Genomic DNA, 59,236 nt, shown 5'->3' on the forward strand with positions numbered 1-59,236 from the left:
TCATAATCATATATGTGAAATTCTACTAAAACAACACAAAATAAAAAGAATAGATTGGTCCATAGTATCTAAAATAAATGGCTATAGGTGCATAAGATCATTCAACTCAATTATGATTTTTAAGATTCTATATCTTTGCATATAAAATATTTGAATAGATTAATAGAAACAAAAAAAAAAATATGCTCATTAATTTAGAAAAAAAAAATAACAGCAAAATTTAAACAATTTAATTTTATGGAAAGCTAACAAAAGCAAAATTCAATTTTGATTCTAATTGAATTTTTTCTAACATTGTTTAAATATTATATATATATATATAGTGTTACCAAGTAATGGACAGTACAAAGTCATGATATATTTAAAAGACAAAATCAAATTTACCCAAACTTTGAGAGGGTAAATTACAATTTAGTGTCCATTTGGCAAAGATTAATTTGGTCAACTTATTTACTATTCAGCTTATTTTAGCTACTATTCATAAGCTAAAAAGTTTTCAATTTTAATAAAATAAGCAGATCTCAAATGGATTCTTAGTCTAGTATTAATATACTTTCTCTTATATACTCTACGGGACAAAACCAAACATGGGCTTGGGGCCATGGTCCACACTCCCCCACAAAATTTGACACCAAAATTAAGAGTTAGGTCTCCCAAAAAGTAAGAAATCCACCCTCCTCAAAGGAAGGAATTAACTAGCTAGCTCAGTAGTCTCTAAAAACTAATTTCCTAAATGGCCTCTTAGAAAAGTTTAATAAAACAATTATCCATGTACTTTCATTTTAGCTTTTTCCTAGCATTTTCATTGGTGGTAGTAACAATTTAGCTTTCAATAAACTAAAAATTTATTTTATCTGTTTTAACACCTCACTAAAGTTCAACTAATTTTTACCACTTTATTTAAATATTCTTTTTTTGTTATTTATTCTCTCTCTCTCTCTCTCTCTCTCTCTCTCTCTCTCTCTCTCTCTCAGGCAGCCATTGTCACCATCGCCCACAATAAATATATATATATATATACACATATATATATTTTGTTAAGATTTTCATCTGTTAATCAATAACATTTTTTTCACTTAAATCCTTTTAATTAAATGCCCGCGTAACAAAGCCCAAATTAGATCCAGTAACATCAATTGTTAATTAACAACTTAAATAATTAAAATCTATTTCAAATTTCATCAAATTAAAACTCGCTTGGTATGGATATTTCATATTAAAGTTGATGTTTTTAACATATCAAATAACTAATAATATCTATCTATACGTACGTAACCAAATGTTTCAATTGAGGTAAAAAAAAAAATCAAAATAATCAGCTAAAACGGATTATTATTATTATTATTTTTAAATCTGATTTAATCATGTTTTAAGATTTATTCAACTTGAAAAGGATAAACCAGACACTCCCCTGGGCTGGGCCTACAATAATATAAATTTTAAGTATTCAAACACAGTCGACATCCATTAAGTTTAATCCGAAAATATTATTACACATAAGTTAATCCATACAATTTTATACACTCGTCCCAAAATAATAGAGTGATTTGAAGTCACAATTTCAAGTCATGAGTTCTGCTTTGTGCATTAGTGTGTAATAAACATTACTAAAGATGGGCGGAAAAGATCTACTTAAACACATTTATATTCAACCAAACCAACAACGCAAAATCCCAAATTGAAGTTGGTGCCAACATGGGCAAGAAAAGCTGCGACTTCCTTGGTTCCGAAGAACTTCCGGTTCATGTAGGTAGTACCAAAGCCATAAGGCTGGTAGAGAGCGGAGGCAGTGATAAAAGATTGGTAGTCCCAAAAGCCCTTTGCATGGGCCTCAAGGGAGTTACGTTTTGAGAATATGTTCTCAAACTGGTCGGTCTTGAAATAGTCAGGAACGGCCCCGTGACAGCATTTTCCGCCTCCTCCTATTCCTATTACTACAGCTTTTGGCGGCGGGGAAAAAACCGAGCCAAATAGTGAAATTTATCGTTTATGTCTATATTTATATATAATATTTAAAAATTGAACCTGACATTTATTGTTTCTACTTTCTTGTTAAGTCACATAAATGATCATGCCATCATTCTTGTTTTTCTACTTTTGATTTCGAAGAATAGTTGACTCTTAACTTGAAAAGTATTAAAGCTTAGTTTGTCTCATTTTTGTTGAAAAGGAAGTAACCTAAATACTGCATTCTAAACTTTAATTACGTTTTGAACAGTATATATCTTCCTCCACTTGTGCTATCTTCCACGCAAGTTCCTTCCCTCTCATGCGTTTGTCTTCTTCTATACTTTTGTATTATTTGTTTTGGTTAGAACTTAGAAATATTTAGGCCCTGTTTGGTACATGATTTTAAACACATGTTTTCAGTTTTTAAACAAGATTATATATATATATATATTTACACACTTTTTTACCCACACGTATTTTAAAAAACTGAAAACTATTGTTTAAACATACGTTATCAAACAAACCCCTAAGTTCTAGGGGTGTCTTCTTCTGCTATACTTCTTTGCGTAAATGTCTAGTCTTTGCTAAAAGTCTTGCTATTACTTTTCCTCTATTATTATTCGTCCTATATAGAGATATATAGGTATAGCCAGTTTGCTCGTCTGTCAATTTTTATTTCGAATCTATTTTTGCCTAATCTTCTCGTGTATTGTTTTTTTCCGCGTAGTCTCTGTCGACTGTCTTGTTATTACTTTTGTAATATTCTTCCTTCTCTAGTGAAGTTTGTTTGTCTATTAATTTTCTATTTTGAATATGGTTTTTCTCTATTCTTCACGTGTATTATTAATTTTAATAAATTTAATCATATTCATATACAGATAAAGGGATAAGATATTTTTCCCCAAAGGGCATCCAACGTTCCTGTCCCTCTCGTCTCTCTCAACTCAAACCCTCCCCTTTGAGTTCTCACTCACTGTGTCTTCTTTCTCCTCTCCACCCCTCACAACCACAAACTGCATTTCCCAAGAGTATTGAAAGTTCAATATGGGTACGAAACACCCTTGAACGTTTAGACCCCAAATAACAAAAATACCAATTCAAGCTTTATATCAAACAATTAATGTGCGGAACATGATAATAAGCTTATAACAGAATTAATAAACAATCTAAGCCAAATATAAACACATCCACAGTAGTAAATATAAGGCAAAGACAAAGGGAAGAAAGATGCAAACATACGGATAACACACGATGTGTTATCGAAGAGGAAACCGAAGTTCTCGGCATAAAACCTCTCCGTCGCCCTCCAAGCGGTGATAAAATCCACTAAAGAATGTAGTTGGGATACATGAACAGCAGAAGACCCTCCAAGCCTAATCTACCCAGGTACCTAAGCCCTCCAAACTTCTTGCTCCAACGAGGTTAAGAAGAACCTATTTCTTTTTTAGCTTCCCGGATTCCACTACTTGACCATAGCATCAACCAATGTATATTGGTTCCTTCCAAACTGCTTCCCTCAACACCAAATAAACCTTCTCACAGACGTGGGTATGGTGAGATAAGAATTTGGTAAAAGACCTCTCAAGGGTATGACAATGGAGAGGAAGAGAGTAGAGGAATTTGTAGAGTTTCTTAGATGGAGATTGGGGATGAGGCAATCTTGTTTTTCTCCAGGGTTTTCTCTCACAAAATTCTCTCTGGAAGCTCTCTCAATTTAGTGGGTATAAGAGTCTATATATAGTGAGGTGAGATGAGAATATGAAGAGACAGTTTTTTGCCAAATAGGGTAAATTGGCGGCTTGGTCTCGCGGCTTGTCTAAGTTGCAAAATCAAGTCGTGACGTAACGGTCTGGCCAGCCTGGGACTTTTGTCCTGTAGTGCGACAGCTGGCTCGACCCTTCAGCTTCCTTGCGTGCATCTCACGTGCCTAAAGTTGGCGACTTGAAGCCGCGAGCAACCTGCGAGTCCTAGCCACGAAGCTCTGCTTCTTTGCACATACTTGAGCTTTTCTTCACATCTTCTCACACATTACCCTTACAATAATCCCACCTAAATACAGGGTTACTAAGTGCTTAAATTACAAGTAAATTGGCACGGAATAAAACTAACAAGATGGTTGATAAATTTCAACCTTACAAGCATTTCCATAAGAGTAGTGTTTATTACATACATGCCTCTACATGCAACAAAAAAACAATTAAATGGCCAAATTGAAAATAGTGACTTCAAGTCACAATTTTAATTATTTTTTCATGTGTAAATGTGTGTATAGTAATGTGTATTACTGTGTGCAACAATTGTTTTTGGCAAAAATGCAATTTACATGCATGCTAACTTTGCTTAAGAATCTTTTTAGCTCTTTACATTTGAATTTGATCATTTTAGTCCAGAAGTTTACTCCAAAGTCATTTAAGTTTTTTAACTTTAAAAATGGTCATTTTAACCCAATAAATTTACCCAAAAATTATTTTAATCCTATAAGTTGGTAGTTTTGAGTTATTTTTAGCAAATTTACTCGAATAACGAGTCCTTAAAGCACTAAAATGATTTTTGAGCAGAGTTATAATCAGACTAAAATGAACTTCAAACTTAAAGAACTAAAATGATTTTCTTGCAAAGTTATTGAACAAAAATGACCAACTCCAAATTTAAAAATTCAAAATAACTTTTGGATAAAGTTAATTAGTATGTGCAAATTGTATTTTTATCAATTTTTTTTTTTTTTACATTTATGTAATACTAAGTTTGAATTTGCCACATTAGCTTTTTACTTATAACTCAATACATCCTATCATACCTAATAACACCACATCAACATTTTACTTAAAACTTGAAATATGATATTTATTGTGATGTTATCATATGTAATCATATATATATTTATATTTTAGTAATATGATAATATGGCACGCTCTAATTGAGCAGTATAGAGCAAGGGTTTATATGAATTATTTATAGAATTTTATCTCTTAACCTTTATGTCATTGTCCCAATACTCCACTCCACCCTTCTCCTCAGTTCCCTCAATGGCCCATCCTCACTAAACGACTCCTCTCACTTCTTCTTCCCTCCTCCTGCGTATACAGTCCTACTAGACCTCACTTACTTGTCCGGTCCAAACCTAGACTCACTATTCTTACTATACATTACGTTATATGGGATAAGGTACTTTACCGTTATACTTTTTATCCTTGTGTGCTAATAGTTGTAGACTCTACATGGCATCTATATACATTGGATTAGGAATCAATATTAATATATATATTTTTTCAATTTCAACAAGGTTTGAAAAAAAGTAAAAACAACAAAGAGAGATGAAAAACAGAGTTGATTAGTATGTGATGCTTCATTATTGTTAGGTGGAACATGTAAGTCATTGTTCAGTTTTGGTGTGCCGTGAGCGGGCCCTTTGTATGCAGAAGAAGCCGAAGGCGGAAAAGCATGCAACTATATAGTTGAAGTTGATTGTGGGTGACTCATCTCATAATTTTCATTTTATTTTATTTTATCCTCATTATTAGGTATACATTTGTGAGCGAAGTCTTATATTAAATAATAATGAAAATTTGAGTTCTATAATATATCATAATTGGGCCTAAACTCACAATTTTAAGATTTTAGGTCAAATATTATCATTATATATTATATTAACTACTCAATTGGAGTTTTTCCAATATGTTATTTTCCCATTAAGTGGTATTAGAGTCCATTGTGGTGAAGGGCAATGGTGGCAAAGTAATCATGATTTCTTTCGCAATTGGGGCAAACATAGGGTTGAATAATAATAAGACTAGGAGGGTGATTGATATAATATAGTTGTAAGACCTCAAATAGTATATATATATATATATATATATTTTTTTTTTTTAAACAACCAAAAAACTGAGCATTACAAAGTTAGATGTTGTGGCCATTGGTAGTGCATGGGAGCACTGGAGGCCATAATAGCCATATTATGTACATTAACAAGCACAAAAGCAGGGATCCAATGGAAGGAAAAGCATATACCTTGCTGCTTTAAGGACTCTAAATCAGCAAACAAGGTTTTTCCTTCCCAATCCAGGGCTTGGCTTGTATTCAACAACTGAACCAAAAAATTACAATTGCTCAAAACCAAAATCTGGTTGAACTGAAGCCTAAAAGCTGTCACAATTGCTTCTCTAAGGCCTTCAAGCAAAACACCTGGGACTGATCTAGCTGCACTATTGCTGTACCCGTAGAACACCATTGCACCCTGCCTAGTCCTAGCCTCATAAGCAAAAGCAGCTCTCTTATTTCTTCTTTGCCTAACACTAGAAATCTTGAGGATGATGCTCCACTGCCCATGAAGACCTTGAGCCATAATTTGCCACAATTTTCTGCCTAGATATCCTATGTTTAGTACTGTGATGATTTTGAAAGATCTCTTGGTACTTGCAAAATAGATTTTGAGTGCTTAAAATGACATTCATTGGATCAGGAGTAACTCCCTCATGAATCACCCAGTTTCTATGATTCCAAATAGCCCAGAGGGTGATGAACATCAACTGCAAAATTTTCATGCCACTCTCATCCAACCTCTTATGTCTAATAATGGAATTGATGATCCATTGCTAAACTGCAATAGGACCAAGGGAGGAAGTATGCAGGGCTAGAATTGATCCATACCAACAAGCTCTAGCAAAACGGCAATGGAACCGTCATCATCCTCAGATGCCTCGGGAGGAGGAGAGGGAGACTCCACAAAGCCACCAAGATGAGCCTGCTGTCTAGCAATACGGCTGACACAGGTGTTCACCTAACATAACTCATCAATGAGAGTGTCAAGGCGAGCATCCATGCGCTGGAGCTGCACCACGATTGCATCCAGAGTCACACCTCCCGCTGAAGTAGAGGGAGCGGAGGTGGACGGAGCTGAAAGAGTGGGAGGATTTACCTACCGGACCGCCTCGATCAAAACTGCGCCTCGCTCCATTTAACAGTAGCGTAGTCAATCGCACATATAACGGGAAAGTGGTTGAATGAGGGAAAAGGAACAGAAAAATGGCGTAAAATGCACGTGATAGCTAAAGGAAAGATGAGCTTATCACAGGTCGTCATATCCCTATACACATCTATAATAGAAAGATTGAAATGTGAAGGAAAATCTATAGTGAAATGCTCAAGAAGGGAAAGCAAAAATCGAGCACAAGGCTCTATGATAGAGTTATAATGAGAGAAAGGATGCAAAACAAAATTCATCACCATGTTCATGAATCTAGGACCTTTAGCAAAGGTCGAACATAGTGTAAACTATTGATCACCCCAATTAGAAAGGCACTTGCAAAATGTTGAAATCATCTCATCTTTGGACACAGTCCTTAGGCGCTCACAACCGGGGTAGTCAGGATACTCTACCCTCGGGACGTGGAGCACCTCAGATACAATATCCAGTGTGACCACTATGCGCGTACCTCAAATGCGAGTATAAAAAAGAGGTACAAAATAATCCAGTCCATGCATATTGGAGTAGAACTCCTAAATCAGCACAAAAGGATAGGTGACTGAGACGTCACAAGTGACTCCCAACCCCGACTGCAAATGACAGTAGATAGGTCAGTGTCAAAGAAGTCTGACAGGATGACTTAGTGTTCCGAATGAATGCCTCTTCTAGAGAAGTTCTCCGAGAAGTCCTTTCGGGCATCCTCATCACTAAACCAAATGGAAAAGGGGGTAGGATCAGAAGACGAAGATGCCCCGGAACGAAGAGGGTTCCGAGATGAAGCAGACTTACGTTTCGGTGCCATTGATGCACTAATGTAAACTAAAAAGGGAGGGGGAAGAAATAAACACTTAGAAAAGTCTCAAACAGTTCAAATATACAAAAATATATTGAATGTAAAGGACGTATGCATGAAAATGCATGAGCATGTGACGTGCAACAGTAATATCATCATGGGCTCAACCCAATCCAAAGTTACTAGCACACAAACAATTTAACATATATAACACACATTTAAATGCATGAAAATATAGTTATAATGCACATGGAATGCAATGCATGAAGTTTTTAAGATCAAATCTACAAAACCCATCCCAAAAATTTTGCAAAACCCTCTTTGATTTTGAAAAACCCCAAAATTTCCTAGAATCCCAAAAACTTAGGTTAAAATTCATGAAATGCATGAAAATGAGAGATTTAGACACTTACCAAGTGAGAATGAGTTTGAATAACATTGAAAAACTCTAGGGATTGAGGTTTAGAGTGAGAATAAAGTGTTTAGGAGGTGAACAGGCATGGACAGATCGAGAGAGATCAAGGAAATGAAGTCTGGATCGCATATGAACCATTATATAGGTGTTCAGTAATTCTCGACAGATCGAGGTGTCAAGTATTAAAAGGTTCGACAGATGCACCTATCGAGAGGTGTCTAAAGGTGTCCACAACAAAGCAAGCTCGATGGATGGAGGAGGTATCGAGGAGACAGGAGATTTCTTGATCAATCCACCCAGCTATCGAGAGGTGTCAAGATTGCGATGAAAAATAACAAATGAGCTCCATAGATAAACCAGGTGTCGAGAGGTATTGAGGGGTTATTGAGATTACTTAAAAAAACAATTTTTCATGAAGAGCAAAACATAGATATGAATGCAATCAAACATGCAACTCAACCTATGATCCAAACAGCATTTTGAACACTCAAAATCATCTCTTAATCAAAAGATTAAACACATAGATCCCAAAAATACACACACACACACTAAACAAATCTAACCAATTTTATTTTTCAAAAACAAGTCAAGACAGTTTAGTGAGCATACATTAACACATGTAAATCTTGTGATAGCCAAATCACATTGTACCTGCACATGTATCAAGAGTAGCAAAGAATATTGCGTGTTGTGTGTGAAAAACATCACAATATTGCATAAGTGTATACATGTTATGACGATTTTAGATATGAGAAAATCACTTTAACTCACACACAATCATAACAGTTTAATGGGAAGTATCACCTTCAAGGTACATCTTATAACTCTCACATCTCCTAGAATACACGCTTGCAATCATATATAAAGCATTTTGATCTTTTTGCTTTTTATTTTTCTTTGCATATTTTTCTTTTAAGCAAATTATGCGTGGGCATATAAGAAAGAGAAAAGAAACACCAAATTATGTTAAGCAATTGACATTCCAATTTTGCTATGCCAAAGCATACAAATGTCATTTCACGATTGGTGGGCAACAATGGTGAGATGGTTATTTATGCATTTCTCTTAGAATTTTCTAGTCATTCCCGTCAAAAAGAGTGATACGAGTGTTAAGTACTAGAGATTACTTAATTTTACTCATCACAAACACGAACCACAAAGCTCACTTGCTTAGTTGTGCATAGAGATGCTCATCTAAGTTATAAAAGATACAGAATTTAGAAAATTTTGTTTCAATGGCCATCCAAGGTACACAAGTACCAATGTACACAAAACACACACTGTTTTTGTATTTTTTCATTTTTCATTTTTTTTTATAGAAAAAACAAAACAAACAAAACAAAAAATAAACAAAAACATGTTAAACAAAGTAAAGCATAAAAACTAGACTGACTCAAAACTTGGAAGCAAAACACACAAGTAATGCAAACAAAAACAAGAAGGGGGGAGAGAGAAAAAGTGATAGAATCACTTGGAGCCATTTTCCTTCCACACCTTGGAAGAATATTTCCATCTAGCATGTACGGTTTTTAGACCCCTTAAAACACAACTGGATTAACCTAGTTAACAAGCCAAGTTATTACTTAGTCCAAATTCCAAATCTAGGTTATCACAATCAAAAAATCATATCATGTATAGCAGCGAAAATATAAATAACACAAAGATATGATCACCCAGGAAAACCAAACTGATAAAAAACCTGGGGAGGATTTAACCTAGCTATCCTCAAGGTAAACTTGAATCCACTATAGAAAGAATTGAAGTTTTACAATAAGATGTAGAACACTAGCATCTTATTGCTACCCACTAGTAGAAACTTACTGACACGACCACGTGTAAGCTCCGAGACAACGGACTCCTTCTTTCTTGGATTCTGCAGCAAGTACAAGCGCACCCGCTTGTGTATCTTTAAGCTCTTATGGCAGCAATTGAATGATCATCAAATTCTTGAATAAATCTCCTCTTGATAATCCTAAGTTTGTGTGAAGGAAAGTTCCTCACTGATCTCACAAGAGATTCACACAAACAGCAATATGAGCGACAAGAGCTCCTCTAAAAAACGTGGCTAGGGTTTTCTTTATATACTAGGAGAATTAGATATGAAACCCTAATCCTTAATGGGCTTGGGTTGAGTTGGAAATTCTGCAGAAAAAACATTCTACCCGAGATTCGATTAATTGAGCCTATGTTTCAATCAATCGAGGCAGGCTGAAAGTCACTAATACTTCTGCAACAATTCGATTCCAACTTTACATAAAAGACACAACTTTGAACAAGCCTAAACATGACTAAACAACATGTTTTGATCATGGTTTGCCAGCATTACACATTAGATTTCTAAATACATAAATTCCTAAATCTTTGAAATGTAACAAACTCCCCCTTTGGTAATCCGTGACAAAACACAACTAAATGCCCAAAGTTTACAAAGAAAAGCCCTTTACAAAAAAATGTCCATTATAACAAATCCAATCCTAACTACTATCCATCAACTGCAAGTGCAGAGAATAACTTAATTGAATCAACCTGTATTTCCTGAAATACTTAACAAACGCATAAACGCATGTGTGATAGAAAAACAGTAAATCAACAAATATGCAGACTAACTCTCGCCCTAAGTTAGATACATCAAAAGCAATGTTAACTCCCCCTAAACAAAATAGACAGGATTCCCACAAATCAACTACTTCTCTCCCATTTTGTCACGTATTGACAAAGATAACTCAAACAAAGAGTAACAACTCAATAGAGAATAAGAGCGAATAGAGAATGAAGGGAACACAAAACAAATCAACTCTATAGAAAATAGAGACAACTCCCCCTATGAACAACAAAGGTTAAAAATAAGCTTCTCCCTCTATAAAAAAATAGGAAAAACAAAACAAATTTTGGCAAAAACAGTTTTGGGGAAAAATTAGGAGGTGGGGAAAAAAAACACACACACACAAACCAAAGTTAAAAACTAAGGTGAGGATACACATGAAGAAAAATATTCCCTCTTTCAATAAATGCAAACTTGACATTATGTGACCCATAAACAGTTGTATGTGTAAAGAAAATATTTGCACATTGATTATCCATCATATCTCTTAAGAAAAATGTTTTCTACAATTCACACATAAAAAATAGCATATACTAAAAAGTACATAACTCAACAATTAATCAATCAATTTTTAAATCAAGTTGAGTACCCAATTTAGCAAAGTGTATGCATGTGTGAAAACAATGAGAAATATGACTGGAAAACTATAAGATGGATACAGAAATCAATGCAATGCATGTGGATCCTAAACACAAATGATGCATAAAGAATATGTCATGATGCATGCTCTAATGCAGTGAAACTAAGTTTAAAGTTCAAATTCACAAAATTGGCTTGAGCATAGAGTTTCTAACAAAAACCCTAAAATTTGAAAAACCACTTGTTCTTTTTTATAAAAAATTGACCAACTGATCATCACAAAAGTTAGAGTACAGATAATAATAATCAATTACATCAAATCAACAAGCTAATTTTATCAATTAAACCCAATTTGAACAAAATTCCCAATTCAGGCACATTCAAGCCCTAGAAAATCCAATTTCTCAAACTTTAAACACATTTTGCATTAAGATCAAGGAAATTTTAATCTTGGATGGCCACAATAAGATTACACACAATAAAATGTACCAAGTTTAGCAAAGAGTAATTTGTGTAGTGTGTGCAACTAACAAAAACTTGAGATACATGTGAGGTGATATGTGAATAGAAATCAAACACAAAGTCTACAAAATTCATTACATAGAATTTGAAAGAGACTATCACCTAAAGAGTTACATCATATAACTCTCACATCTCCTAAATCATAAGCTTGCAATCATGTAAGTCTCTTGATTTACCTTATATTGTACACACCAATATTAGTTGTTCAGAAACTTATTAAAAATAGCCAGGATAATGTACACACCAATTTTATTTATTTGATTTAGCTTTAAGTCTAATAATGTACACACCAATTATAAGAATTTAAACTGAGGCTACATCTTATGTTCTTTTTGTGCATGTGCTACACTTTCTCGAGTATAAAATCTTACGATATGCACTAAGGTGTTCATGATTGGCTAGTGAACAGTGGTGAGATGGTTATTTATGCCTTTCTCAAAAGGTTTAAGTCCAACAATTAAAGACATGTGACTTTAAGATCAAAATAAAGTGATCAAAAACTATAAACATCTTTCCACACAATATGCACTACAGAGCTTCAACTAGTAAAGTACAATAAATAAGCTCATCAAAGCTAAACAAGGTACATGAACTTATTATGTAAATATAAGGTGGCCAACCTTGATTTCAAATCCATGATATGTAATACAAAACACAAAAATCTTTTTGGTTTAAAAAATATTTATGACCAAAAACAAAAAGCACACATTGTGCTAAATGATAAAAAATGCAAATGCAATGCATGACAGTGCTTAACTAAGCTATAGAGGGTACACAAACAAGAAAATCAATTTCTTAATTAACCCATGAGTACATGTACAAACCAGTACATACTCACACAAAATCATAAATAGCTTAGCACTTATATAACACAAACTACTCAAGTTTTTCCACAATGTCAAGTATGTTCTAAATCAAGAGAGAGATATCATAATTCATGTAATCCTCAAGAAAAATAAGACACAAAATAAAATATTTTTTTCTTTTTGAAATTTTTCAAAAACAACCAAAAATAGAAACACAACATGTCCACAACTAATTGAAAGGATTAAATCAGGAACAAGTAAAACAACACTCACCTTAGAGAATCTTTTATCACTCATATAGCACAAGTCTTTAGCTTTGTAGGTGAAAACCCATGAGAAGCAGAGTGTATTTGAGGAATTACACCAATCTTCTGAAAAGAGACTAAAATCCTGCAAATTCCTTTCACAAGCTAACAAGCTTAATTTTTTTAAAAGCATATGAAATAATTTATTCGGACTTATGGTAGGAGAAACATCATCACATATCCTAGATTGACATACATAATGCTTAAATTTCAATTTATGATAATTAGGACGAATATGACCGGAGACATCACAAAAGTGACACACAGGAACAAATTTAGGAACATCAGTATTCCTAACACCAAATCTATTCTCAAATTTTGGTTTTTGCCTCAACAAAAAACAATTTGGTCTAATATGACTAACAACACCACAAATGTGACAGTTAGGCACAAAAACAGATTTATTATGCTCTCCAATAGTAGGTTTAGACTTAGGTTTAGAAACTTCAGCGTCTACATCAAAACTTTTACCTTTGTCCAACCTAGCAAAATAAGCTTTTTCTTTATTATTTTTCTTGAAAAGATGGATATAAACTTTCTCAGTTTTAAGCTTAAGAGAAACAGAAACACTTTTATTATTAACAGCAGGCTTGGTACTAGTCAAATTTTCAATTTTAGCTTTAGATTCAACTAACTCTTGTTCCCAACTTTTCATCTTCTCATCTTGAGAGGAAATTTGATTTCTCAAAAATTCATTCTTTTTATTAAACTCATAATCTCACAATCAAATCATTTTTTTCAAGATTAGTCAATTTTAACTCTTCCTTGAATTTCTTAGCAATTTTCATATATTTCAATAATTCCTTACAAAGAGTTTCACAGGCATCAATAAGATCAACAGAAACAATAGCATCTTTTATATTCAAATTATCATAAACATGAGCAGAAAAACACTTCAAATTATCCATGATAACAGAGATCAAGGATCAGCTCTTAATTAGATCAAAAGATCTAAAACAAAAGAGCTACCTGCTCTGATACCACTTGTACGGTTTTTAGACTTCTTAAAATACAACCGGATTAACCTAGTTAATAAGCCAAGTTATTACTTAGTTCAAATTTCAGATCTAGGTTATCACAATCAAACAATCATATCATGTATAGTAGAGGAAATATAAATAACACAAAGATATGATCACCTAGGAAAATCAAACCGATAAAAAACCTGGGGAGAATTTAACCTAGATATCTTCAAAGTAAACTTGAATCCATTATAAAAAGAATTGAAGTTTTACAATAAGATTTAGACCACTAACATCTTATTGCTACCCACCAATAGAAACTTACTGACATGACCACGTGCAAGCTCCGAGACCACAGACTCCTTCTTTCTTAGATTCTCCAGCAAGTACAAGCACACCCACTTGGGTATCTTTAAGCTCTTATGGCAGCAACTAAATGATCATCAAGTTCTTGAATAAATCTCCTCTTAATAATCCTAAGTTTGTGTAAAGGAAAGCTCCTCTCTAATCTCACAAGAGATTCACACAAACAGTAATATGAGCGATAAGAGCTCCTCTAAAAAACATGGCTAGGGTTTTCTTTATATACTAGGAGAATTAGATCTGAAACCCAAATCCTTAATGGGCTTGGGTTGAAAAAAAATATATTCTACCCGAGATTTAATTGATTGAGCTTAAACTTCGATCGATCGAGCCAGGCTGAAAGTCACTAATACTTTTGCAGCCACTCGATTCTAATTTTACATAAAAGACATAACTTTGAGCAAGTCTAAACAAGACTAAACAACCTACTTTGATCATGGTTTGCCAACATTACACACTAGAGTTCTAAATACATAAATTCCTAAATCTTTAGAACCTAGCATAGCAAATCCTTGATCCGATGGTGAAGCGGAAGAGTTAAAACCATTCAAGTTCGAAAGAAACATGAGGGCTTTGAGTAGATCTCCAAGAGGAGCAAACGAAGATGGAAATTGATTCTGGTTTCCCAATGCGATCATGCCGTTACTCTGTTGAGTGGCTAACCACTTATAGCAATTAGGTCGAGTATGACCGGCTGCTCCACAGTGATGACAGAGATGCTGCTTCTTTTGTTTAGGCTTTTGAGAGTTAGCCTTCTTAGCCTTAGGAATTTTAGCTTCTTTCTTATCCTACTTAGAGGGTGCTTCTAAGATAGATTTACCCTTGTCTATGTTCTCACTAGCTAAATCAGTTTTAACATTAGTGTTCTCAATTTTAACATTATTACTAGGAGGAACAAAAACAGTACTACTAGTAGAAGCAATATTAGAAGGAGAGAAATCATACCCTAAATCGATTCGATAGGAAGCAGATTTTTGAAGACTGAGTATTTCATCAAGCCTTGGAACAATTATACCTCAAGCTTCTTGATCTTCTCAGCCAAGAAGTTATTCTCAAACCTTAGTGCTCAAATAATTTGATTAGCTTCATCAAACTTTGTGGAAAGCTATTCACGCTCAAGCTCCACATCACTAATCTTCTTCGTGGTCAACCTATACAATTTCTCTTACTTTTCTGAGAGCTTGTATAACTTTGCATAGGCTATATGAATGTTATCTTGTTCATCCATCTTCTCAAACTTGGACTCCACCAATTCTTCTTCTTCATCCACATCTTTAACAATCCCCTCAGTAGGATTGATAGTGGCAATGAAGGCATTCAGGATTTCGTCATCCTCATTGTCGGAATCATCTTCAGGCTCGGTGTCGCTCAATGTAGCAACAAGTGCCTTGCTCTTCCCAATGGCCTTGAGATATGTAGGGCACTCTTGTTTCATGTGACCGAAGCCTTAACACCCAAAGCACTTTGGTCCTAAAGGAACAGTGTACTAACTGCCATCCCTAGCATCCTTCTTCCCTTTGTCTTGGCTCTTGGACTGCTTCCCATTAGCATTCTTCATGAACTTCTTGAATTTCCTTGTAATGTAAGACTTCATCTTAAAATCCTCATCATATGAAGACTTATTAGTATCACTACTCTTGGCCTTCAATGCATGCTTTTGCCCTTACTCGACTTAACAATTCTTGTTAAACCTAACTCATAGGTTTGCAGATTACCAATCAGCTCTATTAGAGGAATCTTGTCAATGTCCTTTAATTCCTTGATCACGGTGATCTTGGCATGGAATCTCTTGAGTAGAGATCTAAACACCTTTCTCACAATCTTGGGTTCAGGAATGGTTTCCCCAAGGTTAAAAGTTGAGTTCACTATGTCCTTGAACTTGGCATAGAACTCATTAAACGACTCATCCTCCTCTATCTTTATCTCTTTGAAACTTAGAGTCTTTGATAGCCTTTGTTCCCTTATAGGTTGTCTGGAGAATGGTCCAAACTTCCTTTACAGTTTTAATGGAGGATATCTTCTTGAACTCCTCATTGGTGACCACACTGAATAAGACATTCAATTCTCTGCAATTGAAATTTGCCCCATTAATATTAGCATCATCCCAATCGGCCAGCAATTCCTTCGGTTTGGTCTAGCCTATCTCCACAACTTGTCACACTTTCTCATCTAGAGACTACAAGAAAGCACTCATGTGTACTTTCCAGTGTGTATAGTTAGTGCCATCAAATAAATGAGGTATAATAAGAGAATGTCCTCTATTCATGACAAACAAGGGCAATGGATCACATAACAAATATTAAAATCTAATCAGAGTGTGTCTGCTCTAATATCACTTGATAGATCAAAAACATATTGACCCCTTATGATGAATTAATTGATTAATTAGCCAATTTTATTAATTAATCAAATTAACATGCAAAATGCATGGCAACACAAACAAATCACCAAATAATTAAGTGTGCAACAGAAAATAAATTGGCATGGTGATTTGTTTACGAATGGGGAAAACCTACACGGCAAAAACTCCATCGGGTGATTTTAAGGTCCCTACTCCTGAGAATCTACTATTATCACAACAAGCGGTTACAAGTAAAGGAATCCGAGTACCTTATACTAACCTACAGTTGAACCATTACCCCAATACCCAATTGGACTTGTTCTGTAGTGACAATCTCACCTTGCAATGCCTAGCTCCTAGTATGTGACTAACCAATTGTGCGAATTCCAGTACGCGACTTCAATCACCAACTAGAGAAGGTTGTTAGCTGCAAAGTTATTCAGTTCATAACAACGATGAAGATCAAGAAGATGCTCGGTCACAAAACTCAACGATGTACAAACATAGCAGCTTCTTCACAGGAAAGATGAACTAGGGCAAATTTTGTCTCTGGTTACAATTTGCTTGAACAAATTTTGCTCAACACTTGTGCAACTTGTTCCCTTCAACGGCCATTAAAATAATCCTTTTATATGTCTAAGGTTATGAGAAAAGAAAACCTAAATATACAATCACGGATTGAATGAAAAACATATTAGAAATTCTGAGTTTCATAAATCTCGACGCTATCGAGCCACGAGATTCAATAGCTCTTCAAGACTCGATAGATGGCTAGCTGTCGAGCTTTAATGACAGGCACTTTTCAGATTTGAATCTTGGACAGACTTGCATGACTTTAACACTTGAGCTTGAAACAAGGTTTCTTGATGTATTAAACACATTATAGATCTACCCAATTAGAAGTAAAATGCGTTTTGTCAAAGAATTAGCCAATTACATAAAATAGTGACATATGTTCCTAACAAGTGAATCACATATGTGCTAACATTTTTCATCCAATTTTCATTACAATTAAATAAATTAATAAACAAAAGCCCCTATATTTCACTAGAATAAAAGGGAAATCGTAATTAAAACAGAGAGAGACACGAAGAAAGACCAATATGTGCTTATGTGCCAGAGTGAACTTGAGAAGTGATGGTCTACGTCAACTGGTATATTTCCTTCACATTCATATATGGAATTCATAGTTTACACACCGATAACTCTTCTCTAAGGGAAAGTAGGGATTCTAATTTTTCGATGGGCCAATACGGAAAGCAAATCAGTTTCTAAGGTTTTAGAAGTAGGAATTAAAGAAATACAAAACAAATATATATATATATATATATACTAAATAAAAATCTCATCTTAGACAGAAAGTTTTGAAAATCTTCACGAAGAAAATTCCTTAAGCCTTCAAGGACCTTTCTTTTGTTGCTTTCTTTTTTCCCTTTTAAATACCATTTCAACAATGAATAAACCCGTTCATTAGCATTCCATAGAAATCTTAATGATTTCTTTTGGCAATTGGGGGCGTGTAAGAGCTCCAATAATAGCATTATTTCTTCTTCTTCTTTTTTCTTTTCTCTTAATATTAGACCAAATTAAAGGCGCAATAAACAAAGAAGCGCAGAAGTGGGCGATCAGAGAGATTGCTTGAAATATATAATATTCCAAGATTTCACAACCAAATGCATATTGAATAATTACAAGTTCACAACCATACAATGGATTATGCATTCATATGCAATATTCCAAGACTGAAAACAAAAATATATCTCAAAAATTACACAACATTAGCAAGAGACAGGCAAAGTCAACACAACTGTAGATCCCCAAACTAGTTTAGCTTCATACGATGGAAGACAGTTGATAGATTTTATATCCTATTCCCCACCTTCACGTTTGAACCTTTCCTTTTGTAATTTATTACGGAAGAAAACAGTTTGATAGATTCTATAGCTTCATACCAAGGAAGACAGTTTGACAGGCAAAGTTAATGCTTTAACTTACAAAAGGATTAGCTCAAGAAAGAAGGGGCTATCTATCAACAAAATACATGTAGGTTCAACCGTTCAAGGAGGTGGAAGAGGATGGATTGAAAGAAACCTGTTGAGAACAACTAAGCAATTCATGAGGCCCAGCTTCTTCTTGGCCAACACCCATAAGATCAAGGTAATAAAAGTAATGGGAGATGATGTTGTTCATGAACTCGTTATTATCTTGGCCGCAAACAAGATCTCCATAAAGCACATTCATGGTAGTGCCAAAACCAGGAACCCGCTTAGCCAAAGTATCATTCTTAGTGGGTTTCCAGTGACCAATAAAGACATCATGTGCTGAAGGTTGATGCTTCTTCACTGGAGTCATCCACCTCCAAATTGCAACTTTAAAGGCCAAGGTAGCATTTTGTTCAATATATTCCGGATGGTTCAACAAATCCACCTTCAAGGCTCTACCGGCTTCTCCATAATTGTAATTCCTGTTGAAAGCACCAAGATAGAAAACTGTTTGGATTGTGGTGTATATGTAACTATGAATTAACTAACAACAGATTCTTCAAGGGTTGGAAACGAAAGACACATACATACAAGTCTTGGGGTTGTAGACAAAAATGTTTACGTCTTTTAACTATCGAAATGCCCATATCCAGTTTTACCAAATATTTGGTTGCATATGCTTTTATCAAAGATCTTTTACAGATAGAAAGGGATTTTGTTTTAATGTTTCTTTAACAAATATACATACAACTTCCAAAGAAGTTTTAACTTAGGACAAAATTGAAGATGTGAAAACAATTCGAATGCAAAGATTTAAAGGATGTACTGATCATTGCCAATGAGATTAAATAGGTAAATACCAATAGATAGGTAGAGCACCCCGGCCATAGTACGCAACTCCAGGAGTGCATGGATAAGTGCTTTTGTATTGCTCATCACAATAATACGAGCTGGAATTCATTTCCTTGTTATAGCATAAACCACAAGCTAATGGTTCCTTGGTGGCCACTTTAGATCCACCTAAAAAATATCATCCACATTTACATTGCATAGAGATTGAGTGAGCAAAGGGCCATTGATTGTAACTCAAAAACAAAATTATAAAAAGCCATATCATCATACGCAGTGTTCCAAAAAATTCGTTTAATCTCAAGCCCTTTTTTCCTTAGGAGAAAAGAATCTACTTAAAACACTATCAGTAGATTCAGTTTAAGCCTAATGCTTATTTCTGTTTATTTGAAAATGACAGAATCAACAACTAAATTAAGACTTGACTTGAATCATAATTCCATCCCAATTCAGCCATAAACAATATATATTGTTAATCTTTTCATCAAATTAACACGTAATAAGCCCAAATTATACCTCTTGTAGTATCAATTCTTAACATATTAATTAACTAAACACCAAGAAAGAATTAAAACTTCCCCTCCTTTTTGAACACAACTTCCTCAAATTAAAGTTTGCTTGGTTTGGATATTTCAAATTGAAAGTGCTTTTTTATTTATTTCTCAAATTATCTATTATGATGCTCATTTCAATTATGATTTTATTGGTATTTCAGTATTAAAAACTCTTAATGTTGACCTTAATTATCTTATCTTTAAGTACCCATATATTAAATTAGCTATTAAAGTTAAGAACAAAATTTAGTTACAAAATTAGTTGTAACCTAAGGCTATAACTTTACTGAATTTTGACAAATTCACCATTGGATGAAATCTTCTTCTTATATTCTTCATACTTGCAATATTTCTAAAAAATTAAAGATTAATAGTTATGTCATTAATAAATTGTTTAAATTGCAAATTTTTGTATTTTAAAATTATACATAAAATATAAACTTATAGATCATATAGTAAATAATATCTAATTGACACAAAATTTGACATGTGTATTAAAAGTATAAAGAATATGCAATTGAACAGTTAAATTTTCAAAATATGTAGTAATATTTTTTTTATTCAGTAAAGTTTTAATTTTAGACTACAACCAATTTTGTGAGTAAACTTTGTCATAAAGTTAATTAGCAAAGAGAGATTAAAAAAAACATTTATCATATTTTCTTAAGATTTATTCAATTTGAAACAATCCAATGCAAACAGTTCCCATAGGCCTAATATACAATAAAATGAAGTCCTAAAACAAATTAAGTACATACTTTCTACAAAAATTTGAACTTCCAAATCTATGTAAAGCCTACAAACTCAAACCCAGACACAAAATAAGTCATCAAGCGTAAATTGGACAAAGAAGAAATTCTTATCTCACACAATAAATTTAAGGACACATCCAATTTCACGTCAAACTATAGTAGACGACCTGAGTGGTGATTAGCTCTGCCTAGAACTTTTTACATAGACTCTTTTTTTTCTTTTTCTATTTTTTTTACCATTTATAGTCGATCACTTCAACAAATTGTGAAATTGAATATATCCGCAATATTGTTATAACTTACAGGAGGTTTTGGTAGCAACATGGGCCAGAAAAGCTGCAAGTTCCTTCATTCCCAGGAGTTTCCTGTAGGTGGTACCAAAGCCATGAAGCTGGTAATCAGCAGAGGCAGTGATAAAGGACTGGTAGTCCCAGAAGCCCACTTCATGGGCATCAACCTCAAGTGAGTTACGGTTTGAGAAAATGTTCTCAAACTGTGAGCTCCGGAAGTAGTTAGAAATGGCCCCGCCACAGCATCTTCTGAAAATGGTATTGCAGCCAGGACACGCATCTGTTTCGTATGATGGCTTCACAGAAGACTCCTCACAATTCACAAGCACTAGTGTGATCAAAGCCGTTGCCAAGAGTAGTACAGACCAATTGTAAGCCATTTTTGCATGTAACAAGTAAACAAGGATGGTGGAGAGTGCAGAGTGGAGAGAGGTCTGCACCTTCACTAAAGAAGGAGACTCTATATAAGAGCTGTATGCAACACAGTGGAAGTTACTGAATTTTGTGGCTGATGCTAGGGAAATCAATAGAGAAGCCAATAATGCAGCTCACTCCTTATCCAGTTGGAATTTAGAAAATTCATGGCCCCCCATCTTTTGTAAAACCTGTCGCTGAGGACTCCCTGCCTGTTCCCTCCTTTGTTTTTGTGCCTTTTGGCTTTTTCAATAATATATTTTCTTTCATCCCAAAAAAAAAAAAAAAAAAAAAGTGGCTTCGGAAAGGGAAAGATAGTCAAGTGCAAGTCATCAAAAATAAATTTTAACTCAACCACTAGTAAGTGTACCTAATCTCTTTTTGTTTTTTACCATTTTTAATGTATACGAAGGAAGGAAATAAAGACATCAAAAACTCATTCAGTGAACTCTTTTAGATTTAACAAATTAATTTGTAGACTTGGCGGGTCCCTCGTCTCCACTTGCCGAGCTTTTGCTTTCTTTTTGTTCTTCTTTAGTTCTTACTTTAAAGGGGCAAGAAAAACGTGAATGCTAAATTTTGTTCTTTAATTATTAATTTTTGAAAAAATTATGATAGATTCGTCAAAATTTACGTAGAAAATTTTACTCTCTCTCACGTGCACTTACTACTCAGGTCACTTGAGTCTATCACAATACAAAGGTTAAAAAATTTTATAAAAAAATGAATATGGATTATATGAACAATTCGATGCCTATAAGCATATTATTGGGTTCAATTACGACTAAATTGCAATTTGCATGCTTGGAAATTTTTTTGATTTTGTTCCTTAGAAAGTTAGAATTTTAAATTTTAGATTCGTAATTCAAATGTTATGAATTGTTTCAATTTAAGTCTTTGTTAATGTGATGTTATGAGGTGTCCATTAAGTGCCAACTAAATTGTAATTTACACCCTTAAGGTTTGAAATCATTTTTTATTTTTCCCTTTAAAATTTCAAAATCTAGATTCATAAAACTATGTTATTTTGGGTTAAGGTAGCATTTAATAGACATCTCATCTCAATGCATGGATAGAATGTTTTAAATCCAAATGATATATAAAGTTAAGAATACATATTTGAAACTTTAAAAGACAAAATCAAATTTACCTACTTTGAGAGTGTAAATTACAATTTAGTCTAGTATTATTGTACTTTCCATTATATACTATTAGTATGTAACTCGTGTTTATGCACATGGATGATAAATTAAAGTGGTGATGTTGATGATAGCTTCAGTTATTAAACATATAGGATATTAGTTTGACTATGGCATTTAGAGATATTAAAATGGTTTTTCCTAACAATTTTCATAATATTAGTTACACCAAATTTCTCATTACATTTCTATTATGTATATAATTTTGAAAATGACTATTGGATACTACATATACAATATCAATTCATAATCATTATATGTGAAATTCTACTAAATACAACACAAAATAAAAAGAATAGATTGGTCCAATTGTATCTATAAATTAAATGGTTATAGGTGCATAAGATCATTCAACTCAATTATAATTTTTAAGATTCAATATCTTTGCATATAAAATATCTAAATAGATTAATAGAAACAATATAAAAAAATATGCTCATTAATTTAGAAAAAAAAATAACAGCAAAAATCTAAACAATTTAATTTTTATGAAAAGCTAACAAAAGCAAAATTCAATTTTGATTCTAATTGAATTTTCTCTAACATTTGGTTTAAAATATATATGTATGTGTATATAAATATATATATATATATAAGTATTACCAAGTAATGGACGGTACATAGTCATGATATATTTAAAAGACAAAATCAAATTTACCCTAAACTTTGAGAGGATAAATTACAATTTAGTGTCCGATTGGCAAAGATTATTTTTGTCAACTTATTTTACTATTCAGTTTATTTTTGCTACTATTCATAAGCTTAAAAAGTTTTCAATTTTAAAAAAATAAGTGGATCTCAAACGAACCCTTAGTCTAGTATTAATATACTTTCTATTACATACTATACGGGACAAAACCAAACGTGGGCTTGGGGCCATGGTCCACACTCCCCCACAAAATTTGACACCAAAATTAAGAGTTAGGTCTCCTCACAGAAAGGAATTAACTAGCTAGCTCAGTAGTCTCTAAAAACTAATTTCCTAAATGGCCTCTAAGAAAAAGTTTAATAAAAACAATTGTCCATGTACTTTCATTTTAGCTTTTTCTTAGCATTTTCATCGGTGGTAGTAACAATTTAGCTTTCAATAACTTCAAAAGTTATTTTATCTATTTTAACACCTCACTAAAAGTTCAACTAATTTTTTACCACTTCATTTAAATACTCTCTCTCTCTCTCTCTCTCTCTCTCTCTCTCTCTCTCTCTCTCTCTCTCTCTCAAAAGCAAGAGCAACCAACAAACTTGCACCTCTTACATTGCCATCGTCACCATCACCCACAAAATATATATATATATATATATATAAATTGTTAAGATTTTCATCTGTTAATCAATAACATTTGTTTTCACTTAAATCCTTTTAATTAAATACACGTGTAACAAAGCCCAAATTATATCCAATAACATCAATTGTTAATTAACAACTTAAATAATTAAAAGACAGTAAATAATTCAAACATTAAAATCTATTTCAAATTTCATCAAATTAAAACTCGCTTGGTATGGATATTTCAAATTAAAGTTGATGTTTTTAACATATCAAATAATTAATAATATCTATCTATACGTGCGTAACCAAATGTTTCTATTGAGGTCAAAAAAAAATTCAAAATAATCAGCTAAAACGGATTATTATTTTTATATTTTAAAAATCTGATTTAATCATATTTTAAGATTTATTCAACTTGAAAAGGATAAACCAGACACTCACCTGGGCTGGGCCTACAATAATATAAATTTTAAGTATTCAAACACAGTAGACATCCATTAAGTTTAATCCGAAAATATTATTACACATAAGTTAATCCATACAATTTTATACACACGTCCCAAGATAATAGAGTGATTTGAAGTAACAATTTCAAGTCATGAGTTCTGCTTTGTGGATTAGTGTGTGTAATAAACATTACTAAAGATGGGCGGAAAAGATGATCTTAAACACGTTTATATTCAACCAAACCAACCATGCAAAATCCCAAATTGAAGTTGGTGCCAACATGGGCAAGAAAAGCTGCGACTTCCTTGGTTCCGAAGAACTTCTGGTTCATGTAGGTAGTACCAAAGCCATAAGGCTGGTAGTGAGCGGAGGCAGTGATGAAAGATTGGTAGTCCCAAAAGCCCTTTGCATGGGCCTCAAGGGAGCTACGTTTTGAGAATATGTTCTCAAACTGGTCGGTCTAGTCAGGAACGGCCCCGTGACAGCATTTTCCGCCTCCTCCTATTCCTATTACTACAGCTTTTGGTGGCGGGGAAAAAACCTCGCCATTTGGTCGGAGAGTTGGTGTCCTGCTCACCAAATCACTGCCTTTTGATGAATGGCATACCATTGAATGCGGTGGCGTTTGAATCTTCTGGCAAAAAGGACAGGGCTGCAGAGGCGGACCTCCTACACGGTATGTCACATTCAACCAAGACTCGTCGCAATTGACAAGCACTAATATAAATGCCAATATTGTCAACTGTAACAGTACAGACCATTTATACTCCATTTTTGCATGTAACAACTAATAATGGCAATGGAGACCAGAGAGGGAAAAATGGAGGACAGGAGAGTTAAGTAATTACTCTATATCAGGGATTCAGGAGTAGAGTGGTTTGATATACCCTCTTTTTATAAAATAGTGAAATTCATCATCTATGTCTATATTTATATATAATATTTAAAAATTGAAACCTAACATTTATTGTTTCTACTTTCTTGTTAAGTCACATAAATGATCATGTCATCATTCTTGTTTTTCTACTTTTGATTTCGAAGAATAGATGACTCTTAACTTGAAAAGTATTAAAGCTTAGTTTGTCTCATTTTTGTTGAAAAGGAAGTAACGTAAATACTGCACTCTAAACTTTAATTACGTTTTGAACAGTATATATCTTCCTCCACTTGTGCTATCTTCCACGCAAGTTCCTTTCCTCTCATGCGTTTGTCTTCTTCTATACTTTTGTATTATTTTTTTGGTTAGAACTTAGAAATATATTTTTTTGGTTAGTATTTAGAAATATTTAGGTCTTGTTTGATACATGGTTTTAAACACATGTTTTCAGTTTTTAAATAAGATTATATATATTTTCACACACTTTTTTATCCACGTATATTTTAAAAAACTGAAAACTATTATTTAAACATACATATCAAACAAACCCCTAAGTTATGGGGGTGTCTTCTTCTGCTATACTTGTAGAGTCTTTGCGTAAATGTCTAGTCTTTGCTTAAAGTCTTGCTATTACTTTTCCTCTATTATTATTCGTCCTATATAGAGCTATATAGGTATAGCCAGTTTGTTCGTCTGTCAATTTTTATTTCGAATCTATTTTTATCTAATCTTCTCGTGTATTGTTTTTTTCCGCGTAGTCACTGTCGACTGTCTTGTTATTACTTTTGTACTATTCTTCGTTCTCTAGTCAAGTTTGGTTGTCTATTAATTTTCTATTTTGAATATGTTTTTTCTCTATTCTACCGGTACTATTATTTTTAATAAATTTAATCATATTCATATAGAGATAAAGGGATAAGATATTTTTCCCCAAAGGGCATCCAACGTTCCTGTCCCTCTCGTCTCTCTCAACTCAAACCCTCCCTTTTGAGTTCTCACTCACCGTGTCTTCTTTCTCCTCTCCACCCCTCACAACCACAAACTGCATTTTCCAAGAGCATTTCCATAAGAATAGTGTTTATTACATATACGCCTCTACATGCAGTGAAAAAACAATTAAATGGCCAAATTGAAAATAGCGACTTCAAGTCACAATTTTAATTATTTTTTCATGTGTGTAAATGTGTGTATATTAATGTGTATTACTATGTGCAACAATTGTTTTTGGCAAAAATGCAATTTACATGCATGCTAACTTTGCTTAAGAACCTTTTTAGTTCTTTACATTTGAATTTGGTAATTTTAGTCCAGAAGTTTACTCCAAAGTCATTTAAGTTTTTTAAGTTTAAAAATGGTCATTTTAACCCAATAAATTTACCCAAAAATTATTTTAATCCTATAAGTTGGTAGTTTTGAGTTATTTTTAGCAAATTTACACAACTAAATGAGTCATTAAAGCATTAAAATGATTTTTGAGCAGAGTTATAATTAGACTAAAATGAACTTCAAACTTAAAGAACTAAAATGATTTTCGTGCAAAGTTATTGAACAAAAATGACCAACTAAAAATTTAAAAATTCAAAATAACTTTTGGGTAAAGTTAGTATGTGCAAATTGTATTTTTATCAATTTTTTTTTACCTTTATGTAATACTGAGACTGAATTTGCCATATTAGCTTTTTACTTATAACTCAATACATCATACCATACCTAATAATATCACATCAACATTTTACTTAAAACTTGAAATATGATATTTATTGAGTTGTTATCATATGTAATCATATATATTTATATTTTAGTAATATGATAATGTGGCATGCTCTAATTGAGTAGTATAAAGCAAGGGTTTATATGAATTAATATTTATAGAAATTAATCTCTTAACCTTTAGGTCATTGTCCCAATACTCCATTCCACCCTTCTCCTCAGTTTCCTCAATGGCCCACCCTCACTAAACGACTCCTCTCACTTCTTCTTCCCTCCTCCTGCGTATACAGTCCTACTAGGTCTCACTTACTAGTCCGGTCCAAACCTAGACTCACTATACTTACTGTACATTACGTTATATGGGATAAGGTACTTTACGTTATACTTTTTATCCTTGTGTGCTAATAGTTGTAGACTCTACTTGGCATCTATATACATTGGATTGGGAATCAATATTAATATGTATATATATATATATATATATTTTCAGCTTCAACAAGGTTTGAAAAAAAGTAAAAACAACGAAGAGAGATGAAAAACAGAGTTGATTAGTATGTGATGCTTCATTATTGTTAGGTGGAACATGTAAGTCATTGTTCAGTTTTTGTGTGCCGTGAACGGGCCCTTTGTATGCAGAAGAAGCCGAAGGCGGAAAAGCATGCAACTATATAGTTGAAGTTGATTGTAGGTGACCCATCTCATAATTTTCATTTTATCCTCGTTATTAGGTATACATTTGTGAGCGAAGTCTTATATTAAATAATAATGAAAAAATTGAGTGAATAATATATCATAATTGGGCCTAAACTCATAATTTTAAGCTTTTAGGTCAAATATTATCATTATATATTATATTAACTACTTAATTAGAGTTTTTCCAATATATTATTTTCCCAACAAGTGGTATTAAAGTCCATAGTGGTGAAGGGCAATGGTGGCAAAGTTATCATGATTTCTTTCGTGGTTGGGGCAAACATAGGGTTGAATAATAATAAGAATAGGAGGGTGATTGATATAATATAGTTGTAAGACCTTAAATAGTTATATATATATATATATATTGATAAAACAACCAAAAAACAGAGCATTACAAATTTAGATGATATGGCCATTGGTAGTGCATGGGAGCACTGGAGGCCATAACAGCCATATTATGTACATTAACAAGCACAAAAGCAGGGATCCAACGGAGGGAAAAGCATATACCCTGGTGCTTTAAGGACTCTAAATCAGCAAACAAGGTTTTTCCTTCCCAATCCGGAGCTTGGCCTGTATTCAACAACTGAACCAAAAAATTACAATTGCTCAAAACCAAAATTTGGTTTAACTGAAGCCTAAAAGCTGTCATAGCTACTTCTCTAAGGCCTTCAAGCAAAACACCTAGGACTGATCTAGCTGCACTGCTGCTGCACCCGTAGAACACCATTGCACCCTGCCTAGTCCTAGCCTCATAAGCAAAAGCAGCTCTCTTATTTCTTCTTTGCCTGACACCAGAAATATTGAGGATGATGCTCCATTGCCCATGAAGACCTTGAGCCATAATTTTCTGCCAAGATATCCTATGTTTAGTACTGTGATGATTTTGAAAGATCTCTTGGTACTTGCAAAACAGATTTTGAGTGGTTAAAATGACATTCATTGGATCAGGAGTAACTCCCTTATGAATTACCCTGTTTCTATGATTCCAAATAGCCCAGGGGGCGATGAACATCAACTGCAAAATTTTCATGCCACTCTCGTCCAACCTCTTATGTCTAATAATGGAACTGATGATCCATTGCTGAACTGCAATAGGACCAAGGGAGGAAGTATGCAGGGCTAGAACTTATCCATACCAACAAGCTCTAGCAAAATGGCAATGGAACCGTCATCGTCCTCGGATGCCTCAGGAGAAGGAGAGGGAGACTCCACAAAGCCACCAAGATGAGCCTACCATCTAGCAATACGGCCAACACAGGTATTCGCTAGACACAACTCATCAGTGAGAGTGTCAAGGCGAGCATCCATGCGCTGAAGCTGCGCCATGATCACATCCAGAGTCACACTTCTCGCTGAAGTAAAGGGAGCGGAGGTGGATGGAGCTAAAGGAGTGGGAGGAGTTACCGTACTGAACCGCCTCGATCGAAATTGAGCCTCGCTCCGTTTAATGGTAGCGTAGTCAATGGCACACATAACAAGGAAGTGGTCGAATGAGGGAAAAGGAACAGAAAAATGGCGTAAAATCCGTGTGATAGCTAAAGAGAAGATGAGCTTATCACAAGTCACATATCCCTATACTCATCTATAATAGAAAGAATGAAATGTGAAGGAAAATCTATAGTGAGATGCTCAAGAAGGGAAAGCAAAAATCGAGCACGAGGCTCTGTGATAGAGTTATAATGAGAGAGAGGGTGCAAAACAAAAGTCATAACCATGTTCATGAATCTAAGACCTTTAGCAAAGGTTGAACATGGTGTAAACTGACGATCACCCTTGAATGTTCAAAATGTGTGTAAAACACCCTTGAACGTTTAGACCCCAAATTACAAATTATCAATTCAAGCTTATAATCAAACAATTAATGTGCGAAACATGAACATAAGCCAATCACAGAATTGATAACTAATCTAAGTCAAATATAAACACATCCACAGCAGTAAATATAAGGCAAAGATAAAGGAAAGGAAGATGCAAATACACAGACAACACACGATGTGTTATCAAAGAGAAAACCAAAGTCCTCGGCGTAAAACCTCTCCGCCGCCCTCCAAGCGGTGAAATAATCCACTAAAGAATGTAGTTGGGATACATGAATAGTAAAAGACCCTCCAAGCCTAATCTACCCAGGTACCTAAGCCCTCCAAGCTTCTTACTCCAACGAAGTTACGCCGAATTTATTTCTTCTTTAACTTCCCAGATTCTGCTATTAGACCATAGCATCTACCAATGTATATTGATTCCTTCCTAACTGCTTCCCAAAAGCACCAAATAAATCTTCTCACATACGTGGGTATGGTGAGATAAGGATTTGATAAAGAACCTCTCAAGGATGTAACAATAGAGAGGAAGAGAGTAGAAGAATTTGTAGAGTCTCTTAGGTAAAGATTAAGGATGAGACAATTTTGTTTTTCTCTAGTGTTTCTCTCACAAAAATTCTCTCTAGAAGCTCTCTCAATTTAGTAGGTATAAAGGTCTATATATAGTGGTGTGTGTTTGAAATACGAAGAGACAGCTTTTGCCAAACAGGGCTGGTTGGTGGCTTGGCCTCACGGCTTGTCCAAGTCGCAACGTAACGGCCTGGCCAGCCTAGGACTTTTGTCCTGTAATGCGATAGCTGGCACGACCCTTTAGCTCCCCTGTGTGCTTCTCACGTGGCTGCAGTTGGTGGCTTACCAGTCGTGAGTCAGGTGCGAGTTCTAGCCGCGGAACTTTGCTTCTTTGCACAAACTTGAGCTTTTCTTCACACTCTCTTCACACACTACCCTTACATGAATCCAACCTAAATACAGAGTTACTAAGTGCTAAATTACAAGCAAATTGATACGAAATAAAGCCAACAAGATGGTTGATAAATTTCAACCTTACAACCCCAATTAGAAAGGCCCTCATAAAAAGTAGAAATCATCTCATTTGTGGACACAGTCCTTAGATGCTCACAACTGGAGTAGTTAGGATACTCTACCCTCGGGACGTGGAGCACCTCAGATACAATATTTGGTGTGACCACTATGTGCGTACCTCGAACGCGAGTATGAAATAAAGGTACAGAATAATCCAGTCCATGCATGTTGGAATAGAACTCCTAAATCAGCACAGAAGGACAAGTGACCGAGATGTCACACAGGGACTCCCAACCCCGACTGCAAATGATAGTGGGTAAGTCAGTGTCAGAAAAGTCCGACAGGATGACTCGGTGTTCCTAATGAATGCCTTGTCTAGAGAAGTTCTTCAAGAAGTCCTTTTAGGGATCCTCATCATGGAATCGAATGGAAGAGGGGGTAGGATTAGAAGACGAAGATGCCCCAGAACGAAGAGGGTTCCGAGATGGAGTAGACTTTCGTTTCGGTGCCATTGACGCACTAACGTAAACTAAAGAGGGAGGGGGAAGAAAGAAACACTCAGAAAAGTCCCAAACAGTTCAAATATACAAAAATATATTGAATGTAAAGGACGTATGCATGAAAATGCATGAGCATGTGATATATGTGATATGCTACAGTAATATCATCATGGGCTTAGCCCAATCCAAACTTACCAGCACACAAACAATTTAACATATATAACACACATTTAAATGCATGAAAATATAGTTATAATGCACATGGAATGCAACGCATGAAGTTTTTAGGATCAAATCTTCAAAACCAATCCCAAAAATTTTGCAAAAACCTCTTTGATTTAAAAAACCCAAAATTTCCAACAATCCCAAAAACTTAGGTTAAAATTCATGAAATGCATGAAAATGAGAAATTTAGACACTTACCAAGTGAGAATAAGTTTGAATAAGGTCGAAAAACTCTAGGGAGTGAGGTTTAGAGTAAGAAGAGAGTGTTTAGGAGGTGAACAGGCACGGACAGATCGAGAGAGATCGAGGAAATGAAGTCTGGATCACATATGAACCATTATATAGGTGTTCAGTTATTCTCGACAGATCGAGGTGTCGAGACAGGTGTCAAGTATTAAAAGTTTCGACAGATGCATCTATCGAGAGGTGTCTAAAGGTGTCCATAGCAAAGCAAGCTCGATGGATGGAGAAGGTATTGAGGAGCTATCGAGAAAACAGGAGATTTCTCGATCAATCCACCTAGCTATCAAGAGGTGTTGAGATTGCGATGAAAAATAACATATGAGCTCGATAGATAAGACAGGTGTCGAGAAGTATCGAGGAGCTGTCGAGATTACTTAAAAAAGCAGTTTTTCAAGAAGAGAAAAACACATATATGAATGCAATCAAATGTGCAACTCAACCAATGATCCAAATAGCATTTTGAACACTCAAAATCATCTCTCAATCAAAAGATTAAGCACATAAATCCCAAAAACACATACACACACTAAACAAGTCTAACCAATTTTATTTTTCAAAAACTAGTCAAGATAGTTTAGTAAGCATACATTGTGATGGCCAAATCACATTGTATCTGCACATGTATTAAAAGTAGCAAAAAATATTGCGTGTTGTATGTGAAAAACATCACAAGATTGCATAAGTGTACACATGTTATGACGATTTGAGACATGAGAAAATCACTTTAACTCACACACAATCATAAAAGGTGATAGGGACCATTACTTTCGAGGTACATCCTATAACTCCCACATCTCCTAAAATACATGCTTGCAATCATATATAAAGCATTTTAATCTTTTTTACTTTTTATTTTTCATTACATATTTTTCTTTTAAGCAAATCATACATGGGCATATAAGAGAGAGAAAAGAAATACCCAATTATGTTAAGTAATTGACATTCCAATTTTGCTATGCCGAAGCATACAAATGTCATTTCATGATTGGCAGGCAACAGTGGTGAGATGGTTATTTATACATTTCTCTTAGGATTTTCTAGTCATTCCCGTCAAAAAGAGTGATACGAGTGTTAAGTACAAAAGATTACTTAATCTTACTTATTACAAACACGAGCCATAAAGCTCACTTGGTTAGTTGTACATAGAGATGCTCATCTAAGCTATAAAAGATACAAAGTTTAGAAAATTTTGTTTCAATGGCTATCTAAGGTACACAAGTACCAATGTACACAAAACACACACTATTTTTGTATTTTCTAATTTTTCATTTTTTTATAGCAAAAACAAAACAAACAAAACTGAAAATAAACAAAAACATGTTAAGCAATGCAAAAAATAAAAACTAGACTGACTCAATACTTGAAAGCAAAACACACAAGTAATGCAAACAAAAACAAGAGTGGAGGAGAGAGAAAAAGTGATAGAATCACTTGGAGCCCTTTTCCTTCCACACCTTAGAAGAATCTTTCCGTCTAGCAAATCCTTGATTCGATGGTGAGGGGGAAGAGTTGAAACCGTTCAAGTTCGAAAGAAACATGAAGGATTTGAGAATATCTCTAAAAGGAGCAAACAATGATGGAAACTGATTCTAGTTTCTCGATGCGATCATGTCGTTACTCTGTTGAGTGGTTAACCACTTATAACAATTAGGTCGAGTATGACCGGCTGCTCCACAGTAATGACAGAGATGCTGTTTTTTTTTTGTTTAGGTTTTTAAGAGTTAACCTTCTTAGCCCTAGGGTTTTTAGCTTTTTTCTTATCTTGCTTAGGGGTGCTTCTAAGATAGATTTACCCTTGTCTATGTTCTCATTAGCTAAATCAATTTTGACATTAGTATTCTTAATTTCAACATTATTACTAGAATGAACAAAAACAGTAGTACTAGTAGAAGCAATATTAGAAGGAAAGAAATCATACCCTAAACCGATTCGATCGAAAGCAGATTTTTGAAGACTGAGCATTTCATCAAGCTTAGCACTTGAAGTCCTTTCCAACTGAGCTCTGACTTGGAACAATTCTGCCTCAAGCTTCTTGATCTTTTCAGCTAAGAAGTTATTCTCAAACCTCAGTGCTCCAATAGTTTGATTGGCTTCATCAAACTTTGTGGAAAGCTCTTCACGCTCAAGCTCCACATCGCTGAGCTTCTTGGTGGTCAACCTATACAATTTCTCGTGCTTTTTTGAGAGCTTGTATAACTTTGTATAGGTTGTATGCATGTCATCTTGTTCATCCATCTTCTCAAACTTGGACTCCACCAATTCTTATTCTTCATCCACATCTTCAACACTTCCCTCAGTAGGATTGATAGTGGCAGTGAAGGCATTTAGGATTTCGTCATCCCCATTATCGGAATCATCTTCAGGCTCGGTGTCGCTCAATGTAGCAACAAGTGCCTTGCTCTTCCCAATGGCCTTGAGATTTATAGGGCACTCTTGTTTCATGTAACCAAAGCCTTGACACCCAAAACACTTTGGTCCTGAAGGAACAGTATACTGATCGCCATCCCTAACATCCTTCTTCCCTTCATCTTGGCTCTTGGACTGAGAAGAACTGGATTGCCAATGGTCCTTGTCTAAGCCCTTCTCATTGGCATTCTTCATGAACTTCTTGAATTGCCTTGTAATGTAGGACTTCATCTTAGAATCCTCATCGTCTGAAGACTCATCAGTATCACTGCTCTTGGCCTTCAATGCCATACTTTTGCCTTTACTCGACTTACTAATTCTTGTTAAACCTAACTTATAGGTTTGCATATTACCAACCAGCTCTATCATAGGAATCTTGTCAATATCTTTTGATTCCTCAATCGCGGTGATCTTGACATGGAATCTCTTGGGTAGAGGTCTAAGCACCTTCTCACAATCATGGGTTCAGAAATAGTTTCCCTAAGATTAAAGGCTGAGTTCACTATGTCCTTAAGCTTGGCATAAAACTCATCAAACGACTCATCTTCCTCCATATTTATCTCTTTGAAGCTAGTAGTAAGCCTTTGAAGTTTCGAGTCCTTGACAGCCTTTGTTCCCTCATAGGTTGTCTGGAGAATGGTCCACACTTCCTTTGCAGTTTCAGTGGAGGATATCTTCTTGAACTCCTTATTGGTGACCGCACTGAATAAGGCATTCAATGCTCTGATGTTGAAATTTGCAGCCTTAATCTCAGCATCATCCCAATCGGTCGGCGCTTCCTTCAGCTTGGTCCAGCCTATCTCCACAGCTTGCCGCACTTTCTCATCTAGAGACTGCGAGAAAGCGCTCATATGTACTTTCCAGTATGCAAAGTTAGTGCCATCAAATAATGGACGTATAATAAGAGACTGTCCTCTATTCATGACAAACAGGGTTCAATGGATCACACAACAAAGATTAAAATCTAATCAGAGTGTGTCTGCTCTGATGCCACTTGATAGGCCAAAAACGTATTGACACTTTGTGATGAATTAATTGATTAATTAGCCAAGTTTATTAATTAATCAAATTAACATGCAAAATGTGTGGCAGTGCAAACAAATCACCAAATAATTAAGTATGCAGTGGAAAATAAATTGGCACGGTGATTTGTTTAAGAATGAGAAAAACCTACACAGAAAAAAAAAACACCGGGTATTTTAAGGTTACTATTCTCGAGAATTCACTATTATCACAACAAGCAGTTACAAGTAAAGGAATCCTAGTACCTTATACCAACCTACAGTTGAACCCTTACCCCAATACCCAATTGGACTTGTTCTGTAGTGACAATATCTCCTTGTAATGCATGGCTCCCAGTACGTGATAATAGGCCAAACGCGTATTGACCCCTTGTGATTCAAATTAATTAGTTAATTAGCCAAGTTATTAATTAATCAAATTAACATGCAAAGCGCGTGGTAGCACAAACAAATCACCAATTAAACTAAGTGCAGCGAAAAATAAATTTAACACGGTGATTTGTTTACGAATGGGGAAAACCTACACGGCAAAAACCCCGCCGGGTAATTTTCAGTTCGCCACTCTCGAAATTCCAGTATTATCACAACAAGCAGTTACAAGTAAAGGAATCTCAGTACCTTATACCAACCTACAGTTGAACCCTTACCCCAATACCCAATTGGACTTCTTCTGTAGTGACAATTTCTCCTTTTGATGCACGGCTCCCAAGTACGTGACTAACCAATTGCGCAGATCCTAGTACGTGACTTCAATCACCAACTAGAGAAAGTTGTTGGCTGCAAATTTCTTCAATTCATCCACAATGAAGATCAAGAAGATGCTTGATTACAAAACCCTATAGTGCACATACACAGCAACTTCTTCAAAAATGATGAACTAAGGCAAAACTTTCTCTTCGGTCACAATTTGCTTGAACAAACTTTGCTCAATACTTGTACAACTTGTGAACTCTTTGACAGTCCTTAAAACAATCATTTTATATGTCTAAGGTTAGGAGAAAAGAAAACCCAAAGACACATTCATGGATTGCAAGAAAATCATATCAGACTTCTGAATTTCATAAACCTCGACAGATAGAAGGTGTTGAGAAGCTGTCGAGCAGGTGTCTAGCACCCAGGTTGAACAGCTTTCTAAAGCTTGACACATGCTAACTGTTGAGCTAGCTGTTGAGCTTTAATGAACTTGCATTTTCTCAGCTTGTTTCTTGAATAAACTTGATGACTTCAATACTTGATCTTTAAACCTTGTTTCTTAAAGTATTAAAAACACCTGGAACTACCCTATTACAAGTAAAGTGCGTTTTGTCAAATGATTAGCCAATTACATAAAAGAATGACATATGTTTTTAACAAGTGAACCACATATGTCCCAACAATTTCCCCCTTTGGCAATCCGTGATAAAACCACAACAAACAAATGAACATATGAGAGAAGTCATAAATCACTCAACTCATATTCACTTGTTGAATATAATAAAATCTATCCTAACACAAACTCTTGAAAAACTTTGCAAGAAGAGAGTTTATGGCAAGTAGACTTTGGCAACCTGTATTTCTGAAAAATTTTAAACAAAACTCATCATGACATCTTAGTGTGAAATAGAAATAATAGATTGCATACAAGTATAAGAAGCACGTGCATAAAGGAAGAAAAAAAAAAAACAACATATGTAAGGATAGGTGAAAGAAAAACATACATCTACACATAAAGAAGATAAATACAATGTATGTCAATAATGGTCACAAGACCCAATGTACAAGAACAATGTATCTATAAAAGAAAGAAAAGAAAAGATATATAAAATCCTCACTACATCCCTCATATTAACACTCCCCCTAACAAAATGGTCCTATACTAACTCTCCCCCTAAGAATGACTACTCTCATATCCCAAAACTACTCCCCCTTTTTGTCACAAGTGACAAAGGGTAAGAGTGTCAAGTAGACATCTCATCAGAAAAGCTAGCATCTCCATCATCATCAGAAGAAGCATCAGAATCAGAAGCCACTAGAGGAGGTGGTGGAAGAAAAGCCTCAGAAGCATAGCCACCTATAGTCGCCTGCCATCGTGCAATACGACCGACACAAACGTTCACCTGATACAACTCGGTAGAGAGTGTATCAAGGCGAGCATCTATCGTTGAAATTGCGCCATGATGTCTCCAAGTGACACATCGCTCATGGAAGAGGAGGGAGCGGATGTAGATGGAGCAGACCGAGATGGTGCCAAACGAGATGGAGTTGAACGAGAGGGAGGAGCTGCTGACTCTTGCGTGACCTAAACTGCGTCTCACTACATTTTATAGTAGCGGTGTCTATGGCACACATGAAGGTGAAATGGTCGGACACCAGAAAAGGAATGAAAAAATTGCATAAAATCCTCATGATAACGGAAGGAAAGATGAGCTTATCACATGACGTCGAATCTAGATGAACATCTATAATAGAGAGAATGAAACGTGAACGGAAGTCTATAGTAAGATGCTCAAGTAGGAACAACAAAAATCGAGCACGAGGCTCTGTAATGGAGTTGTAGTGAGAGAGATGATGAAATACAAAGGTCATCACCATGTTAAAAAACCGAGGGCCTTTTGCAAAGCCCTAACAGTAAGTGAACTGGTGTTCACCCCACTCAGAAGGACGCTCACAAAAAGCGGATTTGAGCTCATCTTTGGGCACAGTCTGCAGACTCTCACAAGTAGGATAGTCAGGAAGCTCTACCCTAGGAACCCGAAGCACATCCGCAACAAGTTGCGGTGTGACAGGAATGCACGTACCTCAAACCCGAGTAAAGAAAAGAGTTACTGAACGATCAATTCCGTGCATGTTAGAGTAAAACTCCTGGATAAGCACGAGAGGACAGGTAGCCGGGACGTCACACAGTGACTCTCATCCCCAACTGTGAATGACATTGGGAAGGTCGGTGTCAGCGAAGTCCGCCAAAATGACTTCGCGTTTCGAATGAACACCTCATCTAGAAAGGTTCTCCAAGAAAGCCTTTCGAGTATCCTCATCACGGAACCGAATGTTAGGAGTAGGATTAGATAAAGATGATGCCCCGGAACGAAGAGGGTTCCGAGCAGATTTACGCTTAGGTTCCATAAACACGACTAATGTAAACAGAAAAAGAGTGAGAAAGAGAGAGACAATCAGAAAAGTCCCAAAGCAATTCAAATATAACAAGCATATTGAAAAGAGAGTACGTATGCATGAGGAATGCATGAACATGTGACATGCAAAAGAAATTTCATCATGGGCTCAGTCCAATCCAAACCAGCAGCACACAAGTAGATTGCACACATCTAAATGCATGAAAATACTGTTATAATGCATATGTGATGCAATGCATGAAGTTTTAAGATCATATTAGCATAACCTAACCCAAAATTGTAACAACAACTCATCAATTTTGAAAAACCCCAAAATTTTTCAAAAACACCAAAACCTAGTTTTCAAAACATGAAATGCATGAAGAATGAGAGATTAAAAGCTTACCAAGTGAAGAAAAACTTGAAAAAGCTTAAAGAAACCTCGAGGATCAAGATTGGAGTGAGATGAGAGAGTTTGGGAGAGAAAAAAACAGAGCTATCGAGAGAGAGATCGAGAATAATGAGGTTCGGATCACACGAGGAAGTTTAAATAGAATCTCAATAAAGCTCGACAAAAGGTGTCGAGCGGTGTCGAGACATCTGTCGAGGAAGGTGTCAAGAAATTGGTCTTCAACAGATGTAGGTGTCGAGAATGTGTCGAGGAACAAACCACTAGAACCAAGAACAGAAGCTTGATCAATTAACCCAGCTGTCGAGAAGCTATCGAAGAGACAAGAACTTTCTCGATCGATCCACCAAGTGTCGAGAAGTTGTCGAGATTGCGATAAGAAAAAGCTTAAGAAGCTCGATAGATAGCTAGGTATCGAGGAGGTGTTGAGCTAGCTTTTAAAAACAGTTTTTCAAAAAGTGAAAAACACAGTCATGAATGCAATCCAACATGCAACTCAACCAATGATCCAATCAACATATAAAGCTCTCAAAATCATCTCTCAACAGTAATATTAAGCACATGGATCCCAAAAATACACACACACTAAACAAGTCTAACCAATTTTATATTTCAAAAACAGTTTAGTGAGCATACATTAACACATGTAAAACCTTGTGATGGCCAAATCACATTATACCTGCACATGTATCAAGAGTAGCAAAGAATATTGCGTGTTGTGTGTGAAAATCACATATTATGACGATTTGAGATATGAGAAAGTCATTTTAACTCACACACAATCATAACTGTTTGATGGGGACTATCACCTTTGAGGTACATCCTATAACTCACACATCTCATAGAATACACACTTGCAATCATATTTAACAGCATTTTTAATCTTTTTGCTTTTTATTTTCTTTGCATTTTTCTTTTTAAGCATATCATACATGGACATATAAGAGAAAGAAAAGAAATACCCATTGATATTTGACATTCCAATTTTGCTATGCCAAAGCACACAAATGTCATTGACATCACACTTCTGCTATGCCAAAGCATACAGATGTCTTTCATAATTGGCAGACAACAGTGGTGAGATGGTTATTTATGTCTTTTTCTTAGGATTTTGTAGTCCTTCCCGTCAAAAAGAGTGATACGAGTGTTAAGTCCAAGAAATAACTTAATCTTACTCATCACAAACAAGAGCCACAAAGCTCACTTGCTTAGTTGTGCATAGAGATGCTCATCTAAATTACAAGAGATACAAAATTTAGAAAACTTTATTTCAATGGCCATCCAAGGTACACAAGTACCAATGTACACAAAACATACATTGTTTTTGTATTTTTCTAAATTTTCAATTTTTTTTTTATCAAAAACAAAATAAACAAAAACTAAAAACAAACAAATAAAAACATGTTAATAAAACAAAGTATAAAACTAGACTGACTCAAAAAAAATAAAGCAAAACACACAAGTAATGCAACAAACAAAAACAAAAGATAGAAGAAAGAAATAGAATAACTTGGAGCCCTTTTCCTTCCACGCCTTGGAAGAACCTTTCCTTTGATTAAACCCTTGAATCGGCGGTGAGGGGGAAGAATTGAAGCCGTTCAAGTTCGAAAGGAACATGAGGACTTTGAGAAGATCTCCAAGAGGAGCAAAAGAGGATTGAAATTGATTCTGGCTTCTAGATGCTATCATGCCGTTGCTTTGTTGAGTGGCTAACCATTTATAACAATTTGGTCGAGTATGACTGGCAGCTCCACAATGATGACAGAGATGCTGCTTCTTTTGTTTAGACTTTTGAAAGTTAGCCTTCTTAGCCCTAGGGTTTTTAACATCTTTCTTATCTTGCTTAGGGGGTGCTCCTAAGATAGATTTACCCTTGTCTAAGTTCTCACTAACTAATTCAGTTTTAACATCATTGTTCTTAATTTTAGCATTATTAGTAGGAGGAATAAAAACAGTAGCACTAATAGTAGCAATATTAGATGAAGAAATACCATACCCTAAACTTGTTCGATCCGAAGCAGATTTCTAAACGCTAAGCATCTCATCAAGCTTTGCACTTGAAGTCCTCTCCAACTGAGCTTTAACTTGAAACAGCTCTACTTCAAGCCTCTTGGTCTTCTCAGGCAAGAAATTGTTCTCAAACCTCAATGCTCCAATATTCTGATTAGACTCATCAAACTTTGTGGACAACTCTTCATGGTCAAGTTCCACATCACTGAGTTCTTGGTGGCCAGCCTATATAGTTTCTCATGCTTCTCAGAAAGCTTATACAGTTTTTCATAGGCTGTATGGATATCATCTTGATCATCCATCTTCTTACACTTAGAATCCATCAATTCTTCTTCTTCGTCCACATCTTCAACAATCCCTTCAGTAGTATTGATTGTGGCAGTGAAGGCATTCAAGATTCCATCATCCTCATTGTCGGAATCATCCTCAGGCTTAGTGTCACTCAAGGTTGCAGTAAGTGCCTTATTTTTCCCAATGCTCTTGAGATATGTGGGACACTTTTGCTTCATATGACTGAAGCCATGACACCCAAAGTACTTAGGTCCTGCGGGAACAGTGTACTGACCGCCATCCCTTACTTCCCTTTGTCTCGGCTCTTGAACTGAGAAGAATTGGATTATCTACGGTCCTTGTCGAAGCCCTTTCCATTGGCATTCTTCATAAACTTCTTGAACTGCCTTGTAATGTAGGATTTCATCTTAGAATCCTCATCATCTGAAGACTTATCAGTGTCACTGCTCTTAACCTTCAAAGCCATGCTCTTGCCTTTACTCGGCTTGCCAATCGTTGATAACCCTAACTTGTAAGTTTGCAGATTACCAACCAGTTCTATCAAAGGAATCTTGTCAATATCCTTTAATTCCTTTATCGCCGTAATCTTGGCATGGAATCTCTCGGGTAGAGATCTAAGCACTTTCCTTACAATCTTGGGTTCAGGAATGGTTTCCCCAAGATTGAAGGCTGAGTTCACTATGTCTTTGAACTCATCAAATGACTCATCCTCCTCCATCTTTATCTCTTGAAAACTTGTAGTGAGCCTCTAAAGCTTTGAATCCTTTACAGCCTTTGGACCCTTATAGATTTTCTGGAGGATGGTCCATGCTTCATTAGTAGTTTCAGTAGAGGATATCTTCTTGAACTCCTCATTGGTGACCGCACTAAATAAAGCATTCAATGCCCTGTTGTTAAATTTTGCTGCCTTGATTTTGGCTTCATGCCAATCGGCCGGTGCTTCTTTTAGCTTGGTCTAGCCAATCTCTACAGCTTGCCACACCTTCTCATCTAAAGATTGCAAGAAAGCTCTCATACGTACTTTCTAGTATGCATAGTTAATGCCATCAAATAAATGAGGTATAATTAACAACTGTCCTCTATCCATGACAAACAAAGGTTAATGGATCAACACAGCAAAGATTAAACCTAATCAGAGTGTGCCTACTCTAATACCACTTGATAGGCCAAACGTGTATTGACCCCTTGTGATTCAAATTAATTAATTAATTAGCCAAGTTATTAATTAATCAAATTAACATGCAAAGAACGTGGTAGCACAAAAAATTCACCAATTAAACTAAGTGCAAGGAAAATAAATTTGACACGATGATTTGTTTACAAATTGGGAAAACTTACACGGCAAAAACCCCATCGGGTGATTTTCAGGTCACCACTCTCGAAATTCCACTATTATCACAACAAGCAGTTACAAGTAAAGGAATCTTAGTACCTTATACCAACCTACAGTTTAACCCTTACCCCAATACCCAATTTTCCCTTATACCTTATCCCTACTTCCCAGTACACGATTTCAATCCCCAACTAGAGAAGGTTGTTGACTGCAAAGTTCTTCAGTTCATCCACAATGAAGATCAAGAAGATACTTGGTTACAAAACCCTATGGTGCACATACACAACAACTTCTTCAAGAATGATGAACTAAGGCAAAACTTTGTCTTCAGTCACAATTTGCTTGAACAAACTTTGCTCAATGCTTGTGCAACTTGTGAACTCTTTGATGGCCCTTAAAATAATCTTTTTATATGTCTAGGATTAGGAGAAAAGAAAGCGCAAAGACATATTCATAGATTCTAATAAAATCATATCAGAATTCTGAATTTCATAAACCTCAACAGATACAAGGTGTCGAGAAGCTGTCAAGCAAGTGTCAAGCACATGGGTTGAACATCTTTCTAAACCTCAACACATGCTAGTTGTCGAGCTAGCTGTCGAGTTTTAATGAACTTCCACTTTCTCAGCTTGTTTCTTAGACAAACTTGATGACTTCAACACTTAATCTTGAAACCTTATTTCTTGAAATATTAGAAACACCTAGAACTACCCAATTACAAGTAAAGTGCATTTTGTTAAAGGAGTAGCCAATTATATATAAAAATGACATATGTTTTTAACAAGTGAACCACATATGTCCTAACACATGACTAACCAATTACACGGATCCTAGTACGCGACTTCAATCACCAACTAGAGAGGGTTGGTGGCTATAAAGTTCTTCAATTCATCACAGCAATGAAGATCAAGAAGATGCTTGGTCACAAAACCCAACAATGTACAAACACAGCAACTCCTTCACAGGAAATATGAACTAGGGAAAATTCTGTCTCCGGTCACAATTTGCTTAAACAAACTTTGCTCAACACTTGTACAACTTGTTCCCTTTGATGGCCCTTAAAATAATCCTTTAATATGTCTAGGGTTGTGAGAAAAGAAAGCCCAAACATACAATCACAAATTGAATGAAAAACAGATTAGAAATTCTGAGTTTCATAAATCTCGACAAATGACCTATCTGTCGAGTTGCTGTCGAGCCATGGGATTCAACAGCTCTTCAAGGCTCAATAGATGGCTAATTGTCGAGCTTTAATGACAGGTACTTTTCAGACTTGAATCTTGGACAAACTTACATGATTTTAACACTTGAGCTTGAAACAAGGTTTCTTAAAATATTAAATACATCCTAGATCTACTACCCAGTTATAAGTAAAGTGCGTTTTGTTCAAGGATTAGCCAATTACAAAAGATAGTGATATATGTTCCTAACAAGTGAATCACATATGTCCTAACATTTTTCATCCAATTTTCATTACAATTAAATAAATTAATAAACAAAAGCCCCTATATTTCACTAGAATAAAAGGGAAACCGTAATTAAAACAGAGAGAGACACAGAGAAAGACCAATATGTGCTTCTGTGCCAGAGTGGACTTGGGGAGTGATGGTCTACGTCAACTGGTATATTTCATTCACATTCACATATGGAATTCACACTTTACACACCAATAACTCTTCTCGAAGGGGAAGTAGGGATTCTAATTTTTCGATGCGCCAATACGGAAAGTAAATCAGTTTCTAAGGTTTTAGAAGTAGGAATTAAAGAAATACAAAACAAAAAAATATTTATACTAAATAAAAATCTCATCTCAGTCAGAAAGTTTTGAAAATCTCCACGAAGAAAATTCCTTAAGCCTTCAAGGACCTTTCTTTTGTTGTTTTCTTTTTTCCCTTTTAAATACCAATTCAACAATGAATAAACCCGTTAATTAGCATTCCATAGAAATCTTGAAGATTTCTTTTGCCAATTGGGGGCATGTAAGAGCTCCAATAATAGCATTATTTCTTCTTCTTCTTTTTCTTTTCTCTTAATATTAGACCAAAATAAAGGCGCAATAAACAAAGAAGCGCAGAAGTGGGCGATCAGAGAGATTGCTTGAAATATATAATATTCCAAGATTTCACAACCAAATGCATATTGAATAATTACAAGGTCACAACCATACAATGGATTATGCATTCATATGCAATATTCCAAGACTGAAAACAAAAATATATCACAAAAATTACACAACATTAGCAAGAGACAGGCAAAGTCAACACAACTGTAGATCCCCAAACTAGTTTAGCTTCATACGATGGAAGACAGTTGATAGATTTTATATCCTATTCCCACCTTCACGTTTGAACCTTTCCTTTTGTAATTTATTACGAAAGAAAACAGTAATTGATATATTCTATAGCTTCATACCAAGGAAGACAGTTTGACAGGCAAAGTTAATGCTTTAACTTACAAAAGGATTAGCTCAAGAAAGAAGGGGCTATCTATCAACAAAATGCATGTAGGTTCAACCGTTCAAGGAGGAGGAAGAGGATGGATTGAAAGAAACCTGTTGAGAACAACTAAGCAATTCATGAGGCCCAGCTTCTTCTTGGCCAACACCGATAAGATCAAGGTAATATAAGTAATGGGAGATGATGTTGTTCATGAACTCGTTATCATCTTGGTCGCAAACAAGATCTCCATAAAGCACATTCATGGTAGTGCCAAAACCAGGAACCCGCTTAGCCAAAGTATCATTCTTAGTGGGTTTCCAGTGACCAATAAAGACATCATGTGCTGAAGGTTGATGCTTCTTCACTGGAGTCATCCACCTCCAAATTGCAACTTTGAAGGCCAAGGTAGCATTTTGTTCAATATATTCCGGATGGTTCAACAAATCCACCTTCAAGGCTCTACCGGCTTCTCCATAATTGTAATTCCTGTTGAAAGCACCAAGATAGAAAATCGTTTCGATTGTGGTGTATATGTAACTATGAATTAACTTACAACAGATTCTTCAAGGGTTGGAAACGAAAGACACATACATACAAGTCTTGGGGTTGTAGACAAAAATGTTTACGTCTTTTAACTAACGAAATGCCCATATCCAGTTTTACCAAATATTTGGTTGCATATGCTTTTATCAAAGATCTTTTACAGATAGAAAAGGATTTTGTTTTAATGTTTCTTTGACAAATACACATACAACTTCCAAAGAAGTTTTAACTTAGGACAAAATTGAAGATGTGAAAATAATTCGAATGCAAAGATGTATAGGATGTACTGATCATTGCCAATGAGATTAAATAGGTAAATACCAATAGATAGGTAGAGCACCCCGGCCATAGTATGCAACTCCAGGAGTGCATGGATAAGTGCTTTTGTATTGCTCATCACAATAATACGAGGTGGAATTCATTTCCTTGTTATAGCATAAACCACAAGCTAATGGTTCCTTGGTGGCCACTTTAGATCCACCTAAAAAATATCATCCACATTTACATTGCATAGAGATTGAGTGAGCAAAGGGTCATTGATTGTAGCTCAAAAACAAAATTATAAAAAGCCATATCATCATACGCAGTGTTCCAAAAAATTCATTTAATCTCAAGCCCTTTTTTTCCTTAGGAGAAAATAATCTACTTAAAACACTATCAGTAGATTCAGTTTAAGCCTAATGCTTATTTCTGTTTATTTGAAAATGACAGAATCAACAACTAAATTAAGAGTTGACTTGAATCATAATTCTCATCCCAACTCAGCCATAAACAATATATATTGTTAATCTTTTCATCAAATTAACACGATAAGCCCAAATTATACCACTTGTAGTATCAATTCTTAACATATTAATTAACTAAACACCAAGAAAGAATTAAAACTTACCCACCTTTTTGAACACAACTTCCTCAAATTAAAGTTTGCTTGGTTTGGATATTTCAAACTGAAAGTACTTTTTTATTTATTTCTCAAATTATCTATTATGATGCTCATTTCAATTATGATTTTATTGGTATTTCAGTATTAAAAACTCTTAATGTTGACCTTAATTATCTTATCTTTAAGTACCCATATATTAAACTAGCTATTAAAGTTAAAAATAAAATTTAGTTACAAAATTAGTTGTAACCTAAGATTATAACTTTACTGAATTTTGACAAATTCACCATTGGATGAAATCTTCTTCTTATATTTTTCATACTTGCAATATTTTAAAAAAAAATTAAAGATTAATAACTATGTCATTAATAAATTATTTAAATTGCAAATTTTGCAAATTTTTGTATTTTAAAATTATGCATAAAATATAAACTTATAGATCATATAGTAAATAATATCAAATTGACACAAAATTTGACATGTGTATTAAGAGCGTAAAGAACATGCAATTCAACGGTTAAATTTTCAAAATATGTAGTAATATTTATTTTATTCAGTAAAGTTGTAATTTTAGGATACAACCAATTTTGTAGGTAAACTTTGTCCTAAAGTTAATTAGCAAAGAGAGATTAAAAAAAAATTATCATATTTTCTTAAGATTTATTCAATTTGAAACAATCGAATGCAAACAGTTCCCATAGGCCTAATATACAATAAAATGAAGTCCTCAAACAAATTAAGTACATACTTAATTTCTACAAAAACTTGAAACTTTCAAATCTATGTAAAGCCTATGAACTCAAACCTAGACACAAAATAAGTCATCAAGCATAAATCAAAACAGAAATTCTTATCACACACAATAAATCTAAGGACACATTCAATTTCACGTCAAACTAAAGTAGACAACTGAGTGGTGATTAGCTCTACCTAGAACTTTTTACCTAAACTCTTTTTTTTTTTTTTTTTACCATTTACAGTCGACCACTTCAGCAAGTTGTGAAATTAAATATATTCGCAATATTGTTATAACTTACAGGATGTTTTGGTAGCAACATGGGCCAGAAAAGCTGCAAGTTCCTTCATTCCCAGGAGTTTCCTGTAGGTGGTACCAAAGCCATAAGGCTGGTAATCAGCAGAGGCAGTGATAAAGGACTGGTATTCCCAGAAGCCCACTTCATGGGCATCAACCTCAAGGGAGTTACGGTTTGAGAAAATGTTCTCAAACTGTGAGCTCCGGAAGTAGTTAGAAATGGCCCCGCCACAGCATCTGCTGAAACGGGTTCTGCAGCCCAGACACGCATCTGTTTCGTATGATGGCTTCACAGAAGACTCCTCACAATTCACAAGCACTAGTGTGATCAGAGCCGTTGTCAAGAGTAGTACAGACCAATTGTAAGCCATTTTTGCATGTAACAAGTAAACAAGGGTGGTGGAGAGTGGAGAGTGGAGAGAAGTCTGCACCTTCACTAAAGAAGGAGACTCTATATAAGAACTGTATGCAACACAGTGGAAGTTACTGAATTTTGTGGCTGATGCTAGGGAAATCAATAGAGAAGCCAATAATGCAGCTCACTCCTTATCCAGTTGGAATTTAGAAAATTCATGGGCCCCCATCTTTTGTAAAACCTATCGCTGAGGACTCCCTGCCTCTTCCCTCCTTTGTTTTTGCGCCTTTTGCCTTTTTCAATAATATATTTTCTTTCATCCAAAAAAAAAGTGGCTTCGGAAAGGGAAAGATGGTCAAGTGCAAGTCATCAAAAATAAATTTTAACTCAACCACTAATAAGTGTACCTAATCTCTTTTTGTTTTTGACCATTTTTAATGTACATGAAGGAAGGAAATAAAGACATCAAAAACTCATTCAGTGAACTCTTTTAGATTTAACAAATTAATTTGTAGACTTGGCGGGTCCCTCGGCTCCACTTGCCGAGCTTTTGCTTTCTTTTTGTTCTTCTTTAGTTCTTACTTTAAAGGAGCAAGAAAAACGTGAATGCTAAATTTTGTTCTTTAATTGATTAATTTTTGAAGCAATTATGATAGATTCATCAAAATTTACGTAGAAAATTTCACTCTCTCTCACGTGCACTTACTACTCAGGTCACTTGAGTCTATCACAATACAAAGGTTAAAAAATTTTATAAAAAAATGAATATGTATTATATGAACAATTTGATGCCTATAAGCATATTATTGGGTTCAATTACGACTAAATTGCAATTTGGATGCTTGGAAATTTTTTTTGATTTTGTTCCTTAGAAAGTTAGAATTTTAAATTTTAGATGCGTAATTCAAATGTTATGAATTGTTTCAATTTAAGTCTTTTTGTTAATGTGATGTTATGAGGTGTCCATTAGATGCCAACTAAATTGTAATTTACACCCTTAAAGTTTGAAATCATTTTTTATTTTTCCCTTTAAAATTTCAAAATCTAGATTCATAAAACTATGTTATTTTGAGTTAAGGTAGCATTTAATAGACATCTCATCCCGATGCATGGATAGAATGTTTTAAATCCAAATGATATATAAAGTTAAGAATACATATTTGAAACTTTAAAAGAAAAAATCAAATTTACCTACTTTGAGAGTGTAAATTACAATTTAGTCTAATATTATTGTACTTTCCATTATATACTATTAGTATGTAACTCGTGTTTATGCACATGGATGATAAATTAAAGTGGTGCTGTTGATGATAGCTTCAGTTATTAAACATATAGGATATTAGTTTGACTAGGGCATTTAGAGATACTAAAATGGTTTTTCCTAACAATTTTCATGATATTAGTTACACCAAATTTCTCATTACATTTCTATTATGTATATAATTTTGAAAATCACTATTGGATACTACATATACAATATCAATTCATAATCATTATATGTGAAATTCTACTAAATACAACAAAAAATAAAAAGAATAGATTGGTCCAATAGTATCTATAAATTAAATGGCTATAGGTGCATAAGATCATTCAACTCAATTATAATTTTAAGATTCAAGATCTTTGCATATAAAATATCAGAATAGATTAATAGAAACAATATAAAAAAAAATGCTCATTAATTTAGAAAAAAAAAATAACAACAAAAATCTAAACAATTTAATTTTTATGGAAAGCTAACAAAAGAAAAATTCAATTTTGATTCTAATTGAATTTTCTCTAACATTTGGTTATATATATATATATATAGATATAAAAGTATTACCAAGTAATTGACGGTACATAGTCATGATATATTTAAAAGACAAAATCAAATTTACCTTAAACTTTGAGAGGGTAAATTACAATTTAGTGTCCGTTTGGCAAAGAATATTTTTGCCAACTTATTTTACTATTCAGCTTATTTCGCTACTATTTATAAGTCTCGCTGCACTTTTTGGTACTATTCATAGGTCATACTGTACTATTTCAGCTAACTTTTACCTTTATTTACAGTACTTTCAGCAAAAAAAATTTCAATTTTAACAAAATAGGCAGATCTCAAATGGACCCTTAGTCTAGTATTAATATACTCTCTATTATATACTATACGCGACAAAACCAAACGTGGGCTTGGGGCCATGGTCCACACTCCCCCCACAAAATTGACACAAAAATTAAGAGTTAGGTCTCCCAAAAAGTAAGAAATCCACCCTTCTCACAGAAAGGAATTAACTAGCTAGCTCAGTAGTCTCTAAAAACTAATATCCTAAATGGCCTCTTAGAAAAAGTTTAATAAAAACAATTATCCATGTACTTTCATTTTAGCTTTTTCCTAGCATTTTCATCGGTGGTAGTAACAATTTAGCTTTCAATAACTTAAAAAGTTATTTTATCTATTTTAACACCTCACTAAAAGTTCAACTAATTTTTTACCACTTCATTTAAATATTCTTTCTTTGTTATTTTCTCTCTCTCTCTCTCTCTCAACAAACTTGCACCTCTTACATTGCCATTGTCACCATCACCCACAACTACAACCCCCAACCACCAAAATCACAACTACATCACAAATCCAAAACAAAATTTCAACTTTTAGAGATTTCGTGCTTCCTTATACCTTTAGAAGGTCAAAGAAAAAGAGAGGGAGAGGGTTTGTTTTAGTTGAGAGGGAGAAGAGGGAGGCACTGGGCGAGAGAAGGTTTTTTTTTTTTTTTTTTTAATGAGAAATTAGAGAGGCATGAATAAAATTTTGTTTTTGTTTTTTTTAATCACTTGTAGCTACAGTTAACTGCTATCTCTAACGATTAATTGTAGCAAGTTGGTAAAAAATTATAGGTAATGTAGCATTTTTTTTGTTGTTGTTGGTATTTTGGGTGCTAAAAATATAGCATTTTAGCACCACCAACATAAGCTATTTTAGCACCACCAACATAAATGCCCTTATTTGGTGAGTTATAGGTATTGAGTTTAAGTGGTGAGTTTTTAACAATAAAAAAACAAAACAATTTTCACTTAGAGAAATAATTGTTATTTGATAATACGTCTTTCTTTCTTTTTTGGGTTAAATTTCTAATTGTTGGTTGATGTTTGAAATGTTAAATAAAAATCTTAAATGGATGAGATCTAATGTTAAGAGTGATAGTACACACACAAATAAAATTATGGTGATTTTTTTCCCATACATCTATACCAAATTCAAAATTTTGTGTACTCATCAAAGTTTATAAAGATGATATAATCTTTTTAAAACTTAAAAATAAAAAAAATAAAAAAATTATGTGTGTATGTGTACTTTTGAGTTTAGATGTCTCATTATTGATGCATCAATATGATATTCCTCCCCCACCTAAAACCAAACCAAAATTTCTATCTCCTTGCCTGACTAGACTATTGTACTATTGCAATATTAAGTTAATCAGTGCCTTTCATCAAATTATTAAAAAAAAAAAAAAAAAAAAAAACAATTAATCGGTGTCTATCTATAGGGCCCACTTGTATAATGCTTTTTATTTATTTTTTTTTCCATTTCAGAAATATAAATATATAATACTTGTTTTAGAGTATTCGCATCAATGTAGCTATTTTTATATTTCAGAAAATAAATAGCTAAAAACTCAAAAAAAAAAAAAAAATTCATGCATTAGTCTCACCAAACTAGTCCAAAATAATTAGCGAGTTAGGTGACACGCCTCTTGTGGCGAGCAAGCAACTTTGGTGGCAATTGTGTTTTTGTTTGGTGTTTTGTTGTTTTTGATGGTGGTTGTCTTTGGGTTTAACCTTGGGTTGGCAATGGTGTTGTCTTTGGTAGTGGTTTGTAGTGGTGGCTGGCTATGCCGTGGTGGTGGTGGTTGTATGCCTATATATGTTGAAAGGAGAGAAAAATTGTAGGGTCAGTTTTTACGGCCCAAGCCCAAGGAGGTATGGATTCGGAGCCCACCGAGCCCAAAACAATAGATTTTGTAGAGAGTGGGTGAAAAGGGCTAGGCTAATAATGAAAATAACAGTATTAAACAACAACACCAGTGGGAGGAATTGAATTAATGTGCTCTCGGACTAATAAGTACTCCGTCCGAAGAGATGTTTTTCATTGACTATCTAAGGTTACAATTCCTGGGGCTACAACCATCTCATATATCCTTTTTCTCTCCTGTTTTTCGATCCCCTTCTATCAGAGGCACCCTTCCCTTATATAGCATTGTCTTCTTACATCTCCTCCGTCCACTTGTTTATCATCCAGGCATCCACTTGAGTGCATGTCCCATCACCCCACTTTTAACCTTATGTGAGTGGCGGTAGCTGCGAAAGCACTGTTCAGAGGTCCTATCCACATAAATGTGGCCAAGAAGGTAGGTGCAGTGCATTAAATGTGGTGGTAGAAGTATGCCTCCTTGGTATTTCTCTGCTCCCGTTATCTTTATGTGTGTCCGAGGTTCCTCTCCCCCTTGACACTTGTCAAATAAATCGCTTGAACCTCCCATACTCGTGTTGGGTTTGGCCTCTTCGGATCCGAAGATGCAGGACTACTCGGACATATGAGTATCTCCTCGGATGGTATGCGGGCTTGTCCCGGGGCGTCCCCTTTTGACGTGGGCCTCTGACTGAAGGTCACACCTCCTCGGACGAAGAGTGCTCCTCATTCAGGGCCTTGGGCCCAATAAGTTGGGTTGGGTTTTTCTCCCCCACATTAGCCCCTCAAAATTGTAGTTTTTCGTCCGCATCCGAAGAGAAAAAGTAGGATTTTGACTTGCCCCGGAGCAAAAGCTTGTAAACAGGCAAATTTGAACTGGCACGTGCATAAGTGTAGGAGTTGTCGCTTCATTAATGCCGCTGCGGTTTCCTTATTCCCCAGGCGCTGCATTAATTGCACCAGGTGGCGCTTTGTCCTTCGTATCCAACGGTGACTGAATGATCCAACGGCTGCGGTTTTCTTCGAAATTTGGGCGGGAGTGTCCCTGACCCTTCGTTTGACTCCGTATAAAGCTTTAGAGGACGCCATTTCTTCCTCACTTCGCGAATCTTCAGACGCTCCAGAGAGAACAGACGCGCCGCTCCGTTCAAACCTATCAGTTGCTGCTCTCAGGCTTCCCCAGAACCATCCGGAACCCTCCTACAAGCCTGAAATCATCTCCCCGATTTAGTCCTGGTGAGTCATCGTTCACCAAACCATTTAGTTTTCTCTTCGGCCAACAGTTTCATTTAAGCACCATGGGAAAACTCGAGTACATGGTGGATACCCCTGAGCGATTAGAAGCGTTTAGGGCCACGTACCACATACCTCCCAACGTGGGTGTGAGGTATTGCCCCCCAGAAAAGATTCTAACAGACAGGGAGACGGGAGAAGTAGTTATTCCCCTTATTGCCTTCAAAGAAGGGGGAATGACCATCCCCATGGGTCCCATTACCACCAGCTATCTCCGAAACCATAGGCTCACTCCCTGGCAGTGCGCACCCAACATGTTTAGGATTCTAGAGGCCATTGACCACCTTAACCTTCACCTAGGATTGGGCCTCACCTGGCTCGACGTAGTACATCTGTACGAATGCCACAGCCAACAAGACGCAGGGTACTACTTAAAATCCCGGTCGGACGTGGTCAGGCTCATTTCTTGCCTCCCCAAATCCAACAAAGGGATGAAAGACGACTATGTGATCGTCTCGGGTGCATGGCATGACGGCCATCACTGCCCAACCAAGCGTGGAAAGCCAGGTGGGCCATGTTAGATTTAGGCATACTAACCATAGGCCTAGGGTCCTCGTTTCTTAATCGTCTTCGGTTCCTTTTGTGCTATTATTTTTGAGTCTAACATAGCTTTGCTGTGCCTTGAAACAGATAAAAACCACGTATCTCCTCGGCTGAGCCTTACGAACGTCGCTGCCCTCAATTTCCTGTTGAGATCTGAGATTTTTGTGAGCGAAGACGGACAGCTCCGATCGGCTCCTCTGATTCTGGGCTACACAGGATATCCAAAGGGTTACCAACCAGTCGGCAACGCAATTGTTCAAGGGACCATCGCCTTGCCCGTATTGACGTTGGTTGGAAGGGTTTCTTGGCGCCGTATGATCTAGAACCCGTACCACATCCACGCCCTCAAGCTATACCCCCTCTCGTCCAACCACTCTAGCAAGTCCCTCTCGTACAGGCGGCTGAAGGTGAAGGGGTTGGCTCTTCCACCTCCTCGCTAGAGGAGCAGATAGATAGATTCCGGTTTGAGGGCGAGGGTTCAGGAGACGTTCGAGTGATAGAGGTTTCAGACGCCGAGGAGGATACCGACAGGCACTCAGGCATTCGCCTTAATCTGTTAGCTACTCACTTTGAAGGCTCCTCGGACGACAATATGGACCTGAGGAGTTTGATGAAAGGCAGGGGGAAAAAGCCCGAGCAGAAGGTGTTGGAACGTCAACAGTAGTGACGCTGCCTCCAGCGCCTACGCAGGTTCCTGACCCAAGTATGAAGCCCATTCCAGACTTAAAGAAGAAAAGGCCCCATGTTGAGGTCAAGGAAAAACATGCGTTGCCAGGCAAGGGGGCTAAGCAGCAGAAGGTGTCGGACAGCCGAGCCTACAGGGCCTCATCTACAGAAAGCCGGGAAGAGGCTTTTGTGGCAGATGTACGCCGAGGGGGAGGACCACGAATCTGGTCTCCCAAGTTGGAGCTGGATGGCGCTCCAATCCTGTGGGATACCTCCCTCAGGAACTATGACGGAGGAGAGCGGGCTATGTCGCCGAAGCCCTACAGCAACCACTCCTCCCCCACGACATGGAGTCCTACAGGCGCTTCAACCAGCAGGAGCTCTTCATGTCCCTCAAGAGGACTTAGCCATGGTAAGTGCACCATTTATGAGTTTAAGTTTTATACTTTAATTGGCCTCGTTTCTCTTCTCAATACTGAAAGTGGTGTCGTGCAGATTACTCAGCAAGTCTATGTGGCCGAGGGGTTGAACAAGGATTCCTGGTCAAAGCCCAAGCAGCAACCCAGTCCGGCTTGAGGCAGAGGCATCCCTTGGAAGGCTGAAGGAGGAGCATTCTAAGATGTCCGAGGAGCTTAAAGAGCTGATCTCCCAGAACCGAAGCCTTGATGCCGGGCTCAAAAATACTGAAAAACAAGCCGAGGATCAGCGAAAACTGCTGCATACTACAGAGATTAATTTGGCGACCGAACGGGAGCTGGTGAAAGCCTCAGGGCCGAGATGCAGAAGGCTAGAGAGAACGCCAAAGCAGCCGAGCAAAAGGTTCAATTGGCCAAGGAGTCAATTGAAACGAGAAGAAGGCGGGGTACCAGTTGGGGCAGACGTGACAGCGCAACAACTCACTGAGCAGTTTGCCTCAGTTTGTCGCGAGTACTGCGACAAAACTTGGGAGAAAGCCTTGGACGCAGCTGGAGTGCCTCGGACTCTCCCCTGAGGTACCTGAGAGCATCTACTATGATCCTGATATCCAGGAGATCCCAGCGGACGATTCCTTCTCATTAAAAAAAAAAAAAAAAAAACCTTCTCTCGCCCAGTGCCTCCCTCTTCTCCCTCTCAACTAAAACAAACCCTCTCCCTCTCTTTTTCTTTGACCTTCTAAAGGTATAAGGAAGCACGAAATCTCTAAAAGTTGAAATTTTGTTTTGGATTTGTGATGTAGTTGTGATTTTGGTGGTTGGGGGTTGTAGTTGTGGGTGATGGTGACAATGGCAATGTAAGAGGTGCAAGTTTGTTGAGAGAGAGAGAGAGAGAGAAAATAACAAAGAAAGAATATTTAAATGAAGTGGTAAAAAATTAGTTGAACTTTTAGTGAGGTGTTAAAATAGATAAAATAACTTTTTAAGTTATTGAAAGCTAAATTGTTACTACCACCGATGAAAATGCTAGGAAAAAGCTAAAATGAAAGTACATGGATAATTGTTTTTATTAAACTTTTTCTAAGAGGCCATTTAGGATATTAGTTTTTAGAGACTACTGAGCTAGCTAGTTAATTCCTTTCTGTGAGAAGGGTGGATTTCTTACTTTTTGGGAGACCTAACTCTTAATTTTTGTGTCAATTTTGTGGGGGGAGTGTGGACCATGGCCCCAAGCCCACGTTTGGTTTTGTCGCGTATAGTATATAATAGAGAGTATATTAATACTAGACTAAGGGTCCATTTGAGATCTGCCTATTTTGTTAAAATTGAAATTTTTTTTGCTGAAAGTACTGTAAATAAAGGTAAAAGTTAGCTGAAATAGTACAGTATGACCTATGAATAGTACCAAAAAGTGCAGCGAGACTTATAAATAGTAGCGAAATAAGCTGAATAGTAAAATAAGTTGGCAAAAATATTCTTTGCCAAACGGACACTAAATTGTAATTTACCCTCTCAAAGTTTAAGGTAAATTTGATTTTGTCTTTTAAATATATCATGACTATGTACCGTCAATTACTTGGTAATACTTTTATATCTATATATATATATATATAACCAAATGTTAGAGAAAATTCAATTAGAATCAAAATTGAATTTTTCTTTTGTTAGCTTTCCATAAAAATTAAATTGTTTAGATTTTTGTTGTTATTTTTTTTTTCTAAATTAATGAGCATATTTTTTTATATTGTTTCTATTAATCTATTCAGATATTTTATATGCAAAGATCTTGAATCTTAAAATTATAATTGAGTTGAATGATCTTATGCACCTATAGCCATTTAATTTATAGAAACTATTGGACCAATCTATTCTTTTTATTTTTTGTTGTATTTAGTAGAATTTCACATATAATGATTATGAATTGATATTGTATATGTAGTATCCAATAGTGATTTTCAAAATTATATACATAATAGAAATGTAATGAGAAATTTGGTGTAACTAATATCATGAAAATTGTTAGGAAAAACCATTTTAGTATCTCTAAATGCCCTAGTCAAACTAATATCCTATATGTTTAATAACCGAAGCTATCATCAACAACACCACTTTAATTTATCATCCATGTGCATAAACACGAGTTACATACTAATAGTATATAATGGAAAGTACAATAATATTAGACTAAATTGTAATTTACACTCTGAAAGTAGGTAAATTTGATTTTTTCTTTTAAAGTTTCAAATATGTATTCTTAACTTTATATATCATTTGGATTTAAAACATTCTATCCATGCATCGGGATGAGATGTCTATTAAATGCTACTTTAACTCAAAATAACATAGTTTTATGAATCTAGATTTTGAAATTTTAAAGGGAAAAATAAAAAATGATTTCAAACCTTAAGGGTGTAAATTACAATTTGGTTGGCACCTAATGGACACCTCATAACATCACATTAACAAAAAGACTTAAATTGAAACAATTCATAACATTTGAATTACGTACGCATCTAAAATTTAAAATTCTAACTTTCTGAGGAACAAAATCAAAAAAAATTTCCAAGCATCCAAATTGCAATTTAGTCGTAATTGAACCCAATAATATGCTTATAGGCATCAAATTGTTCATATAATACATATTCATTTTTTTATAAAATTTTTTAACCTTTGTATTGTGATAGACTCAAGTGACCTGAGTAGTAAGTGCACGTGAGAGAGAGTGAAATTTTCTACGTAAATTTTGATGAATCTATCATAATTGCTTCAAAAATTAATCAATTAAAGAACAAAATTTAGCATTCACGTTTTTCTTGCTCCTTTAAAGTAAGAACTAAAGAAGAACAAAAAGAAAGCAAAAGCTCGGCAAGTGGAGGCGAGGGACCCGCCAAGTCTACAAATTAATTTGTTAAATCTAAAAGAGTTCACTGAATGAGTTTTTGATGTCTTTATTTCCTTCCTTCATGTACATTAAAAATGGTCAAAAACAAAAAGAGATTAGGTACACTTATTAGTGGTTGAGTTAAAATTTATTTTTGATGACTTGCACTTGACCATCTTTCCCTTTCCGAAGCCACTTTTTTTTTGAATGAAAGAAAATATATTATTGAAAAAGGCAAAAGGCGCAAAAACAAAGGAGGGAAGAGGCAGGGAGTCCTCAGCGATAGGTTTTACAAAAGATGGGGGCCCATGAATTTTCTAAATTCCAACTGGATAAGGAGTGAGCTGCATTATTGGCTTCTCTATTGATTTCCCTAGCATCAGCCACAAAATTCAGTAACTTCCACTGTGTTGCATACAGTTCTTATATAGAGTCTCCTTCTTTAGTGAAGGTGCAGACTTCTCTCCACTCTCCACTCTCCACCACCCTTGTTTACTTGTTACATGCAAAAATGGCTTACAATTGGTCTGTACTACTCTTGACAACGGCTCTGATCACACTAGTGTTTGTGAATTGTGAGGAGTCTTCTGTGAAGCCATCATACGAAACAGATGCGTGTCTTGGCTGCAGTACCCTTAAAAGAAGATGCTGTGGCGGGGCCATTTCTAACTACTTCCGGGGCTCACAGTTTGAGAACATTTTCTCAAACCGTAACTCACTTGAGGTTGATGCTCATGAAGTGGGCTTCTGGGACTACCAGTCCTTTATCACTGCCTCTGCTGATTACCAGCCTTATGGCTTTGGAACCACCTACAGGAAACTCCTGGGAATGAAGGAACTTGCAGCTTTTCTGGCCCATGTTGCTACCAAAACATCCTGTAAGTTATAACAATATTGCGAATATATTTAATTTCACAACTTGTTGAAACAATGTTGTGGATTATTCAATTTCACAACTTGTTGAAGTGGTCGACTGTAAATGGTAAAAAAAAAAAAAAAAGAGTTTAGGTAAAAAGTTCTAGGTAGAGCTAATCACCACTCAGGCCGTCTACTTTAGTTTGACGTGAAATTGGATGTGTCCTTAGATTTATTGTGTGAGATAAGAATTTCTGTTTTGATTTATGCTTGATGACTTATTTTGTGTCTAGGTTTGAGTTCATAGGCTTTACATAGATTTGAAAGTTTCAAGTTTTTGTAGAAATTAAGTATGTACTTAATTTGTTTGAGGACTTCATTTTATTGTATATTAGGCCTATGGTGACTGTTTGCATTGGATTGTTTCAAATTGAATAAATCTTAAGAAAATATGATAATTTTTTTTTAATCTCTCTTTGCTAATTAACTTTAGGACAAAATTTATCTACAAAATTGATTGTAGCCTAAAATTACAACTTTACCGAATAAAATAAATATTACTACATATTTTAAAAATCTAACCATTGAATTGCATGTTCTTTACGCTCTTAATACACATGTCAAATTTTATGTTAATTTGATATTATTTACTATATGATCCATAAGCTTATATTTTATGCATAATTTTAAAATACAAAAATTTGCAATTTAAACAATTTATTAATGACATAGTTATTAATCTTTAATTTTTTTTGAAAATATTGCAAGTATGAAGAATATAAGAAGAAGATTTCATCCAATGGTGAATTTGTCAAAATTCAATAAAGTTATTGTGGGGACTCAATTTGGCTTGACCCTGAGTGATGGGTTTACAGCCCAATAAGCCCAAACAATAAATTTATAGAGAGTGGGGTGAAAGGTTTAGGTGCTGACCGTCGATCACCAAGTAGGAATTTTCTTACAACGAAGAAAAGGGCTAAGAGTTTTTCTCTCAAGGGGGGAGATGCTCCTCGGCCCGTGGCCGAGGAGGCCTTATCGTTCTCTTTTTTCTTCCCCCCTTCTCTTCACTTTACTAACTTTTCTTTTATAGTTTTCATCTTCCTATCCACTCTCTCCATCTGTTGATCATCTATTTGCCTTCTTATCTGGCCATCCGTCCCATCAGAGGCCTTATCGGTACTCAAGTGGTTCACTCTGATCAACGTTATCCTGCCAAGGGGTTACCTCCCCATTAATGCGGCCAGGGGGAGTTAGTTGAATGCATTAAATGTGAGAATGACAGCTTACTTTGGGGTTAGTCTCTCTCTCTAAAATCCCCCTCGTCAGGCCGAGGATGAGGTGGTCCTCGGTGTGGATTGGGAAAAGAGGCTTC

The 59,236-nt window shown here is 35.4% G+C and overlaps 3 protein-coding genes across 3 annotated transcripts; 1 reads left to right on the top strand and 2 right to left on the bottom strand.

Annotated features, from left to right (window-relative positions):
- Positions 1–18,235: 18,235 nt before the first annotated feature.
- Positions 18,236–21,627, bottom strand: LOC112004118 (chitinase-like protein 2). The gene is made up of 3 exons (XM_024036340.2): positions 21,042–21,627; positions 19,444–19,603; positions 18,236–19,065 (listed from the first exon to the last, which is right to left on the bottom strand). Exons 1-3 carry the CDS (start codon positions 21,406–21,408, stop codon positions 18,651–18,653), a joined length of 942 nt encoding a protein of 313 aa, XP_023892108.1. The 5' UTR covers positions 21,409–21,627; the 3' UTR covers positions 18,236–18,650.
- Positions 21,628–44,089: 22,462 nt separating this feature from the next.
- Positions 44,090–47,475, bottom strand: LOC112012550 (chitinase-like protein 2). The gene is made up of 3 exons (XM_024044924.2): positions 46,914–47,475; positions 45,315–45,474; positions 44,090–44,936 (listed from the first exon to the last, which is right to left on the bottom strand). The coding sequence occupies exons 1-3, from the start codon at positions 47,278–47,280 to the stop codon at positions 44,522–44,524; spliced, it is 942 nt and encodes a 313-aa protein (XP_023900692.1). The 5' UTR covers positions 47,281–47,475; the 3' UTR covers positions 44,090–44,521.
- A 10,045-nt stretch (positions 47,476–57,520) lies between these two features.
- LOC136065346 (chitinase-like protein 2) lies at positions 57,521–58,171 on the top strand. The gene is made up of 2 exons (XM_065768419.1): positions 57,521–57,887; positions 58,158–58,171. Exons 1-2 carry the CDS (start codon positions 57,521–57,523, stop codon positions 58,169–58,171), a joined length of 381 nt encoding a protein of 126 aa, XP_065624491.1.
- Positions 58,172–59,236: the final 1,065 nt, after the last annotated feature.

Source organism: Quercus suber, unplaced genomic scaffold, assembly GCF_002906115.3.
Source record: "Quercus suber isolate HL8 unplaced genomic scaffold, Cork oak 2.0 scaffold_932, whole genome shotgun sequence".
Lineage (NCBI taxonomy): Eukaryota > Viridiplantae > Streptophyta > Magnoliopsida > Fagales > Fagaceae > Quercus > Quercus suber.

Excerpts from the sequence above, each read along its gene's own strand:
- LOC112004118 (XM_024036340.2), bottom strand. The coding sequence starts at position 21,408 with ATGGCTTACAATTGGTCTGTACTACTCTTGGCAACGGCTTTGATCACA. Across the intron at positions 19,604-21,041 it reads TGTTGCTACCAAAACCTCCT|GTGGATCTAAAGTGGCCACC; the intron begins GTAAGTTATAAC and ends GATATTTTTTAG. Across the intron at positions 19,066-19,443 it reads GGTGCTCTACCTATCTATTG|GAATTACAATTATGGAGAAG; the intron begins GTATTTACCTAT and ends TGCTTTCAACAG.
- LOC136065346 (XM_065768419.1), top strand. The coding sequence starts at position 57,521 with ATGGCTTACAATTGGTCTGTACTACTCTTGACAACGGCTCTGATCACA.
- LOC112012550 (XM_024044924.2), bottom strand. The coding sequence starts at position 47,280 with ATGGCTTACAATTGGTCTGTACTACTCTTGACAACGGCTCTGATCACA. Across the intron at positions 45,475-46,913 it reads TGTTGCTACCAAAACATCCT|GTGGATCTAAAGTGGCCACC; the intron begins GTAAGTTATAAC and ends GATATTTTTTAG. Across the intron at positions 44,937-45,314 it reads GGTGCTCTACCTATCTATTG|GAATTACAATTATGGAGAAG; the intron begins GTATTTACCTAT and ends TGCTTTCAACAG.